The sequence below is a fragment of the Copidosoma floridanum genome, unplaced genomic scaffold (genome assembly GCF_036245765.1).
Source record: "Copidosoma floridanum isolate Cflo_tuat_1 unplaced genomic scaffold, Cflo_Japanese_pri ptg000019l, whole genome shotgun sequence".
NCBI lineage: Eukaryota > Metazoa > Arthropoda > Insecta > Hymenoptera > Encyrtidae > Copidosoma > Copidosoma floridanum.
Window position 1 is genome coordinate 15,424,082 of NW_028321896.1, and position 71,247 is coordinate 15,495,328.

Sequence of the window (71,247 nt, forward strand, 5' to 3'; positions counted from 1 at the left end):
ACTTACCGTAGGCGTTATTTTATTTTCTGATTTGTTAAAATTATTAGAAATAAATAATAACCTTTGTTCCAATCATTCCAAAATTCATTTTAAAATTTTTAAATTCTTACAAAAAAATCTATTAAAAGTTTTTTAATTACAAAATTAACAAAAAATAATTACTTTCGTATTTTATTGTGTCTACTATTTATAGCCAGCTCAGATTTATCCATGGCCAGGAGTCCCAGTAAAACATTTTTAAAATTTTTTTATTTCTAAAGAAAAAAAAAAATTTATTTAGAGCATGGACCGCATTTCCCCTACTCGTTAAAGATGATATCTCCATACGTTGGTCCTTTTTTCTCGTCGATGAAACTATACAGCGTCGTAATAATATCATTTGATTTTTTTGTAAACTGCTCTTTAATTCGTAATTTCAAACATGTGTTAACATAAAAAATGTACATGGAAAAAAGGTATTCTTATACATAACATCGAGCTTATTAAAATACCATCAATGCAAAGTATATACGAATAAAACAAACGAATTATGTACATATTTAAAAGTAATAACAAAACTAGTCATACGCGTATAATTAACTTTTTACACAATAATATACACATTTATGCACAGATTTAATGCTTATCGTAACGAAGTAATAATATTTTTTGATTTCCCGTGCTATATATTATATCACCGTTGGTCGGATCGCGTTGGCTGAGGATCGTGAAACAAAAAATGATAACCGATGATAACTTTATTTTTGTTCACACCATTCAAGAAATACACCCAATCATCGGAATGAAACACGAATTCAATCGGAATGGCTGTGCACATTTTTGTTTTTCTTCCACCACGCGGACAGCGAAAAGAATAAAATCGCTTCGTCATCATATTATACGTATTAAGGTACTGCAGATTATTTACAATTCGAGTGAAACACACCGCACCTCAAGAGAGGGGGAGCTAAAGCTTTGGCACTCGTTTTTCGAAACAAAAAAAAAGTACCACGGACAAGCTCAAACGGGACCCCTATTCCGCTGTAACGTTTGAACCGCGTCATCGAGCACCGATCCATTGGCGTTGGCGCCGGTCAACCGACTCGACTCGTCCACGGTGTCTGTCGTCGGCAGCACGTGGTTGTTATTGGCTGTGGGGGTCGTGGGAGCGTCGTCGAGGGCCGGCTCTACGGCGGAGCTGGTGCAGGCGTTGCCGTTGCTACCGCCGGCTGGTCTGCTGTATAATCTGAAAGGTAATACAGGCTTCAATAAATTATTTTTTTATTGGTTAGGTATCCGCGCGCTGGAGTAACCCCGGACCCCCCCGTTGCAGGGCAGCCACCGGCCTCGGCCTGTATTACCTTATGCTCTCGGTGCGGGAGCGGGGCGCCCAGTGGGCGTAGTAGTGCTGACCGGTGCCGAGGCTCCGGGCGGTTCGCCAGCGCGAGTAGTGGTGGCCCACGGCGTTTCGCACCTCGCTGTTCAGGAAACAGTAGAACAACACCACCAGCAGACCCTGCCAACGTTTTTCGGTCTCTTTTAATCATGACATTTTTTTTTTTCTCCATCGTTCGCAGTGTCTTTTAACAATGAACATCGCGACAAGTTGTCGATCCACCGGCATACAGTTTCAACTCACATCTTCGTTCATGATATTATACGAATCTTTCACATTTTTCTATCCTGGTTTTCCGGGCTGTATTCAAAGTTGTTTATGTATCTTTACATCTAAAGTTACTTTGTAAACCACCTAATGGTAACCTGCACTCAAGTATTTTTCGCCCTTTTTTTAGCTCACCTAATTACTCCCACGTCTCAATAAACCTAATATAGTAACACTGCTTATTGATGATGTTAACACGAATATAATCCACCCCCTGGTATGTTTTTCGCATAAATTTTCAATTAACGATACCTATAGGTTAAAATCTACATTAAAGGAAAAAAAAAAAAAAACAAAAATCATGCCCGAATCGTAAATTAAAAACTTGACAATGTCTTGCACCTTTCCATTTATTATTGTTGTTATCATTTTTGATTTTTGCGACAATTTATGTTGTTAGCCTTCTGGGTGAGCGATTTATGCTTCAACTCGCGCGTATATATACAATATCGGTCACGTGATTTTCGATTCATCGGTAATCCAAGTCGAGTATCCGAGCTGACGTTAAATAGTCTGATAGGGAAAAAGAAAAAAAAAAAAAAGCAATCTGTACATCACAGTGGGTGCAGAGTGGCATGATATCGACACCCAACGCTCGAGGGGGAAAAGGCTACACACGGTACTTATAAGACAGTCGCTCATCAGAGTGAGGTCACGAAATCTCAAAGGGTCTTTCATATCTCGCATGAAGAAGGTGCTTTACGACGTCTGATGTCTACTGTCGGGTACCACTATCTCCACCGTATATGTATATACAACAGTATGCTATACTTGAACTGACGCTGGACGTTTCGATCCACTCCCTTTTTTTTGTGTATAAATATAATAATAGTACCCAATATACCCAAGTTTGTCTTTTCATCCCTATACCTCGTCGTGGTAAATATCCCTCCCCTTTTTTTTCTCGCCCAAATTTCACTTTGCACGTGCACCAAAATATACTTTTTCACATTTTTCCCTACAGAGACACAAATACATCGGAGGATAACGAGGAAAAGCAAAAAAAAGAAAGAAAAACACCGTTACCCGTCTTTTGTAAAGAAAAAAAAAAAAAAAAAAAAAAAAAGGTTCGTTCAATCTTCCAATAGCAACGAAACAAGCTTTCATTCCAATAATAACTTTGATTACAGGGGGAATAACAGTATGTGGTTAACCATATATATACTGCAGTCCCACGGCAATCAAAGTGTACACACTTGCGAACATATATATAGTTACAGGGAAGGAGCTGTGTGTGTACGTATACATGTATAGTAGTTATTGCGGAGTGTAAAAAGAGATAGAAGAGAGAGAGAGAGAGAGAGAGAAAGAAGCATATAAACATCATAGGTGTACCTGGGACGAGAGCAACACGGCCCTGGCGTAGGTGAACGCGTTGGCGACTTGTTCCTCTGGCGGGCCATACATGACCAACATGTACGTGACCCCGAGGAGGGGTATCAGCACCAGCAGAGCCTTGGCCGCTTTGCGGTACTGCTGGGTCTCCGCGTTGTTCGCCGAGCGCAGCTTCGTTATCAGCACCTGCGCGAATTGCATCTCAATTAACAAAAAAACAAAAAAAAAGAGGAAAAGATGCTCTACCAACCCCCTCTCACACGCGCGATAAACCTTTGTACCCTGCTTTGAAAGCTCATTAAAACAACCGACTCTGACTCCACCCTCGTGCGATCCCATTAAAATGTCCGTAACTCCCCTACCCCTCCCTTATAAATATAGGGACCCCAAAGCAGGTCAATTAATTTAAGCGGATAAACGTGCGCGTGACGCGTGAAAAAAGGAAAAAAAGGAGGAAAGGAAACAAAAGAGAGCTATGTCAAGCTCGGAGCGCACCGTCATTGTATCATCATCATCTACGCTATAGCTTGTATAGACGCGACTCACCCACATTATCCTGGTGAGAAAAATGACGTTCATGCTGAGGACGACGAGCGCCGGTGCCTGATAGAGCCAATCAATCGGACGGTGCACCATCCACGGGCAGTGCTGCGATAAAGCTGCCTCCTGTAGGGGCAGAACAAACTCCATACATATGGAACAAAGACCGGCGCTGATGCGTATGTGTGTGTAGGTGGTGGCGATAATAAGGGATCGTTTGCTTCTTCTTCCCACTTTTTTTTTTTTTTTTTTTTTTTACTGCTATCTGTACAACTAGACTCTCTTGTTCTATTGCGCGTAGGAAAAAAAAAAAAAAAAAAAAAAATCAGAGGATTGGTTTGGTACGGGGGTGTTGGGAGTTAACGCGTAGACACAAGCTTTTGTTGACGAAAAGCTTGAAAAATGATTGTTTTTTTTTTGTTTTCTTCTTTGTTTCTACATTGGAATTTGTCGTACCTGAGTCCCCGGAGTTTCCAGACTACCCCAAGTGGCTTTGGCTGTTCCCCAAATGACCGTCACTACGAACGGCAGACCTGTAAATTTCATGCTGTCAGATTATACGATTGTACACACGCACGTTAAACACGTACCCCAGCCGATGAATAGGCACAGCTTCAGTTTGATGTTGTCGCCGGAGAAGGTCTTCACTACCAGTAAGTACAGGTACAAACCTGTTTGGGAGACAAAAGATTTTTTGATACGTGGATAACGTGACGTTCAAAGGGATTAATTAAATTGTTGTCCCAGTTACCTTCGATGAACATCCAAAAAAAGTTGGTCAACTGGAAGTAGTGGTACAAAACGTAGAAAGCTACGCACAGGAGTTGGTTCGTGCGAAAGAATAACTACAAGATTCGTGTGTTATTTTCATGTGTTTCCGTATACAAATATCAACTTCAAATAGATTATACATATAGTGGATTGTAATCGGTACCTGATACGCGCTCATTATGATCCACAGGGCGTCCGCCAAAATGTAAGTGATCATTAAATTCTTGTGTATCGTGTTTCGAAGGCATTTTAGTTCCCTGCGAAAATTGGCTCCATTAAATTTTTGAAAAAAAAACGTTTATTTTTTAAACTTCAAAGAAGTTTCTTGCAAAATTTTCATTCGTAACTATCGTATTTTTAATTGTATTCGAGGTATCAATTATTTACTCAAAACGTACTTTTTTAAAGAGAGTCTTGTGCTTTTCTAGTCATGCGATGAGAAAAAAAACACTCTCTCGCATAAGCGTACGTGTCATGATTAATTTCTCGATAAAGACGAGGCTATGGTTTTTTTAATTTCGCCATAGTGTTTTGAATAAAATCATTATATTATAATTTTTTTTTTCTTTTTTTTTTCTTTATACAACTCCCTTAAAGCTTAGCGCAACACGTACTTTTTAACAATTCACTGCATTAATTTTTGGGTTTTCACGCAACATCTTTGTTAAACAACGCCGTTATGTGTAAAGGGCGTACTTTTGACCCGAGTAAAAAAACAAAAAAAAAAAAAACCTGTTTAAGAAAGAGAAAGCCCTTTGCAATTCCGTTCGATAATCTTCGTCAAACAAACGTATAACGGCGCTCTCCGCGTAAAGTAAGGGGGGGGGGAGGAAGGGGCGCGACCTAGTACGCTTCGGTCGACGATTGGAAAATTAAAAAAAAAAAAAAAAAACGACTCGGCATCGATAGCGCAAACACGCGTACCTGTAGGACAAGTATATACTGACGCCGATGATGAGAAACAGGAGGGAGATGCTGTAGCCGATGAAGTACAGGAACGTCATCATCACGACTCCGGACTCGGTCTCCGGCGTTATGAGCTTCACTTCCGTGCATCTCGTGTAGTCAGCCGACGACCACGTGCCGTTCGAGAAACATAGGCGGCTTGCGTTTTCTGTAAACAGAATTATTATTGTTGTTATTATTATTATTTTTTTTTTTCAATAAAACTTTATACAATTGTAGATTAAAAAAAAAATTACCGTACAAGAGCGCAGGAAAGAAAAAAACTATTCAACCATTTTTTTTTCTCTCGAAGTATTCATATCAAGAGCAACCGTATAACACGTTACGGATGGTTAAATTGTGCGCGAAGCCATATACGAAATTTCCAATGGACGAGCAACGAAATTAATCAAATTCCAATTCAAAACGATATTAAAAGCATCGCTGCTGAAGCTCAATGATTTTGATTCCAATTTATGGTACATATACTCAACGGATGAAAAAACGAACGGACGTACGGCTAAAGTTTCACTCGAATTGCCGTGGTCAATCGACGGACGGAGGGGGGGGGGGCACGCTTTATCGAATTAGAAATTAAATCACGGCAATCGAACAGAAAGGGATTCTTGGTACAAGTATATACGTGCGCGTATTTTTTCTGACACCCAGAAAAATTGGATCACGGAAAATCAAATCTCTTTTAATTTTTCATCCAAACGGAGCTGATATGTATATCAGTTGGAAACCATTAGCTCGATGGTAACCGAATGAATCATCGATATACGCGTGTCTCCTTGAGCTTTTCGCTCCGCGGCGACCCAAATAGATTCATCTTCCGATAGAGTCGACCATCGCCCATCTATTTCTGTCACATGTACAGCGTGTACACTTATACACGTTATTGTCGATCTTCGAATACTACCCACCTTGTAAAGTACATAATATGTATATATGTCCACATGTACGCACATTATATACAGATAGGTATCTTGGACGGAAGGAAATTAAATCTGGGTGTCTTACACGCCGGGGTGTACGGGAGGCATATCCTGTCAGTGGTATCAAATTAACCCTGGAAACTAAGGGTACAGGATGTCGAAGGTATCGGCCATCCTAGGGATACGTGTATACGTGTAACGAGAAGGGGCAAAATTTGCAATCAACGCTGGGGTGCGCGTAAACGCAGCTGTTATTAAATAGTTAATGCGAGGAAGGAACCGATAGGAGAAGATGGTGGGTTGCGAAAAGGGATGATCAGCTTCCCTGTACTTATTACTGATAGAATATGTATATTATATCTGTAGATTTTTGATTCATCTGCATCTTTATTAAGCCGAGCTAGGAAGAACAATTTTTTGGACGGATGCAATGTAATTATTATTTTTTTTTTTTAAGATACAAACTACAAAAATCACGTTAATTTCGATAGAATTTGTATGGCCCTTTCGTCTTGTTTATTAAAAAAAAAAAAAAAAGTTACGATTATAATGCTTGGTCATACACATCATTATCGATACTTGGAACCCATCGTGTGTTGCTGAATTTCAAATTCGTCTCTCTACGTTACATCCACCCTTATACTCGGTAAATAATTTTTTAATTAAATATATACTGTGTTGAACCGTACGAGGCGATACTTTTAAGCTTAAATATGTAATTTAAATCCATAGTTAACATTTAAAATATATCGAGTACCAATGCCACAATACAAACAATCGACGTTTGGCACCTGGTAAGCTTGTAAAAAAGGTATAAGATGCTCATAAGAGTATTAGAAATAGATAGAGCACAAATATGTTCTGATTTCCCAAAATTATACTCCCGACAATGATACATTTATGAAAGAAAGACGGGATTTACATTAAGCTTACACGTAAAATAGCATCAGTTGTATGCTCGTGTATAAATCAAATAAAAAAAAAAAAAAAAAAATCTTGAACATTGAGCTTATATTCTGTACACGTATTCGCTTTCGTTTTCCAAATACGTGATCCAGGACACTTTTGGGGAGATTATGCACTTGAAGGAAAATAAACTATTTGATCGAATAGGTAAGATCACGCGTCTTGTTTGTATTCATAGTTCGCCAAGCCTCCAATTTTTGTGACTTATTATTATTGTGTGTCAAAAGTATTATTGTTCAAAACTGAAAGAAAGAGACAACTGTTTTTAAAAATTATGCTCCTCATTTTGTCAAAGAATCTCTTACTCGTATGTAATTAAAAATTAACAATTCAAGCCAAAAAGATTTACGCATATTATATCTGCTTTTGATTTGTATCGCGTCTGCATCACTGCATGGATAAGTATAATTACTCGCACAAATTATTTATCGACCGAACTCAAAGCACCAACGAAGAACAATCGATGTGAAAAATGTCAATTTACGTACTTGAATAAATCATCGTTTTTTTCAGCCAATTGACAAGTGTTGAAAACCAAAACAGCCAGTTGATAATGATCAGTGACAAATAACGCGAATGTCGAGTCGAGGAATTGACCTCGTGCTTCTCTCGGTATTCACACTCCCACCCTTCGAGTAAAATGTAACTGCCGCGATTTTTCATACTTCACTTACGGTCTGCTCGGAGATGTATCGTCAGAATGTTTATGTTGACATTAATTAATTAACTGAGCTGAATTATGCACCATCTCCCTTTGTCGGTAACAAAAAGAAACGTGGTTTTCAAAAATACCTTTACTGCAATGCATGTGGAAATGACCGAAGCCACGAGTAGTAGGCAGCTGATGGTTAATTTTCAGGAGCAGCTACATCGTGCGAGTAATGTAATTTTCCATCTCATTGGGGTACGCCTTACGGTGGAACGTGAAATACATATGGGTAAAACAGTAGAGACCTTTGCAAGTAGAAACAGTCAAGGTGTGATCAGACAGCGAAAAAAAAAAAAAAAAAAAATCAAACCGTCCCTTTTACCTGTGTACACACGCGTGTTATATCGGGATCAAAGCTCTCACGAGGCCATGAATTATTTACCCTGTGTACCCAGTTTACGCGTTGTACACGCAGAACACGACTTTCGTCCTACGTCAATATTTAACTCGTGTTTGGGATCGATTTCTACGTATGATAAATTTGTGGTTTCCCACAGAATCGTTGGTCGTGCCTTTTCAGACTCATTGCGGGTATATTTGTTAAGCCAATACTGATGCACGAAAAGTATCGAATTCGTCTTGCTCACTTGCTATTCACCGTATGTGCGCTGCTCGTGTATATATTTGGGTGGTTTTAATTAAAACGAAAATAAAAATGCCAAGTGGAATGAAAAATCCTCGGCTCCCCCTCCCCCGGAAAACGGCATTCCACTATCCCCTGCCGAGTATGCCCTTTATCAAACGAAACGTCAAAGAAAAATCTCCCCTCATTTGTAAGCAACGCCGCGGAGGGAGGGGGCGTATTTATCCGAGCCAACAACAAGAAACGGAAGAAAAAAAAAATACCCTCGAAAGTTGTGAAAAGACGGTAGTAAGGAAAAAAAAGAAAAAAAATGTTTGCAAAAGGCTTGGCTGAGAAAAACACGGTGATATTTCTTGCTTCAAACACAAAATTTTTTTTTTCCCCATTACGGAATTGTAAATAATACACTTTTTAAAATACTCGCGGATAAAGCTGTAATTAATACATGCTTCGTCCTTTTTATTTTATCCGCTTTTTGTTTAGTGCAAGGACACCTTTATTTCTCATCCCTTGGCCGCTGGATTTTAATTTTTTTTTTAAGCTTCTATTTTTTATCATCACAATTTACAAAGGGGAAAAACCGAGAAAGGCTATAAAGCGAAGAAAAAAAAAAAAAAGAGAACAGCTACACAAAACTGCGGGGGGACATTGAAAAAATATATATCGCGTAGGGGAAAAGAGATTAATGGCCGGGTGTACTACCGGATGTACCTCTATTTTCGTCCCCTTCGGATGACAGACAATTTTTTCGAAATTTACACAGTATTAGGCAAGAATTGTGGTTATAAATAGATTTTTTTCTAGATATTAATACGTTTCGATAAATTAAAAACTTTGAAAGCTTTCCGTATCGATTTCTCAATGTATTTCCCCTACAGAAATTTTTAACAGCCATACTTAGTAGTCGCATGAAAGTACACCTATCTTGTGCTACGAAGATTTTTTATGCTATGAGATTAAAGTAATGATCATTTTAATATTTGGCTGTAGAAGCTAAATAAAATTGTCTTTGACAGTTTCACTGCCGGAATTTTCAATGATTTCCTTAGTGCCCTTACAAAGAAAGTTTATAATGTATGCAAACTGTCACTTACTTAAAATCAACTTCCCAAGAAAACACGCTTTCGAAAAACAGCTAGGATTAAAAAAAACCAACCATTTGATAGTCTCGCACCAGCTTTTATTTTCCTTGAATCGATAATCCAAGGTTGGGCGCACGCAAAGTTTCCACTCGACTAACTAGAAAGAAAGGAAGACGATTGTCTCGGACTTGAAACAAAAAAGGCACCGAAACCTTCGACTTTGAATGCAAACGAGTCAGACCATAGCATCAGATCCTTCGTATGGTAATCCGCTCCACATCCGGACAACCAGTGGGAAAAACTTTTACTATTGTGCCAAATAATGTATTGAACGAATATCAATCATATGTGTTTCTACCATGTGCTCTGGAAACTCGTTACCATGGGAGGAAGCACTGGTAGGGATAATATCAACACTTGTCTATTCTACCTATATACCGCATAATATACGTCATTACTTTGTGGATAGTGAACCTGGATGAGTCCGGTTTAAATGCCTTGTAACTGTATAGTCAAGGAATCTGAAAAATTCAAATAAAGCAGGTGATGGACATAAACATGTCGTGGCTATGAATAAAAATGCGTCTTATATGTAGGTAAACATACACGTACGTCATCTACGTTATGCCATATTTATCACCTTGTGTCGTTGATAGTGAAAAAATACCCTGAATTATGTTGCAACAAAGTTTTGGTGGTCTGAAAAATGTAATTTTCCGAATCACAACTGCAGCCAAATAAAAATTATAATATCTGTATATGCACAATATATGTGTAAAAACACAGAGAGAAAGTTCATTCTTCCTCGTATCTGCTTCACCATACGTATACCCACACATAGATGAGGATCTCATCAAGTGACAATAAAGGCCACGCATCTTATGGCTTTTTTCATGGCGCACCTTCCTTTCCGTTCTCCACGCTATTATTGTTATCGTCGCCCATCTCGAGCTCTTCCTCTCTTATCGGGGAATTCTCTTGCTCCCTTTTGTTCTGAGGAAGTTGAGCGAACGTATATGAGGGCGCAAACGAGCTCGAATTAAGAACGGGCGATTAAAGTTTAGTGATTTTTTGCTCCCGATGGACAAGTGAAGGACTATTGATGGCGCTGTTTATTGGATTTATGGAGTGAATGTCCTTGCGGGTGCATTTTTCAGGGGGTGAGCCATTTTTACATTATTCACGTCATCATATTCAGGGTAGAGATGGTAAAATATGTGGGAGCCTTACGTATGGACAACTAAGTTTATCAACAATCAGATAATGTACCACTCGTAATTAATAATCAACGAAATGCCCCTTTATATACAATTCTTGTGTAGTTCATTATTTAAACTAAGGTGAGACAAGTAAGAACACAGTCTTCGAGCAAAAGTCCATTATGTAGTTGGATTGTAAATAGTAACTGCAGAAATAGAAATAAAAATTTCAAATATTTTTAACAGTAAACAGTTATAGCCCAAATAATTATGCGAATTCACAGCAATAAGTTGTAATTAGTACAATTAAATTTCAAATTTTTCGACTGTTTATCGGCTGCAGGAATTAAACATTTTATCTCCGTGACAAACAAATTTTTATGTACATACATAACATGTACAAAATGTACTGCTGACACACGTAAACAAAAGGATAATTTTTTATAGCGTCACGCGGTATTATATGGTGGCTCGAGTCAAGTCTACTTCGTGTTTGGAGTCAAAATCTTTTTCGTTTTTTTTTTCCCTCCTCGTTTCCATTGGAGAAGCAAACAAACATCAACAAGCCAACCCCAAACCAAACCCCGTCATAAATCTTATTTATCGCAACGCACCAAAGTCCGTATATCCATCGGTAGTCGAGCAGCACGCGAACTCCGTATTTTTGAGATTTTAACGTGATGTAAAACAAAAAAGCCATTTAGTACGAAAAACCACACTGGAATATAAAAAGTTGTAATGAATAACAACTTTATGTGTCAGCGAGTCGTTTCAGTAGATGATGTCCGTGAATGGTCAGACATATCAAGTTACACCATCTGTTATACTGTTCCATGTAGTAGACTTTTCCTTATTTTCCCACTTTCAATCCAATTCTGTACTTTACGTCTACTGTCAAAGTGACGGGTGGTGAGAAAAAAAAAAAAAAAAATTCAAAGTGCTCTTTTGTACACAATAAAAAAAAGGCTCGTACGAAAATTACACAGAGATTCGACCCCTCAAAGACTTAGGACAAACTCAGGTGAGTCTCTCGTAAAGGAAGGAATTCGAGTAAAATACGTTTATACCATATGAGGGTTGTATGGTCGATAGAGAGAACAGCAGAAGGGAATAAAGAGTGTAATATAGCAGGTGATATCCTCTGCTGCGACAATAGCTTTTTTTTTTCTTGTGAGCAAAGCGATAACGAAGAATGTATAGATACGTACTCGATTCTTTTCCAATTTCTCGCTCGCGTGTACGGCATTTCTTTCCCTCTCCTGTCCTTTTCACTCGCTTTTATACGGTACCGAATGTAAGGTCGAATGGATACAAGCTGGCGAAGGATCACGAGCATGGAATTCCCTCGAATGGGCTACCCCTAGCTTTGATTGTTTTTTTTTATTTTATTGTTTCATACTGTACACATTAGCATGTAATGGAAAACACAAGAGAAACATTTTTGATCATAGTGTACAAGTATTTCTATAAACTATAATTTTTTTCCTCTGTCTTCAAACTTTTGGGGGTTTCAACGAGCCGATACAGGTATACCTTGAAGACTATACTACTACTTGTCTTTTACAGTTTTATTTCATCAACACTTCAATACCTGTAAAGATATTGTAAGCCTGTAAGTTACATTACTCACGTTTAACAAGAAACTCAAACCTTCCTTATCTTTTTCTCTTAAGCCACTTGAGATACAGATATCAAAGGGAACTGGTAACTTCGGGTATACCTGCTTTTGAGCTCATTTTTCCCTTAAAAGCATCCAGCAATTGAAAAGTGCCAGTAATAAAAAAAGATTAAGCAGAAGAAGAAGTCAAAGTGCAGAAGCACTCGAACAAAATTATCAAGACTGATCCCGATGTACTTTTAGATGAGGTGATTCAATCATTAAAAATAGGGTACAGCTAAATGAAACAAAACTGTCCCCAAAGAGTCGTAAGGAGGAAAATAGGCGTTTATGTAACAAATAACAGAAAAACGAGAGGCACGTACATCCAAGAGATGAAGCTAATGCCACTGTAATGCTATTCAGGGAAGTAATCTTTGCAATGTGACTGCAGAGCAAGACCTTTGTCTCTTAATACATCCCATCCCTTGGAGGAAAGTGTATTCTAGCGCGTATACGCGCGTAGAATGAAATAATGGCTGTGCACCAACGCACGAACGCCTCTTGGGGACAAAGCTGTATTGCATCACTTGACTATACCCTCGGGAGCGATCGCGAGCTTTTTTCAACCCCGAAAGATGTACATCAACGAATTTCTTGACGATTTATTTATGTATTTTTGTTTTGTTTTTTTGTTCTTCCTCGAGCAGTGGAATAATAGTAAATAACAAACGGTTACATTTTTAACAAGATGACTGACGTATCAGAGAATTCGACCAAACACTTCAGCCAAACACTGAAATATCCATGATGGAAGGAAACAGGTAAGACTGTGCTCAAGAAAGCTAATCTGTCAAAAAAGAAAGAATTGTTGATACGCACTACTATTACCCGCTATTAGTACAGTACTCGATGGAAATTATTATAAAATTGACATTTATACAATTCATTTTTAAGAAAGTAACGCCATCATATTCTATAAAATATAAACATACACACAATGATTTGACAAGAGAAAATAATGCCAAGTGTTTAAAAGTTTAAGAAGCTGGTCTCTAGTTAACTAGAATTTTTTTACTCAACTCATTATTTCGCGAACCTCGACGTGCACTTAAAAAAAGGTCTTTTCTTTGAAAGCTGGCTCTTAAACGAGCAAATTATCTTCTCGTCACCTGATACAAGCGAGCGAGTGCACTTATCTCTAGAAAAAAATTTCCTTCTTTATTGCGAGTAGAACTAAATATGGGGGGAACGAAAAAAAGAAAGCTAGTAAACCAAAATCGGTCGATTGAGCAAACCTGAGCAGAGTAAAAAAAAAAAAAATTAACCAAAAGGAAGCGGTGCAAAGAATCAAGGAAAGAGCGGAGCAAGAGGCAAAAAGAAGAGGTGAGCAAAAGAGGCGCACTGAGGTAAAGAAAAGAAGTGGAGACGTCAGCTGGATAATTGAATTTACGAGCAGCAGGACGATAAATTAATTGGCAACAGTAGCGCACAGGACGTCAGCTGATATATGCTGCACTTGTGTCCTAATGCATCCATTCTCTAATCTCTACTCAAGTCCTAATATCTACGGGCAGCTCCTATTGCTCTTTCCAATCTCGTGTATACTTACATTGGTACTTGTATGCACATCCACAACAACAGCATTGTACATTAGCGAAATGCCAGAGAGAAAAGTTGAAGCAGAAATTAGTGCTCAACGCGTGCCTCGATTCCCCATGTACCTGATGTAAGTCGTATCATGCCATAATTGCACGTTTTAGATCCAACAACATTTTTCGTTTGTTCTCCACGTAACAACATGGATTGTGTCTCTTACAAGTGACAGACGGTGGATTATAATTTATACCGGCGACCCTTCAAACACAGCAATCACTTGGTGTTGAGAAAAATAAGTTGCGGCACATCGGTTGGCTAATAAATGAACGGGTCCTCGTGTTCGTGAGAAAATTATTACTTGCGTGTTCAATATGTTCTTAGGTATTCATAAACTGTTCGAAACGATTACATTTTGCTATTTTACGAAATCAAATATACACCATCGGCATTTAGAGTATAATTACTTATTTTCTGAGAATCGAAATATTACGTTACAATAGACTCTCCCTGATGGACAATACTTTTATATTTTTTACAAAAAATTATAATTATTGTATATTATTTAGAAAGTCAACCAAGAAAATTGTCCTTTGTTGATTTAATATTCACCAATGCAAAAAAGCTTTCGTTTTACCGAAAACACGATTTTGCGCTCGGCTCTCGAATCTCCAATCATTTTTTTCTTTTTTCTCTGCTTATAGATATAACAAAAAATAACAAGCCTCTAAAAAACTTCTGCTCTACAATGCGATAGAGTGTTAAAGACAAAAAAAGAGAACTTCTCGAGCGCCCAAGAGATTTTCCACTGATGCGATAAGGGATGGATGTACAGTTCGCAATGCGTCGGATTCCTTGGGCGTGTGTTTCGTGGCCGTGTAAGAGACACAAAAGCCGAGATGGATTATATTGGATTTGCGTCTGGACCGAAGTAATATATATATATACCTACTCACGGAGGTAAGAGATACAGAAAAAAGTTTTGTCGAGAGGAAAAAAGAGCTTATTCGGCCGAGTTGACAACGAGCTTTTTATGAGGTCGGCATACCTTACGTTGGAATGAATAACAAATACGTGGGAGAAACAACTGGTATGTCGTGAGATTCGCACGAGTTTTATTCTTCTTGTATTGTTTGGGCAGAAGAGTCGGATTTGGACGAGCTGAGCTTAAAAGCCAAGAAAAATATTCACAGATTCGAAAAGGAGATTACTTATTTTTTTCTTCTAGTTTCATGAATGAAAGTTTGTATGTTGTTTTTGTTTTTATACTTTGTTTAAGGAGTTTAGGATAAAAAAAGAGCATCAGGATCATTAATTCTCGAGTCAAAAGAGACCCTCATTAAATCCACGTACTTTTGCCGTGGATAAAATAAATGTCTTTCTCGTCACGACCTTTCCCGGCGTAGCAAAACTTTTCCTCGCATTTGAACTTGCGAGCGGTTCCTGTACAATATCCTCGAGGCATCCATGTCTTTTTCACCGTAAGTTTGCGATTTTTATTATAAAAGAAGATTTGGCTCATTGGATTTTTTGCTGCACAGCTCCGAAGACCATTGAAGTAAGAATCGAGGGTATTGTGAGCTACTTAAGTGGAAATGAGGATAAAGTGATGAAAAAGGATGAGAGTCTAATAAGATTACCCGGTAAGTACGTGAGTATAGTACCTATTGTCGAACGTAATTAGCTTTTTAGGGATATAGTCCTTTTTGTAAGATACTAGTGTACTCAATGTTGCGTCAATTATTTTTTAAAACTCTATCACGTATATTGTCTCGCAGCATATTAAACACCTTTATAAATCATACATGTTAATATGGATAAATTTTATTTAAAAATTTGGTAAATTTTAGTTGGTGTTTTATACAATTTGCACTTCCAATGAATACGGCGACTTGGGATCGATAGTGGATTGGAGTTACGAAAAATCTAAGTAATGAGTAAAGAAAATTGGTACCTACACGAATGTTGGTAGTAAAACTAAACTATAATTTTATAAAAACTAATGGTTTTTTTAATCTATATAAGTTGCATTTCTTAATCACTGCATATATTCAATGTCCATCCCAAGTATCGATAAACAAATGTCACCAGGAGCAATTCAATGCAATACAAATGTACATGAAACATAAATGGCAATAGAATATCCCAACAATTGATAAATTGGTCCGTTCGCAGCAGCTCAACTCTGTACACCTGCGTAATTGATAATATGTACGTGCAACCATATATTCCACATGGCCAATTAAGAGCATTTATTTAACAAACATACAGAGTCCATTCGGCGTTCCAATTAACTTCGATACAACAATCAATCATCCAATGTATCGACGGAATCTCATGTACAGTCCATGCGATTACCTCAATCGCGCCAACAAAAGTATATATACATACACAATATCCGAGCGCAAACAATATCCGACCGCGTAATGACAATTGCAAGCCAAGTCTTATTGCCCTCCACATACAGGTGATTCTCGAAAATAAATCCCACGAAACAAGTGATGGGTCCCATATCGTGTTCGATTGAAATTGAGCAAAAATAATCACCAACTTGATAGTGGGAGCTATTTCAAAAATGCGGATCGAATCGCCATGGATATTGTGTATATATGAATAGCAAAATGGGACAGAGAGAGAGAGAGAGAATGAGTGCGTAGGCGCACGAACAACGTATGCACTGCTCGTTAGAGCTCCCGGATGGAGGGAGCAAATTTATTCTCGCAGTAGAGGTCCCGGGGCTTTGCTACCTCGATTTTTCCACCAAACGCAAGTGCACTTGTGCGCAGTGTACATGAACTCTCGTGTAGGGTCTTCGGGAAACTGGAATTTACTGTCGCATGATTTTCAGGACTTCGAGGGGCTCTTACTCCCTCTCTTTTACGTGTACGTCGATGGGAGAGGTTCGAGGTTTTCGCAATGAGAGAACGAAAGACCCGAGCTTTCGGCACTTTTAAAGGTTTTAACGAGGCGGTTGATGAAAGGTCGTCGCGGGTGAGGAACACATCAAAGACGCGTCGCGAGTGAAATTACGCTTAAAGAAAACCTGAACCAGTTTTTTTTTTTATTTTTTTTTTTATTAATTCATTCCATCTTTCGTTTTATCGTTCTCGATTGGTGGACTACATGGCAAAAGATCATACGACACACTGTCATCAATTTCACTGAACCGAATAACGTTTATTTTGAAACAATTGTCCGAAAACATTTCCAGAATATACTTTTTGACTTGTAAGTCCATGCAGCTTTTCAACTCTCGGAATTGTTTCAAGTCCCACATACTTTTTCCGCTCATAAAATTAAAGATACAATGGAGCAAATTAAACATTGTTGCCGATGTGTATTTTAATTGCTGCGAATCGCAAAATCGCTTACATGTAGGAATTAAAATTAAATACCCGGATTTGCGGCTTTGAGGGTGCAGGTTTCGTCCCTTCGGTGTAACGAGCTTTAATCGTCGCGCGCGACGTGTGGGTGTCCGATGTTCGGCAAGTGACGTTCGAGTTTGTGGAAAACAACTTGCGGTTGCGGGGAAAACTCGAGTGCAAATAATGTAATCGCGCTTTGGACGAGACATACGAAAACGCTGTCGGATTCCATGCACCTGTTACTTTGATGAGGGTTTAATATACATGGCACGCAAACGAGACTAAGCAGGACATTTAATTATTAACTTATTCACCAACGGCTCCGAAGCCATCATATTGTATTGAAAATAATAAGTATTAGCTGGAGTATCCTAAGTATAACAACAATAATTCACTGAATGAAAATGTGACGGCACACAGCCGTGGTATTTGAACGACTTGAACCACTGAATTTTAACACCAGGTGGGTTTGTTTGCTCAAATAGACGAATTTCAATTCCAAGGCCTGCAACCACGCTGGCGTCTTTGTGTAATCACTTTCACGTTTGATTGAGTCGTAATTCGATGAATATAAAGTCATTTGATGGTGTGTAAGTAATAGTCGTAGTCACAATAAAATTGAATACTATTTTTCCTATAAGCCAACAACGATGAAAAATAAATGCGTGTAATAATACAGTGATATAGAATCATGTGGAAAAGGATCTTAATAAAGTCATAAAAATTTAAGTAGTGGCTGATCGTTTGAGCAACCATACATGTAAACGGTAGATAAATTTAACACGTAGGACAATAAAAATCAAAATCTGACTATGACCTAAGCCAACAAGGATAAAGAAAATTAATAAAGAAGCGATAAAGTTAGGCCAGAGGGAGAAAGAGCTTCCACTCGCGATTGGGTTCGAAAAAATTAACTGAACAGGAAAAGTCATTCAAGCTTGTAAAATCGAGAGAGCCAAGCCATATATATATATCGGGTAGAAAATAAGGCCCAACGCAATTGTACAGTATCTCCAAAATCAACAAGAAGCTGCGCACACGTGAGTGGCTCGCAGCTATGGTACCCAAAAGTTATAGATATAATCACGAGTGTACATGTGAGCGCATGATGTTCTGTGCCTCCTGAGGATGCACTGATATCACCCCTTTCCCGTTGCGGCTGTACAGTGTTCGGGCCCACGTCGAAATGCCCGAGCAAACAGTCGTCAATTCCTCAACGCAAACATCGTACACCAACCACTATACTTGCAACGTATATCCATCCAAGAGAGAGAACGGAATCATCAAGGCTCTTCCGTGTGACGTATGGGTCACTTGCGTATGATGCCTAGCGTGAGTCTATGATACTACGGTGTATGATAAATGGAGTAAAAAGTAAATTGGTACGTTTGATCATTTTACATGAGAGTTGAATAGAGAAATGTCATGAGTTATGGTAACATGATGGAAAGATACATTCTTTACCTTACAATTTAAGCTCGTCACTTTATTTAAAAAGTTCCGTCTTTACGTGGGTGATCGAACATACATGTGAAAACGTGTATAATCAGTCGAGTTTCAAAATTTTGTTAACTTTTATTTTTTAATCTTTTTTTGAGCTCAGAATAAATGCTTTCACAATAATTTATTTCATTTATAACGGGACAAATATGTTCGGACAGACATTTTTGAGGAAGAAATTAAATTTTAATCCAAGGAAAAAATGCATACTTTGGCATTATCGTGACATTTGGTTTTTTCGACATTGAAAAACTTTGTGTCCAAGTAAACCAAAAACTATATTTTTATAAAAATTTACAGAATATAGTATTAATTTTTTATTGTTGTTTCATGTTGAGTCACTGTTATAGTAATCTTTTTAATGTAATTAAACGACACAAATTTATTCCTATAGCTATCCCTTTCTCTGATCCTCTTTTTTTGTCACTTGAAAGCTTTTTGAGAAACCAAAAGTTAATTGATTGTTTTCAATTATCAAATACTAAATCGGGCGAATCCTCCTGAAGTTAAAACTCGCTTTTTCGCGTCTGCTGAAAAAGCCGAAAAGCCGAGCACAAAAAAGTGCGCGACACGATTTTCTTCGTATATGTGTGTAACGTCCACACAAGCAGGAAACGTGCAATGTGGGTACACAATATAATACATGTATAAGAAACGAAGGAAGGAAGAACTGCACTCGAAACGTATCTCGAGTCGAGAAAAGTAGGTAAAGCAGAGTCTAAGTAAGTATTCCGTTGCAGCACTGCCGAACGCGTAGATGCAGCGTCTGGGGAAGTTTAATGGGAACGCGATTGAGCCGAGGAATGCAATTTATCCCTTTGTCGGTCCAGTCCCTACTGTGTCTCTGATCATTATGTGCACGAGAGACGCCGCTTTGACAGAAAAGCTCCTCAGTGGGTGCCAAATGTAACCGGTTTTACAAAAAAAAAAAAAGAAAAGTCCCAACGAGCGATTGATTGGAGAGGTGATCTCGAGAAAATCGTCACGTCTTGGCAGTCGTAGAAATATTGAATATAGGAATATTTTTATTTACTTTCGATTAAAGATACTTGAAAAATCTAAAAATGTTCACTAAGATGGATATCAGAATTTTTTAGGAGCTGCGTGGATCAGCAAAAATTACTGTCGATGGTTTAGTACTATATAACACGTAAAAACGGACCACAAGACATAGGGAGTGATGAAAACATTGAGTATAGGTTAATATTGTACTCACGTCCTGTGTCGTAGCGTATCCCCTGGAGTTCGCTGAAACAGGGCTGGTGTGCGACGGAGCCGAGGCTCGCGTGGGGCCAGCAGAGCAGCTGGTCGTAGTAGGGCCGGCACCCATCGTGCCCCGTCTCGGCCTCCAACAGCCGGCACTTCTCCGACTCGTTCGTACCCCCAACCATCCTCTTCTTTTTTTTTTTTTTTTTTTTTTCACCCTTTGTTCATCTCATCATTTCCACGTACACTACGTGCAAACACTTCGTATTGGCTCCCTATATTATAAGGTCAGCTATTTCTTCCCCACCACGGAATACCTCATTTGTACTTTCTGTTTTTGGTACTATGTTGGTAGTTTGAAGGTATCGGATACTTGGGTTAATATAATTTTTCTTACCCTCTACTATTAAAAAAAAAAAAAAAAAAAAAAAGGAAAAACTAGTTGTGCTGACGCATAGTGTTTTTCATGAGTTTTCAGTTATTCTATGATTTTTTTTTGTCTCACTTGTTGGTAAAAACAAGAAAATCTCTCAAACTCATTTTTATTCACGTACTTCAGCACCGATTTCACGATACTCTGTACTTGAGCTTTTTCACTTTTTGGGTTCCAATATTCTTAAAGTTAGCACTTAACATCCCCACAGTAGTTCTAATCCTTCCGGATACATCTTACATCAGTCCACTCGAAATCGATTCTATATATAGACACCGATTTTTCACTTGGTTAAACGATTTCGATAGCTTTCCACTTGTATCTCCTCTTGATTCTGAGGGGCTCCTTCAGTGCACTAAAAACAGAAGTTAAAAATAATTGTGTCAATACCCGCGTGGTAGTGTCAAAATTGATTTTTTTTTTTTTTTTTTTTTTTTTTTTTTTTTTTTTTTTAGTTGCTGTACAGTTGAGATAAAATGAGATAAAAGTCACACGAAGTGGCTCAATTAATGTATACACTTGCTAATGATGCTGATTCAAAGTGTAATATATGTATGTTTACGCAAATGGACAACTTTAATTGAGGGGACGAAGCGAGAGTTTTTGTATTAATTAGTGGCAAGTGCAAGATACGCATGAGCTTGTACGAACAGAAAAAAAATTTGTTTCTTTTGAATTTATTACTTGCTTATGGCAGATTAGAGCTTTTGCGTGTTTTTTTTTTTTTTTTTTTTTTTTTATTATTACATAAGTTGGTGCGAGATAATGATGATGCATGTACACATACATATACACGTGTATAGTCTGTTTGTTATCTCTCGGGGTCCGTAAAATTTTTAGGCGTCTGTTGTTACAGCTGCTTCAAATAGTAGTTTAGATTAATGTCTACGTTTATGGGAAGAAAGGTAAACTTCCTATTTCGGTGTCGAATAAAATTATCCGGAGAGTATAAATAATACGTTTTCAATGGCACTCACGGAGTGTTTTTTCGAGTTTCTGATGAATAATTGCTTCGCCCTTGAGTCGTACTAGTCCATTTTGATTTTTTGAAAAAGCATAGGTACTTAATCGAAACTAGTACAGTAAATAAGGTGGGAAACAAAGTTTATTGAAATACAAATTTAATAGATAAACAAAATATATAAAAATGTGTTGAAATATTTGTAAACCATAAAAAAAGTAAAAATATGATATGCAAAAAAAAATGTACAAAAGAGACAAAAAATGACGGTGTAGTAGTGAAAAAAAGTAAAACAAATAATAAATGAACATGATGATATAAATTTGTTTTCTAAGCCATAAATGTTTGGTTCAACGCAACAGAATGGAGGTCCTCACGAGGATGTAACGTCAAAAAACAAACATGTCACTTCATGTACAAATGAGAACAAGAAACGATTAAATCCACGTGGCGTTTGCTCTTTGCCAATAAAAATCACATCCAATTGAAATTATCCTCGCCAACTGATACACACAATGCACCTACTGCGCGAAACATATTCCCAATGAACTACTGAATTTCCTTGAAATTTGGAGATCTGATGATGAAAAAAAAAAAAAAAAAAAAAAAAATGATTGAAACTTTACAACGTTTACTTATGCCGGCGGTGAGAAAACGAGCGAGTCAACAAAAAGCCGCAGCAACGCAGTTGTCGCGATGTCGACTCTTGAACAGCCGGTGGCTGTCTACTGGCGCGAGGAAACTCAGCTCCGCGTGTCTGCCGCTACTGTACACATCATCCTCGGCTCCACAGGCGAGGGGCACGAAGGGGGAGGGTGGGAGCATGCGCCCGAGACCCTCCACAGGTTGTTGGGGCCAAAATATACCCACACGCACATTCCCCTCATTCGTGGAGGATCGAGCTTTTTTTTCCCTTCGCATTTGGAAAGGAGTGGGTTATTGGCAGCCAGCCAAGACCATAGCAGTGTCATATTATATATAGGTGGAGCGAGTAAGGCACGACCTACTGGGGCTGGTAGGGAAAAAGTACTACAATTTTTTTTTCTTTTAGATTCAATGAAAATTGGTAAGTAGTGCGATGGTGTGACGTAATAACAAGTGCTTGTTGTCTTGGAAAAACAGTATCGCGGGTGTACTACTTATTAGTATAAAGTCATGTCGGAGAGGCGATTTTGTTGAGCCAAAGTAATGGAATTTAAGAAGGTTGTGCTCCGCAAGTAATTGAGTAACTTAATGTAGCAGCTCAGATATTGAGCGAGTGGCTAGAGGGTACGCGATAATCGATCCTACGATTTTTCGCTTGTCCGCCAGTATCGTTAAACTGTAACTATTTCAAAGCTGTTACGCCCTAATTGTTATTGCGAAATTAAGAAAGAAATATCTCATCACACTGACGGAAAAAAATCAAACAAATTTTCGTCAATCGATGATAGTTAATGAATCTCATTTCATGTGGTACCTACATTGAAAAACAAGTTACTTTACTTATATCTTTTCGTAAAAGTACTTCTTATTTGTGCTAGACATATCACGGCAATCTCTCCTTATCGTGTGATGTACAGTTTCATATCTTCAATATTGCGTTACTGATTACAAGTAGGGTACTACAAGCGTCCCAAACGTGATTTTTGAATACTGCACAACTTTCGGGAGTAAAAAAAAATGTCTAGCTTGAGGTTTATTGACGTAAAGCTCAGAAGTTTGTACATACATCATGTACAATGTTTTAAAGGATGGCTGGAAGCTGTAGATAAGATCTTGCCATGGAAAAGTTTTCAGTCGTAAAAATCCCTCGAGTGGATCGCTTGGACGAATGCGCATGGAACTTTCAAAAGAATAACGCAGCACGTTGTATTTATGCTCTTTTCATCTTGTCTACAAACCAACAAGTTATTCATACCGCACAGTACCCGTTCGCTCATTCGATGCTGGGAAATTTTACTTTTTCCCCCGAGACGGCGAGACTATTTTTTTTTTCCTCCTCTTCTTCTTCTCCGTTTGAGCTTGCATGTATACCTGCACTTTGCGCGAGTTACATCGAGAAATGATACGAGAACGAGGAAATCTCGAGAAAACTGGGGCTCATTGATAAACCGAGAAATTTACGAGCCCCGACAAACATACATTCTCTACATGTGTACATGATGTCGCTGTTGAATTAATTTAATTCCGATAAGAGCCAAAATGAAGCCCTTCGTTTTTGGGATGGATTGCATCTCGTTCTCTGATTACGAGATTATTGAAGGAAAAAAGCAAAAAAGCAAACAAAAGCAAAATAATTCAATTAAAACCTCTGAGTGTTATTTTCGTTCGTCTTCGTAAATCTTTTTTTTTTTTTTTTTTCTGTCCAAACCGATTTGTTTACCGGCAGCGTTTGAGGAAGAAGTAAAGGCCGAGCTTTTATCTTTATTTTCCTTGGCAAAATCCCCGAGTCGTTAATATCGAGTTTGGCGCCTCGAATTTGTTACCATTTGGGTGTTGAAAAAAAAAAAAAAAAAAAAAAAAAACACACTTAGCAATAAAAATTAATACAAGTTTCGAAGCTCGAAAACACCAACCTGCGTAGCACAAACATGTCACGATTTTCTCACGATATCGCCAAACCTGCCCAAACGATACGTCACACACACGCGCGCTCGCGCCTTGTCGCGGAATAGATGAAAAATGATCTTTCGAAAAGAACAGAGAGGGAATTAGCTGGGAGGAGAAAAAAAATAAAATATGAAGCGGCAGCGAGAAAATTGAATGCGTAACGCCTAACGCCGCGCGTGGAAAACCGAGGAGCATATACGTATACACGTATAGCTATAAAAAGTCCAAACGTGCTCTCATCGCCGCCACGTTTATACGCGTCCCGTACGTACACGTGCGTATGTGAAGATGACATGGGAGTATACTGAATTGAGATTGATGTGTTTGGTGCTCTTTGCTTTTTTTTTGTTACGAGGATACGAGGCGAAAAACACCCCAAAGTGCTTTCGATTTCCGTGCCGATGTTTATTATTTGTGAGCTGAAGGTGACGTTTTACAAATGTGGCATTAATTCCGAAATTACAGTCACTCCTCTTCTGCGATGCTGATGGTGATGTATTTTAGCGTGGACTTTCAAAGTGATTAGCATATTATACATCGAGCTACGAAAATCAACGAGTGGCCACTGGATTAAGCGCACTCGAGTATAGGGCTTTGGAGTTGGCAGGTTTACTACCCGTATATTATAGTGTACAGGTATCGGGCGAGGTATGATAAGAACTACACCTATATGTAAAAAATTAGTTGATCGATCGATTCGTTCATTGAAAATTGAGTGTCGGTTTAATATTCCTTTAACTTGATTTACAGAAACAATTGCAACGATACCAGTTGAGACTGAATTATACAGCGACTCTGGATTACAAGGTCTCTGTTGGTTTATCCGTATGGATCGATATTTATTGTGTATTAAATATACACAAATCGAACACTACAAATTTTCAGTGAGTTGGGACAACACCGAATTTGTGAGCAACGTCTCGATACTACAGCGTGATTCCGTCGAACTGGTTCGGCAAAATCAATAAACACAATGTTGACTGTAAATCCAAGTATGCTGAAATGCACGTTTAAAGCGTTTCTTCTTTAAAAAAAAAAAAAAAAAAAAAAAATCAAATCAACTTTATATAAAATGCAAAGTTCTTCCAAAGAAAAAGCAAAATCTTACAAACGTTCGGAACTCGTAAAAGCGTTTGATTGAAAACCAGTCCGTCGTATTTACAACCGTACCCACAAGTTCCAAATACCCGCTCGCATGAGCAAATGTTATCGTTTCATTAGGGGGGGGGGGTAATAATTCCTGATCCGTTCGCCTCTGCGGCTCAACGAATGGAAAATGTTGGAGCGCCTCCTTCCCCTTTCATTTTGCACAAGTACGCGTCAACGAACAAACTGTCGCGCGGTGTACTATACGTACAGAGAGTTCAAAAGTCATTTACGAGCCGGGAATGAGCTGTGGGACATATGAATCCATACTCGGTGCAACGGGGAAGGAGGCGTTGGTTCTTTCGACGCTTGCGCAAGAAATTTATTTCTAAAGTCTACGGAAATACACCGAGATAAGATAAGTTCATTACAATTTTAGTTGTCACATATGTTTCAACGAGGTTGGCGTCTTCTTCTTTTCCGTGCGAGTTCTCCTGCTACGCTTCAGTGATCGTGGGAACTTTTTCTCCTACACTCGTATACGCATGGATATATACCTACTGTACCTACACGTCGTAAATACACTCGTGCTCAAAGTTAGAGCGTTGAACGTGCACCTATTTATACATGTAAGTCGAAACATCTCAATTTTTCTTCTTCAACTCGCTCACTAAGTAGGTATACTTGGTGCTGAAAAATGTTTCAGCTGCTACGTTTTCGTGTGTACGTGCCACGAGTGACAGGCATTTTTTCTCAATTCTCTCTTGCATCGGGAAATCAGTTTGTATTTTTTTTTTCTCCTTTTCTAAACTATCCTCAAACTCGACTTTATGCTGTCGATACGAAAACCAACAATACGCGCCTGTGTTTAGTTTTCACAGATAATATCATCATTGAGTACATATTGTGCTTAATGATATTCTCAATATGCGTCCACAACGCACATTTGACACTTTTATTCAAAATTGTTTACAACAAAGATTCGTACGAATTAGCTCTTATGTACCTACCACATGTGTATATATAAACAAACAAACAAGCACAAAGTTATAATCATTTTAGTTCGGCAAATGCTGTCCACGTATATACGAGCAAATACCACGTACCGAGTGTCCTTTCAAATAAAGTATATGTCGCACATATACGTATAATCAAGTGGCATATTCCAGGTAAACTTGCGATCAATGGCAAGTTATGTACGCACTTGCATGTGCGCGAGTATCCACACAGTGAAAAGTAGGTTTTATTATTCAAACGAGTACTTATTCATATTTAAGGGAAGAAGATTACTCACTTTGTACACACTATTTATGTATTTATACCGAAACACATTATGCGTTTGTCAAAATCCGTCATCCATTTGTCAACACCACAGATGCAGGAATTTAAGTGGGTCGTATATGTTATCGAGACAAGTATCAGCTGAGTTTTATCATCACGTTGTTGGGTAATGGGAAAAAAGAGTCCACAAGACTATATAGTATGAGACCCGCAAAGTTTTCAATCAGCAACAACCAAGTAAATAACTTAACTTGTACTAGTAACTGATAATCATTTCTACGGTACATAGTCGACTGTGCATGACCCGATAGTGTAGCAAAGTTTCCTTGAAATGCACCGAAACAAAGTGATGATGCGGAGACGCTCATTTACGCGAAATCGATATTCCAAGGAAAGTATCGCTTGGAATGCACGTACAATAAAAATCGAGGAAAATTTTTAAAATTGAAGAAAATGTTGGATTGCGTTTATCAATTGCTACAAGTAGGACGTGTGTCATCTTTTCCCTCGGACCGGGTTTATGATGTACCCATAACTTTGTAATTACTCAGATTGAAGAAACGTTAACTCTTTAATTCCATTAGCTTTGAAGAAAACATTTGATTAGCAGCTGTAAATATGTAGGTATACCTGGGCCAAACGTGTTTATACGGTTAGAAAGTGCGGATTAGACTCAAAACAGAAAGTACCCATCTACTTTCGCTGCGGCATAAACTAATTTCGTGATGTTTCAACGTTGAAAATTGTATCAGTGTATAATCAGGTGTATTTTAGGGATGGTTCTTTGTCAAACTGACAACGATTAAATAACCGAGAAATCGCAACAACGCAAATGCGGTTTGTAAATTCGCTATACTCATTTCAGTAGTAAACTCCGAGTTTGGTCAGACGCAGCTTCATTTCGGTATATAATATCGCAAACATGTGAAAGCATGCAAATTACAGCAGGTATAAATAGGATTACGTTATGTTAACTGAGTTTTAGACCATATTCTATGCTGGTGATAACAATGTGGCCTGAACAACCAAATTTGATAGTAAAAATCGTAATTTAATATTTTATAGACCAACGACTCGATCTTCTGTGAAAAAAATTAATGCGTACTCGTGCACACACATTTCGATACAAAATCGTATTTTATTTATTTATTTATTTATTTATAACCAGAGTATAAAAAACATACACGGAAAGAAGCAATAGAGTATGTTAGCAAAGAATAAAATGTGCGAGAACAAAGGAAAAAAAATAAAATACTTGACCTGTGATTCCCATCGTGGCAGTAAATATTCTTTAAAAATATTTATATCCTTATTTAAAATTCAACCAAATTCTTTTGTAGTAGATCCTCAAACAATAATTTCTTATTGTTTGTAAAATTTATCGTCTGAAATGATGCTAAATTTACTCACAATCTCTCGAGATACTTTTATAAAGCTAGAAGTTGCATAGAACTTTGATTTTATGCGTGTATGGATCAATTGGAAGTGGAATGTAAATAGTGAATAAAATGACGATGAATCAATACAATATATTAAAAAAAGTGCCTTTTTTTTAGTCAAAAGCTTATTTATTTACCAAGTGCAAGTTCCGTGCAAGACTTTTAACGTTAAATCTTACATGACGCAGGATCAGTTTAATTGCACGCCGTTGATGTAACTGCAGGATTTTTTTTACAAGATTACGTGTTAAATTAATATTCGTTGTTAGTTGTTCTCTTCAATTAATTTCACACCACAAAAGGATACCCTACCAATTAATCGAATGCTCAATCAACACAAACTTTTTTACTGTGATATGTGGTAACTAATGAACATAAATAAATTGTATTTATTAAATATACTGCACTTGTTTGCAAAAGGTGTAAATACAAACGAACATCAAGCCCGCGGTCATTATTATTTTGAATGACACAAAAGCTCATGAATATTTCGATGAAATCCACGCAGTTGATTACGCAACGTTAAAATTAATATTACGAGATGCCGTTCACTCGATGCGTTCGTTAATAACATGGCCCGACGTTTAGATGCTCGAAATCAATGATTGCGTAACGAAAAACGTAAATCGATGGTATTGTACCTATTTCCATTTGATATTTGCACATGAAAATTTAATTAGTGTGTGCACTGTTACGTTACTCATAATATACTATTCCTCCTGGTAAATCGCTACTTTATAATGCTCTGATTAGAACGAGCAGCTTTCGTATTATGTAATCAATTTGAGCCATGATGTTTCAGTAGTTGCTGATAGCGAAATATATTAGCTATACATTTGATAATTGTATTTTATTGGACGCAATTGATAGTTTAACCTTTAAAGCCATACATAACAGCATTCGTAAAATCAATTTGTTGCGTTATAGTGATGTAAGTACAATCAAAAGCTACGTAAAATAATTTTCAAGCTTTGGACATGAAAAACTAATTTCCCTCAATTTCGTTTAGCATTAAAAAAAAAAAAAAAAAATGTTACGAGAAAGTTGTAAAATTTAATCTGAAAACAAAAAAAACATTACTTATGTCTGGTCTAAGAATATTTTTTAACCAATAAATCTCTTCCACTGCGGACTTATTGATTTTCCTTCTTCTTTGGAAACTTCATGTTTCTATTTTGGAATTAAATTTAATACTCGGTAAATTTGATAAACATTTATTTAAGGTACGTATATGAGACTCCATTGGAAATTTGAATTCACGCTGAGCTTTCATGTCAGGGAAAGGCATATTTTTTTTCGTTCAAGATTCGATTGAAGTTTGAATTTTCCGACAAGTTATTGAAGATTTCTCGTTAATATACTTAAATTTCAAATCCCGAGGCAAATTTTAGCATCAAAAGATACATCAGAAAAGTTTTTAAACTAGTGGTAAAAGCAAAAATTTTACGTAATCTACATCTACATTTACATAACATTTTGTCCAGGAAATTTCCAACCACCGATTTTATTTACCACTTTTGCACATAGGTAAGTTAATATCTACTTTTTCCATACAAATTTTATAAATTCAATGCTTATGCCTATCATACGTATGGACTAAAATTTAGAGGGACGCAAAAGTATGAGGAAATTAAACAAATTCAAGGGCAAATCTTATAAGTCTTCGCTAAAGTAGAAAAAAAACTTCTGCAACCGCAGGTCTACAATAAATTCATGAAAGCGTTCTCGATCGGACCATTTTTACCAATAATTTCAATCCTCGCCTAGACTTCCGATACTCGTTTTTTTAAGGTTTGACGCGAGTAGAGTTTCAGTCTCTGCTCTCCAAATGTATTCATTTCTCGCGACCATAGCTGTGGGAGTCTATTGTTCCCCCAAGTTTATACGTATACCTGCACAATTGCTTGCTCATAGGGTTATATGAGTAAGCAATTGAACCTTTTTTTCACATCATTGTTTAACCTTTCATACGCGTAAAATAAAAAACGAAACAAAGCGTCTAAAGTATGAAGGCGTGCGGGGATCTATAACGAAGAATGCTTCGAGAAAGAAATCTTTCCGCTCTAAAATAATAATTATGAAATAACAATTTCATATACAAATAATCACTTTTGAACGTTTTCAAAAGAAATGATCGAGGAAGCAATATTACCAAATTTTTTTTTTTTTTTTCTTTTTTAGATTTCTTAGACGATGATTTATGAAGAAATCCGAAAACGCCGAAATTGAAGAGGTTCAAGTATAGATTTTATATTTATGAGATGAAGTACGCAAATGAGCCCCTTCTTTAAAATCACGCCGACTAGAAAATAAAAGTGAAATCATCACTACGGAAAAGAGAATTTTGCTCACACCGGAGAAATTTTTCCTTGTAGTACACGATTTCTCTAATAATATACAAACAACATCAGTAATACAACTATACTGTAATAAAATATAATGATACAAATCAAGAAGTAGATGCTCGATGTTATTTTGATTAAAAATTTAGGTGTGTGTTTTTTCGCGGATGGAAAAGCGAACAGACGTAGTTAAAGTTTAATCGAGTTACTGCGGCCACGATGTTGCAGGAATCATTGAGTCTATACTCTATATATATACTAGAAGCAACGGCAACACGCTCTATCGAATTCGAAATTTAGTCACGGCAATTAAATACAAGGAGACCCTCGATGACATGTATAATTTGAAAAGGCCATCATTTTCAATTAATCATACCTATATAATTCATGATTGCTTATTTTTTGGTAAATACATGTATTGGTATTGATCGAAGAGAATCATCTAGCCAGAAACTGAGCGAATCGTCCATCATCGATGTCTCTCTTGCCTTTTGGTGATGTACCCAAAATATATTTTTTTTTACATTCACTCCCCCATGCCCTAGTCCATTTTTCAACTCTACACGTCTTGAGAAATTTATTCACATATGAACGGTATAACGAAGCTGTTTGCAGCTTCAGTAAGATCAAAGTGAGCGGGAATGGATGCAATTTGCAATCAACGGATGGTCACGCGTAAACGTCGCTATGATTAAACTGGAAATTTATAGGGTGCGGTGGTACAACAAAGGAAAGTACATAATCCCGTTGAAAAGACGGTAATGCCGGAGTTCGTGGTTTGCATCGTGAGTATGTAAATTTTCGGTTTTTTTTGTTTTTTTGTTTATACATACACAATTGTTGTTTCTTTCTCTTCAGAATAAACAAAAGGGTAAAGGAAGCCGTACAAGGGAAGAGAAAGTTTTTAGAGGACGTGCGGTACGTTTTGCTAGCAAGGGGTTAGCCATAAAAGTTTCCCTAATTTTATCATTGTCTGGTTAGCTCTTGGGTTTAATTAAATATCAACTTTGTTGAAAGTCACAAGATACGGAAGCTTAGGGAGAAAAACAAGAAACAACTCGTGCCTGGAGTATGGATGAGAGGCGACCCTTTTCATACTACGTACTTTTTGCAGACGTGTGTACAACTTTATCGTAACACTCGAGCACGTGATTTCTGTACCATTTAATTAACCGAAAGTGTCGGACTAATCAATTTTGTTTTCACGACGAGAGACAAAAAGAAAACGAAACGTTTTGTTGGTCAATAGTCGAGTAGTAAAAAAGTCCTCAAATACTGGAATAATGTAATTTTTTGAAACTTAGAATTTTGAGCTCGAAAACCATTGGGTTTACAAAAAACGTCTTTTATCGTATTTATCAATGCAACCTAGTGGACATGAAGAATTTGTTTATTGTTATTTCGTATTTAGTATCAGTTTATCTACCGGTGGATAAACAACTAGTTGCAAAAATCATTTCAGGCCGAGCTCAGCGCATTTACAAAGAACCACACGAAGAGCGTCAATCTATTAGCTGAATAAATCATCGTTTTTCGAGCACATTGACAAATAGCGATAACTGAAAGAACCAATGAATCACAATTCATAAGAAATGATGTGAAAAGTCATTTGATCGCTTAACGGAAGATGGAAGGGGAGTCTGGCCTCGCGTTGCTCGCGCCGTAGGTACACACAAACAACCCAACCATCCGTCTGAAAAATTTTTTAAGCGATGATTAAGTAACGTCTTGCCCCAGAGCTCGTTAAAATTCGAAATTGTGTATACTTAAGCCCAAAAAGTGTGAAATCCCTGAGCCTGCCAACGGTGGTTAAGGCCGTTTCATGTTCCGATACAATCGCCTCCGATATGTACAACAGTGGGTACGTGAAATATCGATGGAACCAAAAGCCTTCGAATTTTTTTTCCTTTGGCTGTATAGAAAAAAAAAAAATTAAATTAATTAGCTTGACAGTAAAAATTGTTAAAAAATAGTACAACAGTTATGAAAGTTTTGAAGGCAAATAACTCAAAATTTTATAACTACAAATGAAATTTCTTTTCCACATTTTATTTAACGGACAGTAGCACCGAGTAGCCGTAAACTTATATGCAAGCAAAAAGTGCTAAAATTTTCCAATCTATAACGTTAAACAATAGTTAAATTGCGCGTTAAAGAATTTTTTGTTCACCACTACCCATGTTTGACTCGAACAAATTCTTTTTTCGAGAGATATATCATTCCGTCTCTTTCTCTTATCTATTGTTGTACTACGGAGGTCCAATTTAATTGAGCAGCTATTATTAAAAAAACAGTATAATGCAACTGTACCTTGTAAAATTTTTTTATTCTTATAATTAATTTAATTTTAGTTGTTCTTGTTATTACATTTACTTTGTACACGTATAATATATTACCGATATATATATATATATATATATATATATATATATATGTATATAAATCTCTGTTTGTAGGTACTAAAATACATAAATAAATAAATAATTTTTTGTATTTTCTTCGTTTATGATATGATACTGTGTAGTTATATTGCTCCTGACACTGTAATGTCATTTTTTTCGTTCGGTGAAGTATCATACTATTCGAGATTATTTACTCACACAAGAGTGAAACTATAGATTTTCTATCACAAGTTTGTTAACTGAATGTTCAATAATTAAGATATAAGAAATTTGGTGTGACTTTATCACTGATATAACAAGTAATGTTTATACATAGATGTGTATATAAAATTACCTATACATCGCGTATGCATATGTATAAAACGTATGTACCTATACACATGTATACAAAATTTCTTGTTATACGAGTGGTAAAGTCACACCAAACTTTTAATATCTAAATTATCGACAAGCGAAAAATCATTTTTTCAATTATATCTTAAGACTTCAATAAATAACTTTGTGTTTCAACAAATGATACGATATTCAATTAATACAATAAATTTCTTCATAGGAGATATCTACTTTATATTAATTACTTTACAAACTGCAGCTTACTCAAAATCCTCGACTTGGTAAAAAATAAAATCACCTAAAACAAAAGTTTCTACGAATCACAAACACGATTTATTTAAATAATTTTTCGATATTAACAATGTTAGTACCAATTTTTGATGAATTTAAAAACTGTAGACTCACACCAGCTTTTATTTTCCTTGAATCGATAATCCAAGGTTGGGCGCACGCAAAGTTTCCACTCGACTAACTAGAAAGGAAGGAAGACGATTGTCTCGGACTTGAAACAAAAAAGGCACCGAAACCTTCGACTTTGAATGCAAACGAGTCAGACCATAGCATCAGATCCTTCGTATGATAATCCGCTCCACATCAGGACAACCAGTGGGAAAAACTTTTACTATTGTGCCAAATAATGTATTGAACGAATATCAATCATATGTGTTTCTACCATGTGCCCTGGAAACTCGTTACCATGGGAGGACGTACTGGTAGAGATAATATCAACACTTGTCTATTCTACCTATATACCGCATAATATACGTCATTACTTTGTGGATAGTGAACCTGGATGAGTCCGGTTTAAATGCCTTGTAACTGTATAGTCAAGGAATCTTGAAAGTGGTAAAAAAAGAGGTACCTAGTAAAAAAAATCTTTTTTTCTCCCTTCCCATTTTATCAAAAAAGTCAGACAAACGTATCAATGAGCCATCCAGGATTTAGCCTCGTCACACGTCTTATTTTTACCCACATGCTAAAGTTTCTGTTTGTTGGTTGTCGCACCAAATAGACAAACTTGGTATTTTTCAAGAATCCACAAGAAGTAAAAAATAGTCATGGCAGCAATTCGATAGTAGATCGTTTCAATAGATAACACTCCTAAGAGGATTCATTTTGTTTGGCGTAATCCCTACTGGAGCTGATATTTTTTTTCCTGCTACCAAAAATTGATTGCTGTTGCGCAGTGCGTGTATATTATATGTATTCTGTATAACGGATATTAAAGAGGTGAATATACTGTAGTCACCTCCGTGGTTAAATAGCTTCTTAGCTTCTGTTTCGTTTCATAATTTTTTTTTTTTTTTTTCTTGACAAGGCCAAAGTGAAAGCTCATTAGTGAATCTTCTCCGTGGCTGGGAAATAATTAATTGAAATTCGTACCAAGAGAGTTTTGAAGCACAGATCATGTTTATAAAGTTAATTACAAAAATACAAAGACTTTTTGAAATCAAACAAGCACGTTTTTTCTTTGTTTTTTTTTATATTTTCTTTTATTCCCAATGCACCACGCATTCAATACACACTACTATAAACATACGTATGTCGTTACAACCTAACATTTAACAAGAAACTCAAACCTTCGTTATATCTTTCTCTTAAGCCACTTGAGATACAGATATCAAAGGGAACTGGTAACTTCGGGTATCCCTGCTTTTGAGCTCATTTTTCCCTTAAAAGCATCCAGCAATTGAAAAGTGCCAGTAATAAAAAAAGATTAAGCAGAAGAAGAAGTCAAAGTGCAGAAGCACTCGAACAAAATTATCAAGACTGATCCCGATGTACTTTTAGATGAGGTGATTCAATGATGTGATCAAAATGTCTAGCTAAGTAAAAAAAGAAAAAAAAAGTCTTTCAAGACATGTAAAAAAGAGAAAAAATGTATTTACATTGTTGTCAGTGAGACACTTTATACATATACATATAAACTTGGACGCTTTACTCGCGGTGCTGATGAAAGCAAATCACGCGTGGCACTTATAGTACACAACCACGCATAGGCGACACACGAGCCGACACTTCAACAATGAAGATGTAGAGAAACAAGCAGCATGTATCGCTTTTTTTTTTTTTTTTTTTTTTCCACTCAAATCCGGATATCAAAAAATATTTTTCCACATCCTATTATTTCAGTGGGTCTTAATGTCAATGAAGGTATGGCGTGTGCACCCTAGTAAAATCGAGGGATTATGCATAGTGGCACGGCCGATGCACGAGAGCAGTAATGTTGGAGATGGGAGGTGGCGATGGGATATTTTTTCGCAAGGCCATGTCTCCGATAAAAACTTCTCAACCGTGAAAATGCACGTGCGTGAGAACGCGTGATGTGATCTATGATCGGACGGCCCCCTATTTTTGGGAGGGGCCCCCGGAGCATCGAAGCTTTGGGCTTGCCCCGCGGCAATTTTCTATCGGTTTCTTCATGCACGTTGGTTTACCCATTTCTGCCATTGGAGACGCGCAATCAACCGATTTTCCACCGATTTCATGAGAATCAAGAAATTTGCCCCGATGCACATAGTACGTAGGTTCTCGCCATGAATTTAACAAGTTATACAGAAAACTTTACAGTACTTACCTTTGCACAATCTCCACTTGCTTTTTGATTTTCGTTTTTAACAGTTAACGAACGTACATGATAAGGAAAAATCTTCGTTCATCGGTTTGATTATGCAGCGGATGGAATAACGACAACCGTGTGATTAATAGCTGCAACGATGATAATATCGATAGTGTGTATTTCAGCAAAGTTGTCTAACGTATAATGTACATGAATTCTATTTTTTGTGTTGCTGAAAAAATTAGAGGAAATTCACTAAAAAATAATTCAATGTTAGTTATGAAAACATAGTACTTTGTTGTACAAAAAACTTTAAGAGGAGGCAATCGATTTTCTCTGTGTATTTTTTTGCTCTTTTATTAAAATGTTACACGAATAATAATCTAAAGTCGTGTACGCACATGTAATTGTACTGGCAATGTAAGAAACTAATCAATTTCAATCCTTCGTACCTACGATCTATAATAAACGAATGAACTCTATTTATTGATTTTTGTAGAGTAATAAAGGATTCATGATATATTCATTTGTCCATAAAAATATATCATGAATTTCAAGTTGGTCGCGATGACTCTCATGGTGTAAATGATATTACACGTTTTCCTATATCGAAGCAAGGATAGGTATCATATATGTTGAAGTCGAGAAAATTCAGACCGCTAAACGAACGAAAACCTCAACTATTCTCGTCAAGTGGATAAAATGCACAATTTGATAAGTCATTAAGGCACGCTCAAATCGTAACGTGGCTGTCCACTCAAGAGTATAAATATCTGATACCAATTGAAACGATAGTACATTTTCTCGTTTGGCAGCAAGCAAGTTACAAGCATCTCATCACCTTCTCCACACCCTCCGCAAAATGGTTCATTTAAAGATTGTTTTGGTCCTTTTGATGGTTCAAGGTAAGTTCTTGATATTTTAATTTTTTAATTACTTTTTTCGAGTATTTTCGTGGCGCTTTTTAAATCAATTGAATGATGCAGCCATAGTTTTTTTTTTAAACTCAAGGTAGCTTCAAAGACATTTTTTTGTGATCAAATAACACACCTTTAGGCTAATGCCGATTCACATTTAAAAGTAAAAAGAAAAATAAATTAAGAACAGGCAGGGACCAGCGAAAAAAAGTAGTTTAAATTGTAATTGATAGAAAAAAAAAATTTTTAAACGCGAAATGTTGAAAAATAGTTTTGGTAGCAAAAATAGAGTTTGCACCTGGTGCGCTTACAACCCGGGCAAGCACAAGGAATTTCTCGGGCGTGGTGCTTGTCCTGGCTGGTGACGTGCGCCACGAGGTACGAAAAAAACTACTATTTTGCAATTTGCGGTGAAATGTGACCTCCTAGTGAAAAATGTTAAGCATAAAAGTTGTAAATAATACAAAAATCTAAAACTTTTGTACTTAAAATTTTTCGACGTCCCCTCAAATTCTTCAAGAAAATGACGAAAAACTGAATTTTCAGTTTTTATTTCTTCCTCGTGTAAAAATAATTCAATTTATATGAAAACTTGCTCTTTTTATGTACACCTTAATACCAATATATCTTTCGTTGCGTCATAAAAGTATAATTTTTTTTTTAAGGTATGGATTCTTAGACATTAACATTTCTCGAAAAAAACCACCCTTATTTTGCATGAACTATTTTATTGATGTTTTTTCATATTTTAATGTTTATGATAAGTAATCATTTTAACCGTTGAAATGTCTAGTTTCAAATGTTCCATACATATTAACAGTTGATTTTTTATTAAACTCTTCAAAATTTAGAAAAGCTGAAAAAAATGACCTTTCAATAACCAAATTTCTCGATTTTCAAATTCTATTTAATTTCTTTAATTGTTTCTGTTAATAAGGAATTAAATTTTAATAGCAGTTACTGTGATATTATACAGTAATCTCAAACAACGCCATCTGAACAATAGTAACGTTTCTATAACTTGCAATGATAATACTGTATTTCTGATAGATTAGTTACCCATTTATTTTTAACTGCATCAATATCAGACTTGATTTGTTGTAGCTTGAAAAGGAAACGAAGTGATACTTTGCGCTCTAGTGACGTAATGTACTATTACCTCGTTACTTCACGACACCAGCAAATTCTTGCCATTAAAAATTATTTTTTCTAACAAGAAAAGTACCACGTGCTATTCGACAAGACAGCATCCCAAATCGTATACGCATTACTAAAGGATTGAATAGGTACTACGACAAAAAGAGATCTGTAATTCTCTAGGACAGTTTTCTCGCAAAGTGTACCTAAAAAATGATGGCCAGTCGGAGACTAGCCATCCAAAGTTTGAGCGCATAATTCAATTCAAATTGAATTAAAAATAATTTTTTAGTCACTTGCATAAATGCAAAATACATATTTTTTTTTTTTAATTTTCAGAATGGTTTATTAACCAATAACCCTTACATTTAATTTGACTAATATAATAATACAGTAACTTATGACATTAAAACTTTATCCTTTATTAGGAGTAAAAATTAAAGAAAATAAAAATAATTTGAAAAATCGAGTTATCCGTGAATCGCAAGGTCATTTTTTTTCAGTTTTTCCATATTTTGAGCAGTTTAATGAAAAATCCAATGTTAACAGGTACAGACCATTTGAAACTAGACATTTAAACGGTTAAAATGATCACCTATTGAATATTAAAGTATGAAAAAAACATTTCTAAAGTTGGTCATGCAAAATAGGGGTAGTTTTTTTTGAAATGTTAATATCTAAGAATCTGTACCTTATTAAAAAAAAAAAAAAAAGTATGCTTATGCAACGCAACAAAAAGTATGTTTTCACAAATTTTTGTGTGGATTAAATAACTTTCATGCAAGAAAAAAAATAAAAACTGAAAAGTTGGTTTTTGGTCATATTCTTGGAAAGTTTGAGATTATGTCGAAAAACGTTAAATACAAATATTGTAAATTTTTTTATCATTCACAATTTTTGTTCTGAATATTTTTCACTGGGAGGTCACGTTACACCCAAATCGCAAAAAATGGTTTTTAACCCCTATAAAGATCGTCCCGATTTCACCATTTCCCAACATTTCGTGTTTAAAAACTTTATTTGTTTCTTACGGCTACCACCTAAACTACATTTTTCTGCTGGTCCCTGCCTGTTATTAATTTAATTTTCTAAAATCGCACTTAAACATGTTGTAATCATTACTACAAACAATCATGTCTCAGTCAAGAGTAAAAATCGTTATCCAACTTAAAAATTGATTTTGAAGGTATCAAGTCCGTCCAAAAGTACAAGGCTGGTGGCGAGTTTCCTTTTCACATGGCTATCGTGAAAGGAGACAATGATTTGTACTTAAAACCCTGTAGTGGCGCGCTCATTAGAGAAAATTACGTTGTAACAAATGCCAGATGTGTGCTGGCAAAGTCACGTTATACCGCCATGAATACTGGAAAAGACGTGTTCAAGTCAATCAATGTTAACGAGATTTACATTCATGAGAAATACAACGTGGGGTAAGATTTATTTTCATTTAAATGTATGATTTTAGATGTAGTATGGTAGTTAAATTTGTTATGATTTCCGTAGAAACAAGACCAACGATGAGTTTGACATTGCTGTCGTGCGGTTGGCTGACAAACTAGCACCCACCAAAGTTGTAAATATCTCGAAAGTCCAAGAAAATTATGATAATAACATAATGATTGGCTACGAGTTTACACATGGTGGGTATCAATTGTTTTATTGGTATGTTAATGTGAATAAGATTTGCAGTAACATACCAATGAAAAACCATTCAAGAGTTAGCTCGGAAAACTGCCAACTGCGGACCAATTATCGAGCTGGAAATAACGTGGTAAGTGTCAAGAGAATATAATTTAATTTAATTTTAAAAACATTTAGTAGGTAAACTTAATTCGTAACACTTGTTATTTTTCAGGAATACGGTCACGTTATCCTTGTGACTCAAAGTGGCAAGGAAACGTTGCTACTAGGACTTCCCACAAGAGGAGGTGACATTTTCATCAACGTCCATGAACATATTCCGTGGATGGAACAAAAAATTAAAGCTAGCGCTGCAAACGATTTGGCACCTGGATGTGTTTTACTGGTCACTTTAATAATCGTCTTTGCCAGAAATATGTATATATTTAACTAGAGTTTAAACAAGTTTTGTCACTCCTAAGTTAGACTTTTATAAAAATAATTAGTTGAATGTTTTTATTTTTAAGTATGGTACGGTTTTGTAAAAATTAATATTTAAATATACAAACATTAATATCAAACAAAATTTATTTAATTTACCCAACATGTATTAACCAGCAATTGAAAGTTCTTTCATCAGGTTTTTCTAAGAATCATGAACTACTTAATCGACGTTCTCCAAAATTTGTTTCATCAGTTTGATGGACATCGACCACATCTCCATTACAGTTGTATTAAAAATTGTTTAAATGTCATTGGTTTTGATGGTGTTGATTTCCACTTGAAAAATTGTACAATAATATTTATAAAAGGTGAAAAATTCCAGAATGACGTGATGCGATAATAGGTTTGGACGCTTCGTAGATTAGTCATTGATGGTGCACAGTACTTGGAACAAAACGCAAGTATCTGTTTTTTTACATGTCGTGAACTTAAGAGCTTTTATTTTTTTTTCAATTTATTCATTAAAATTTCCTTACAAAAGACACCCACCTTTCTGTTCCAACTGCAAAATTTCACACAAACCGCTCGATTCTATCATTCGGTTTTTTGTCAGCTAGGGAACCTTATTACTCGGCGGCAACCCCGACTCACCTGTTTTGTTGCTCTTGTTTAAATATTTCATGTTGAAAAAATGGTTAAATCCGTTATCGCTTGAAATTAATTAACGTATGGTGTATAACGCAGTAAAGTACTGTCTCGAAAGTAACCTTTTCAATGTGATTGCAGAGCAAGACCTTCGTCCCTTGGCGTACCGTTCCTAGGAGGGAAATTTATCCTTGTGCGCTCACGCGCGTGGAATGATATCGTAGCCGTGCGCTGCTTAATCAAACGCACGAGTGTGTTGCTTGAGGTAAAAGTTATACGTGCATCACATAGGTGCACTCGCGAGCTTTTCAACTCCATGGAGATATATATACCGAAGAGCATTGCGTTGATTTTTTTTTTTTTTTTTTTTTTCAAGTTTTCTTCGCAGTATACTTGCAAGATTGATGGATAAACTTAAATTATCTGCTATGTACTATACTAGTCATGTCACGTGCACTTCTTGCGTTTTTTCTCTATTTCAGAACGATAAGAGTTTAATGCTTCGATAAATTTTGAATTTGCTTCTGTTCGGGTTTACATTTGTCATATCGTACTCCAGGGCACAACATGCAAAAGATGAACCAACACGTGTACGGTTTCGTATAGTTTTATTTATTCAATATTTTACTAACATACACACTTAAAACCTTTTTACTTGTTAGTTGGGACACGTAAAAGGTACATGGTATGGAAGCACTAAATTATTGATAAGTATCCAATATATCAAGTATTTGTAAATTTTTGTATCAAAACGATTTTGATTAAAATTTTTTTATCAGACTGCTCAAGTATACGCGTGAGTAAATTACATAAAATAAACCGATAAAGTGGTTGTTAGTATTTCATATCCACTGCTCTATAATTGTATTCTTCAAACTAACTTTTTTTTTTTTTATACAACTGTATGACTACAAAAATTTTTAAACTTCTTGATAAAAAAAAAAAATTGACTTTGTTAATAAACTGATTAATTATTAGTTAGTGTGAGTAATTTTGGTATGAGACAAGCTTGACTAAAATCGCGCTTCAAACTAATCACGTTCCAATAGATTAACTTTATTCAAAATGATTTATTGCTATTATTTTTTTCTCATTTACAATGGTCGACGCTAACTTGAGTACTTCATTAGCGTTCTTGCCCACTCGTGCTTATGTTGACGATTTAACAGAAAAAAAAAAAAAAAATCAACATTCCCAGGAGACATTTACTTTAACTCTAGAATATTTTACTCAACCCATTATCTCGTGGAACCTCGACGTGCACTTAGAAAAAGTCTTTTCTTTCACAGTTGGCTCTTAAACTAGCAAATTATCTTCTCGTCACCTGATAAGGTATAAGGCGAAGGAGTGCACTTATCTCCGGCAGAAAGAGCTTCTTTGTTCATTGCGTGAATTTACCTGTGACTTGCCATCGTGCAAAATGGCAAAAGCTACGGTAGTACGGATTCAAGTATACATACTCCTGCTTCTATAACAATAATAATAATAGTCATTGCGAACACTTTTTTTACTTTGATAAGTTGTTGTGCAGATGTGTATGTATTTCTTTTTTGTGTTTGGTATCACCGCAATAATACCTTGTGGTACTTTTAGTCTGCAGGTACTTCCACCGAGAAACAAAATTCACAGGCAATGTATCCTCCGATCATGTAATATCTTTATCAATAAGAAGCATCTTGCACGATGGCTTCACAAGTAAACTTACCCGATTGCGAGATCCGAGGTCCAGCGAAAGAAAAAAAGCCCAAGAATTTTAATCGCTCGATTAAGCAAGTTTGCATCAGAGAGAGAAAAAGGTATACAAAGGGAGGCGGTGTAGTGGACCCGGTGTAGAGGATCAATAAGCGTGTAAAAAATGGCAAAAGGGGAGAGATGAGAAAAAGAGCCGCACCGAAGGGTAGGAGGAAGATGAGGAATACAGAGGAAGAGAGAAGATACGCTAGCCGGATAATTGAATTTACGAGCGGCTGGACGATAAATTAATTGGCAGTACGTACGTGCCGTGCAGGTCGTCGATGGCCGAGTAACCAGATATGCCCTGCGACACGCGTAATACCTGTGTCGTTATGCACCTATTACAGGCGGACAACGACTATTGCTCTTTCCACTCTCGTGTATACTTACATTGGTACTTGTATGCACATCCACAACAACAGCATTGTACATTAGCGAAATGCCAGAGAGCAAAGTTGAAGCAGAAATTAGTGCTCAACGCGTGCCTCGATTCCCCATGTACCTGATGTAAGTCGTATCATGCCATAACTGCACGTTTTAGATCCAACAACATTTTTCGTTTGTTCTCCACGTAACAACATGGATTGTGTCTCGTACAAGTGACAGACGGTGGATTATAATTTATACCGGCGACCCTTCAAACACAGCAATCACTTGGTGTTGAGAAAAATAAGTTGCGGCACATCGGTTGGCTAATAAATGAACGGGTCCTCGTGTTCGTGAGAAAATTATTACTTGCGTGTTCAACAAGTGGATAATGTTTAGTTTCCCTAATTGGAGGAATATGCAAACGATGCTTTTGTAATAATTATACATTTAGCGCCATCCAACTGGGGCTACCCTCGTCAAAATACCCCAAGTGAAGATGGCACTTTAGTGGCTATAAAATGACCAAGTGTACCAGTAGGTCCGAATTACAATGAATGGCGTTTGTTGTGTACGGGAAGTAAAATAAACACAGTTACCTATACCATCACATAGGAAATAAGGTATTACGACAGACCACGAGGAAAGAGTCTCGGCTACTTAAATGTATTAATGGCGAGATACCGGGTCTTATCGCTCGTCCTCGTTGCTTTTTATTTCGCCTCTCTCTATCTCTCGATACATTTTATGCTACGCGCCGATTTAGCCTTATTTATTTATCTTCATTTGGATATATCTTTGTTCGCTTACGCTACGTATCCTACACACGTGCGGGTAAAAACTCTCACTTCATCGGAGCCACGGATCATTGTCCATTTTGTCCAATCGGATGTCGAGGGATGGTTTTGTCCCATAGGTGCCAAAACAGTTTTTTTTTTTTTTACCATTAAAAATCACTTCCTCTCTTTGATGGAGTATTGTTTAAGACGATAAAAAAAGCCCAATAGTTGGAGATTTTCCATGGACCCCTGCTCCATTTGACCATCATGCGAGTAAAAAATGGGTACACCAGAGCTGGATGCAACTTCACAATGTTTCGGATTCCTCGGACGTGTGTTTCGGCACAAAAGCCGAGATGGATTATATTGGATTTGCGTCTGGATCTCGAAGTGTACATATACCTACTCACGAAGGTACGGGAAAAAGTTTTGTCGAGAGGAAAGATTATTCGGTAAAGTTGACGAGGATGAGGAGGGTTTGTGTGGGGAGGCTCGGGGTCGGCGTATTGGAATGAATAACAAATACACGGGAGAAAGAAGTGGTATGCTGTGTGTGACTCGCACGAGTTTTATCCTTCTTGTATTGTTCGGGCAAGATTCGAACGCGCAGAGCATAAAAGCCGAAAAGAAGATTCATGTGGGTTTGATAACGATATTACTTATTTATTTCTTCTAGTTTTTCGAGCAGATGATTTTTTTTTACTTTTCCCTCAAGAAAGGAAAAACACATTGGAATTGATAATCATGTCCCTTGGCCAAATGAAAATTTACGCGTAAAAAATAAGAAAACGTGGCTGGGAGAGAAAACCCGCGATTTCGTAGTTTTTTTTTTTTTTTAAAAAAGAGACAACGTGATCTTTGCTTCGGGGCCATGAACCCTCGAGCCGAGAGAAACCCTCATTAAATCCTCGTACTTTTGTCGTGGCTGGGATACAGCTTCCTTATCACGACCCGCGGAACTTTCCCGGCGTAGCAAAACTTTTCCTCGCATTTGAACTTGCGAGCGGTTCCTGTACAATATCCTCGAGGCATCTTTGTAATTTGTACGGCGAGTTTGCGACTTTTTTAATGAAAGGAAATTTGATTTGTTGGATTTTTTGCAACAGGAAGTGATTACAGGAAATGGAAACAGGACTCGGGTATTGTGAGCCATCGGCTTTTATAAATCGATAGGGTCGAAGGGAAGACGGAGAAATGAGAAGGGATGGGAGTCTTATCAGATTGCCTGCAGTAAGAAAGTAATATTGCGAATTGTTCTCGAGCAAACATGTGTTTATACACGTTCAGGAATACATATGTGTGCATGTTTTATTTCATATAATTATCTATTTATTATTAATTATTGCAAAATGCTAATTAACTAACATTTTAAATCTTAGTTTGCAAAAAGTAGTGAAACACCATTAAGAATTACTGTTAAGACAAGATGTTTGATTCTTTTAAGATGCATATACTTCATAAATTAGAAGTAAAGTATCATTTTTTAATTTTTGAACAGTTTAAGTAGATACTGTAGCAACGACAAATTAGCAAAATCATGAGCAAATATTAAATAAAATTTTGTTTAATAGTGTGTGGATTGGATAACTCGACAAAAATCATACTATGATTTGATGATGGGGAATAAAAAAATATTTAATAAATGTAGAGAATCTCGTGAAATTTGGGAGGATTGTTTGTGAGACAAGAAACAAATAAATGAACTGAGCTGAAACTGTTCAGGGCAAAGTAATTTACTGAATTGAAATACTCGTGCGAGCTAGTAGTAAAGGTGCAACGAACAGCCAAGACATACTATATATATATCGGGTAGAAAATAAGTCCCAACGCAATTGTACAGTATCTCCAAAATCAACAAGAAGCTGCGCTCACGTGAGTGGCTCGCAGCTATGGTACCCAAAAGTTATAGATAATCACGAGTGTACATGTGAGCGCATGATGTTCTGTGCCTCCTGAGGATGCACTGATATCACCCCTTTCCCGTTGCGGCTGTACAGTGTTGGGGCCCACGTCGAAATGCCCGAGCAAACAGTCGTCAATTCCTCAACGCAAACATCGTACACCAACCACTATACTTGCAACGTATATCCATCCAAGAGAGAGAGAACGGAATCATCAAGGCTCTTCCGTGTGACGTATGTATGGTGCCTATATAGTGTGAGTATTAAAATTGGATCGGTGCTCTTATACGGAATCAAAATGACCAAAAGTGTGAGATTCTGGACACAGGTTCCGAGATGCTTGTGGGCCTTTATAACCGTAATAAAAGTGCCGTTTTGTACACGTTCATCGAATTTGATTTAATTTTGGCTTTCTCTATGCGGATCTACCAACAGCAGAATTTTCAATATGAATCTCTCGTTACAAATCTCGAAGTAGGCTACATGTCAAATATGTATTATTGTGATATAAAGGTGTCATTATTGTTCTCCCATCACATAAGATAATTACGAAATATTTTTTCAAGATTCAGAAGCTTAATGTCACTCTGATACAAGGCCAACTACGTAGTATGCCTGTGCTTCTGGCGGCATGCGAATATAACACCATACAATTTCAATTTAATGAAGTACTTGATTAGCTGGATGCAACAGCTTTTCTTCGAGACTACAAGTATTAGTTGCGCTTGACTGGACTAATTACTTTGGGAGTTGACGAGAAACTCGTTTTTTTTTCCTCTCATCGGGGCAAGTAATTGAAAATGGCGTTTTAAATAAGGCCAGTCAAGAGATTAATGGAAATCCACACTTTTGTTTATTTCCCTGGTTGGAGCTTCATTTTTTTTTTTTTCGTAATCACAAGTACAAACAAGTTGGATGATTATCAGAGTAACGTATGGTACACCGAGAGGCAACATTTTTATGCCTGTGCCTATTCATTGAATTCTTGCGCTAAAATTTTGTAATCCTAGAAATGGCTTTTTTTTTATTTTCAATAAAGTATATTAATCTTGTTAAAAGTACATGAACTCGGGTACACGCAAAAATTTGTAAAAGTCGCTGGCACTAATAAGGAAGGGATATGGAGAAAGATAATTACTAAAAAATTAATTGATATGAGGAAAATCGAGGCGCGCGAAAGTATGAGTGATATGTGACGCAATATATACAACTACATACAATATATACAATATAAACAACTAAAAGTCGTACTTTGCAAAGGTAAACTTTTTCAAATTTTTTATGAAAATTAAAATGATGCAATAATAATGTATTGTTAATTTTTTCCATTATTTCACTGCTACATGAAAATTGTTACAAATCAAGATACATAAAAGTTCCGAGATGCACGCTGTGCGTCATGAGTAAATGGACTTGGTAATTAGAAAATTCCTTACTACTCTGGAAAAAGAAATATCATTGGAGCGGAATTTAAGTGGAACGCAATGTAATTTTCACAAATGCAGCATCTTATCCACCAGTAATTCCTCTCTTAAGAAGTAAATTAATACAATAAAGTTGGTAGCAGGAATTTTCTTATTTGAAAGTAAACATAAAAAAAAAATACACAAATTTTACTGAAAGAGATTATTAAACTTCAGTATTGTTTCATTCAATGTTTTTTATGCAAGTGTTTATGTTTATTATAAAAAAAAAAGAAATTTACAATTAAGAAAGAATATTTAAACTTTTCAAAACAAAAGTAAAACTATAAATATGTAAACATATGTTCATGCATCAGTTTAATGTTAATTTAATTTAAATTAACATTCAAAAGAAAACAGATGTCATGGTGTACTGTTGTTTTTCTTTGGCTCAAATCCTTAACCTACATATGATTTTTTCTTTTTATAGGAAAATTACTTTAATCAACGGATTGAGAAATCATAAATGTCGTGTACACTTGAATGACTTGTACATAATTATCACACTCTCAGAATTAGCATTTTCGTTGCGATAAAGAATGTAATGACCTAGTTTTTACATTAAAATCAAGATATTGTTGTTTGAATTTCAAACGATATTTGTTGAAATTTTCATCAAGAAGCGAGAAATGATGGAATTTTTTTCAAAATACACTTTTCATTTTTGAGGTTCTTTTTATTCCGGCAAAATATCAGTATTACTTATAAATGTAAAGTACTATGTTTCATTCATCACATTTTTGTACATTTGTAGTTTTAATTAGTTAGTCAAATAAACACTTTCAACACAGAAAAACACGTATTGTTTTCAAACAATTGATACAACGAATAGGAACATCGTTATAAATGTATACGACTTTATTTGACTTTGATTCATCAATGTACCATTAGTAGCTACAAGCAATCTGCTACTTTTACAGAATTTTACAATGTACGTGAGAGAACATAATAATAAGTAAAATAAAGTAATGAACTCGTCGTTGGCTCAGTTGGTTAGCGCGTTGGCCGTTGAACCAACGCAACGACTCCCAGTCAAGGGTATCAAATCAATGACACCGACTTAGGACAATTAAGGCTTTAAATTTCAAGATTAAAAGAAAATAAAAAAAAAGTAAAAGAGATTGAAAAATTTAAAGGATTGTGCGTGTCCGGGGAAGTGATATTATAATACGCGAATATAAAAAGGACAATGTGTTGTGACAGCGAAAAGGAATGTCGTGATGATGATGATAGGATACATTATGTAAAAGCGATATATATGTTCAATGAATAAAGGAAAGTGTACATACCCGCGGTGTGTCACTTCACTATAATATATAACAAAAAAAGATAAAGTTATCATTTACTTTTGTCAGATTTGAATGTGTGTCTTGGCGGTAAAAAGAGTCTCGTGGCGCATACAAGTCCTTGGACAGTCTCTCAAGATCTTGAGATTACGAGCGTTAGAAAGTAACGTGGAAAAAAAACATCAACAAATGTATTACTCCACTTGGAATTTTCCGGCTCTTGAAAACGTATGGAAAACAATTTTCCATTGAAAATTCGCGTCTCGATTTGTATTTTTTCACATCATGTGATTGTATACTTGGTTGCTTTTGAGTCTTGTCCCGATAGTTTTTACTTTCAGCTGATAAAACCCAACACTCACAAACTAACGTGTGCTTTCAAGTCTTATACATTAAAAATAAAGATGCTTTTACGGCTCATCTAAAAAAAAAGTATTTTTATTACACCCACTTCTATCCTTCTCTAACAATGAAAAGCTCGGATTTGCGAAAAGTCAGCGACAATTGATTGTTTTCAATTACCACGGAGACTCTCCAGTTTAGATAAATTCCAGCTGCAGCAATCCAACCGGAGGCTAAATCACGCGAACTGTAAATCCTCCTCGCCTTACTCGGGTACGAGTAAACATAAATACATACGTCCACAAAAGCAGGAAACGTGCAATGTGGGTACACAATATAATACATGTATAAGAAACGAAGGAAGGAAGAACTGCACTCGAAACGTATCTCGAGTCGAGAAAAGTAAGTATTCCGTTGCAGCACTGCCGAACGCGTAGATGCAGCGTCTGGGGAAGTTTAATGGGAACGCGATTGAGCCGAGGAATGCAATTTATCCCTTTGTCGGTCCAGTCCCTACTGTGTCTCTGATCATTATGTGTACCAGAGACGCCGCTTTGACAGAAAAGCTCCTCAGTGGGTGCCAAATGTAACCCGTTTTACAAGAAAAAAAAAAAAGTCCCAACGAGCGATTGATTGGAGAGGTGATCTCGAGAAAATGGTCGTTTGGCAATGTGCACCTGATTATTACATTTGCTCGTGTATCAATCATGGAAAAAAGCTTTCGGGCGAGAAATTCCAAAGAAAGTATACTCGTGCCAGAAGATTTCGGAGGATGAAGGTTTAAAAAATGTCGGGAAAGATGTAAAACATTGTGTTGAAAAATAATTGTACGGATGCACTTTTCCACTACATTTGGTATGCATTAACAAAATGACCGTAGACCAACGTTTTTCGTGGAAAAGTAGATATCGAGTGTCCATCGTCAGCTACTGTGACATGCACCGGCTCCAAGCACACGTGTAATGTGATAAAGCACTCAGTTTGGTGCAGTCTCCACTGCCTCCTTATTCAACAACATAATATTATAAAGTAGCAGCATAGGTATTCACCCGCGCGTGCAGTATCGGTAATACTATATATATGTATGTGTATAAGCGAGCGACTACGTCCTGTACGTAGCATCCCTCGCGAGACTGACACTTAATACACGTTAACTGGATTACAACTCCCTCAACTTTGAATATAATGTAGTAGTTGCATATAGCCCGAGCGAGAGAGCGTATAGTGTGGATGTGTGTACATAGATCCACCCACCGTTGTCGCTCGAGTTTTTGCGTATCGCGTTAATTCATTCAAGTGCCACGCCATAATATCCATACCTTTTTAGGGACAGGGCTTTAATTTCCCGGAGTATTGTACAACGGATTAGTTTTTGGAAAATTATCTCGTACATTGAGGCTGAAATCCATACATTCGACCTATAGGTTTGTAAGTTATTCAAAAAGCATACGCACGATGAATGACGAATTTCCATGATGTCTCGCATGACTTAACTCTCGCATTTTGCTATCAACTTATTGTGCGTATGTCGCGCAATGATACAATTTTCCATCCAAGTATTTCAAATAACGTTATTATACACGTGCTACAATCTTGATCCAACGAGCATATACATAAAAAAAAAAAAAAAAAAAAAAAAATATGTCGTCTAACAAGTTTTTATATATGCAATAGTACTGCACTCGAAAGAGCGGAGCTCGTCAAGGTCGCATATAGTCATCTGGAAAAGAAGTTATACACATAATATACGTGTGAGAATTTTGGTCGCGCGTGCACTTGTATGCATATGCACGACTGATCAATTATGTTAACCCGAACTCGCTTGGTTCGTCCTGGCGTTTATGTACGTGATATATTATTGCACACACAAGCACTAAGGGGCGGACGCGTGTTTGGTGCATTATATTGTATCGTACGTGATTTAAACTAACGCCACGTGTGCTGCTGGTGTGCGCGAATATCCTAAATATTAATCCAACATCAAGGAAGATGCACCTGCAGTGACACACGAACCGGTGAAATAAAAACTTGTGGTGGGAACTACATATATATATATATATTTGTAATCGAAAGAAGTGTGCCGTAGGGTCACTTTGATAAATTCATCACGTTGACGAACAAACAAGTTTTACCACATATATATATACATAGATTAAGCCCCATACATCGGGTTATTCAAAGTACCACCGATGTCCCTGAGAGTCCAGATGCTTTTTGATGTAATCACCGCAACGCTCGACATACTAATCATCAAGTGCCACTGGTGTTTATCGATTCACAGTGTACTGAGCGTGTGGACACACGAATTCTCGCCCCGGATCGTGAAGCTTATCACCGTGTGCCCAAGTGACGCCGATCGGTATTACGTGTATGGTTTACACGACGATCACATCGTCACTCGTATAGCTGATGTGTATTGTACAATGGGCACATGACTAATTTAAACAAAAAAAAAAAAAAAAAACCCGTTTCTATTTTTGATGTACCAAAAGTCAACGATTTTTATACCATTACTCCGAGCTTGTACGTACCAGTTGACAAAACGATATCCCACCACGATTGAACTCTTGGAAATTTATTCAATACGATAAATACGCATATATTGACTATACATGCATATAGGGCTTTATCAAATGAAATGAAAATATAGTAAATCCAAAGTGTATGTAAATGGCATGAAGTACGCGCGAGAGAGCAGCATTTCAATGACGTTTGCACGGAGCAACGTGTATATATGCAGATTCATTAGTTGGTTCATTTTGCTTGGGCAAACAAAAGGAGTAAGTATAACTGCGTTGCTCCGTGCAAACGGACGGAGTCGGCGAATATTAGTCACGGCATGCGAGATCTAAAAATAACCATACCCACCTGCACCCACTCACTAAGTTTGGTGAGTACTTAATCGTCGGGATGACTTTTTTTTTTTTATTTCATATCACATTGTTTACCCAAGGATAGCTCTCGTTTCACTTTCGCAACTTTGCACTGTTTGGTCTTAATTGATCAGTTGTTTTTTTTTCACGATAAATGTTTTCAAAAATACCAGAGATGATCGATGACAGCCTTGAACCGATGATTATTTTTTTTCTCCCCCCCCCCGAACAAATATAGGTAGGATAGGGGTGAGGCTCAGGTTTTTCCCCAGTCCTCGAGCGAGTTCATCCGATTATACCCTGCTCGTGAACTAACGAAGCGATTAGTCGTAGTTGCTCGTAACTGTACGTATATACCCGTCTCTCGGCGCGAAGGAAAAAAAAAAAAGGCTTCTTCTTGGCTTGCGAGTAGTTTTACTGTGAATAAAAACGAAAGTGATAAACGATCTGTCTGCACTGGTTACACAATAGTACAACATATATACTCCGTGATAAATAGAGAGGAACGATGCGTTTTAACACTTTTACGAGTGAGAACTATACATCCATAAAAAATCTTATAGTTTTTTTTTTTTTTTTGCGCCCCTTGAGTTGTTTTGATTTTAATTGCATCACAGTTACGAATAGACTGACCAATCCTCAGTTATGACGGATGTGCATCGCGTAGTCTTGCGTATAGTTTTGAAGGAAAGAAAGGATTTTCGTGCGGTGTACGGGGCATTCATTGTTATCAAACAAATAATTGTATCCTTGCGTCGAGCGATGTAGTTTGCATTTTGTTACTGGTGTATCAATCATTGGATGCCGTTGCACGTGAATTTCATTGTTTTTCGATTGTTTAATATAATACCTCAGGTTTGTATTTAATGGTGCCATTTCTATTTCAATCGGCATAACAGGGAGTATACGGTTTTCAAACGGTATAAGTAATCATCTAAATCTCTAAATACATTGATTTCGTGCTTCTTACTCGCACACATCTGTAGGCATTTGTACGATCGAAAAGTGAAAATCCGAGAAAATATGAATTTTTGAGCTTCATAAAATAGAGCTCCGGAAAAACAGAACTTTCCCGAGTCGAAAGTATTAAACTGTTCTTTACGTACCGCGTACGTTCAATAATTTTGGCGACTCCTTTTCGTGACGTGAAATACGCAGTTCTTAGTATACGGAATCCGGATAACGTATGACTTCAAATGGCCCGTGGCTTACGAGATCTAAAAAAATTATTCCGCGCACCGAGGATTATTGATCTCCGAGACCTTGTGATTCATCCGAAGAAGGATCGAATGAAATAAGTATTTTACTCACTGTTAATGATGCGTAGAAAAGAACAACCCTTCAACGCCTGACTTTTTTATGCAATATAGGGAAAAAAAGGGACATGGGGCTGATTGAAACATTGAGTATAGGTAAATATTGTACTCACGTCCCGTGTCGTAGCGTATCCCCTGGAGTTCGCTGAAACAGGGCTGGTGTGCGACGGAGCCGAGGCTCGCGTGGGGCCAGCAGAGCAGCTGGTCGTAGTAGGGCCGGCACCCATCGTGCCCCGTCTCGGCCTCCAACAGCCGGCACTTCTCCGACTCGTTCGTACCCCCAACCATCCTCTTCTTTTTTTTTTTTTTTTTTTTTTATTTACCCTTTGTTCATCTCATCATTCCCATGTACACTATATGCAAACACTCCGTATTGGCTCCCTATATTATAAGGTCAGCTATTTCTTCCCCACCACCTAATTCCTCATTTGTACTTTCTGTTTTTGGTACTATATTGGTAGTTTGAAGGTATCGGACACTTGGGTAAATATAATTTTTCTTACCCTCTATTATTAAAAAAAAAAAAAAAAAGGAAAAACTAGTTGTGCTGACGCGTAGTGTTTTTCATGAGTTTTCAGTTATTCTATGATTTTTGTTGCCTCACTTGTTGGTAAAAACAAGAAAATCTCTCAAACTCATTTTTATTCAGGTACTTCAGCACCGATATCACGATACTCTGTACTTGAGCTTTTTCACTTTTGGGGTTCCAATATTCTTAAAGTTAGCACTTAATATCCCCACAGTAGTTCTAATCCTTCCGGATACATCTTACATCAGTCCACTCGAAATCGATTCTATATATAGACACCGATTTTTCACTTGGTTAAACGATTTCGATAGCTTTCCACTTGTAATCCTCTTATCTCCTCTTGATTCTTAGGGGCTCCTTCAGTGCACTAAAAACAGAAGTTAAAAATAATTGTGTCAATACCCGCGTGGTAGTGTCAAAATTGATTTTTTTTTTTTTTCTTTTTTTTTTTTTTTTTTTTTTTTTTTTTTTAGTTGCTGTACAGTTGAGATAAAATGAGATAAAAGTCACACGAAGTGGCTCAATTAATGTATACACTTGCTAATGATGCTGATTCAAAGTGTAATATATGTATGTTTACGCATATGGACAACTTTAATTGAGGGAACGAAGCGAGAGTTTTTGTATTAATTAGTGGCAAGTGCAAGATACGCATGAGCTTGTACGAACAGAAAAAAAATTTGTTTCTTTTGAATTTATTACTTGCTTTTGGCAGATTAGAGCTTTTGGGTGTTGTTTTTTTTTTTTTTTTTTTTTTTTCAATTACATAAGTTGGTGAGAGATGATGATGATGCATGTACACATACATATACACGTGTATAGTCTGTTTGTTATCTCTCGAGGGCCGTAAAATTTTTAGGCGTCTGTTGTTACAGCTGCTTCAAATAGTAGTTTAGATTAATGTCTACGTTTATGGGAAGAAAAGTAAACTTCCTATTTCGGTGTCGAATAAAATTATCCGGAAAGTATAAATAATACGATTTCAATGGCACTCACGGAGTGTTTTTTCGAGTTTCTCATGAATAATTGCTTCGCCCTTGAGATGTGCAAGTGCATTTTGATTTTTTGAAAAAACATGGGTACTTAATCGAAACGAGTACAGTAAATAAGGTGGGAAATAAAGTTTATTGAAATATAAATTTAATAGATAAACAAAATATATAAAAATGTGTTGAAATATTTGTAAACTATAAAAAAAGTAAAAATATGATATGCAAAAAAAAATGTACAAAAGAGACAAAAAATGACGGTGTAGTAGTGAAAAAAAGTAAAACAAATAATAAATGAACACGATGATATAAATTTGTTTTCAAAGCCATGAATCTTTGGTTCAACGCACCAGAATCGAGGTCCTCACGAGGATGTAACGTCGAAAAACAAACATGTCACTTCATGTATAAATGAGAACAAGAATCGATTAAATCCACGTGGCGTTTGCTCTTTGCCAATAAAAATCACATCCAATTGAAATTATCCTCGCCAACTGGTACACACAATGCACTCACTGCGCGAAACATATTCCCAATGAACTACTGAATTTCCTTGAAATTTAGAGATCTGATGATGAAAAAAAAAAAAAAAAAAAAAAATGATTGAAACTTTACAACGTATACTTATGCCGGCGGTGAGCAAACGAGCGAGTCAACAAAAAGCCGCAGCAACGCAGTTGTCGCGATGTCGACTCTTGAACAGCCGGTGGCTGTCTACTGGCGCGAGGAAACTCAGCTCCGCGTGTCTGCCACTACTGTACACATCATCCTCGGCTCCACAGGCGAGGGGCACGAAGGGGGAGGGTGGGAGCATGCGCCCGAGACCCTCCACAGGTTGTTGGGGCCAAAATATACCCACACGCACATTCCCCTCATTCGCGGAGGATCGAGCTTTTTTTCCCCTTCGGAATTGGAAAGGAGTGGGTTATTGGCAGCCAGCCAAGACCATAGCAGTGTCATATTATATATAGGTGGAGCGAGTGAGGCACGAGCTACTGGGGCTGATAGGAAAAAAGTACTCTAATTTTTTTCTTTTCTTTTTTTTTATTTCAATTGAAAATTGATTTTTGTTTAAACGCTAGGATGATTATTCCTATGATATGTCTAAGCTAGTAACTAAACTTTTGCATAATAAAGCCGATTTCTTATTGCAGTAAAAATAACCTACTTCATAATTGCTTAAAAATTTTATTTGCCAATAAATTAATCAGCACTACAACTAATTAGGTCATAAGTTTTTAATTTCATGATTTTTAACTACTGAAGTATTTTGTGTGAGTTTTAATTTAATGATGAGTTATTTTATATTATTTTGTAAATAAATCAATAATTTTAATCTGGATTCTCACTTCTGCAGATTCATTAATCATCACGATAAGTTGATAATGACTTAATTTTTATCAATATTCTGAACTAAAACAAATTTCATTTCACATCAATTGATAAGAAGTGATATTTTCAATATTAGAGTTTGATAATATTATATACATATTCATGAATATAATTATTTACTCTTACATCTGGTATATTTTTCGAAAAATTAATTTACCTGAAATAAAATAATATTAAATCCTGCAAAAGAGGTACCATTGTCCAAGTTTTATGAAAAAGGCAATTAAATTAAAACAGTTACGTTCTTACGTTATGTTGTATTTAACAAATTAATTAAATTAAATTTTGAACCGTAACAGTAACGAATTAAAAATTAAAGATAATTCTTCACTTAAAAACCTAACAATCATGTGTATTTAGTTCTAATTATTTAATGGAGAAATTAAATATTTGAATACCATGTTTCTATTCGTCCTTGTACACCTGCTTTTTTCTGTTTTCCAAACCGATATGTTTATTGGCAGCGTTTGAGGAAGAAGGAAAGGCCAAGCTTTTGTCTTTTATTTTGCTTGGCAGATCCTCGAGAGCCGTTAAAATTGAAATAGGCGCTCGAATCCACTGCTCATCTCCGAAACACGATTTTAGTTCAATACACGTGGACGTATTTTTGGGCCATTTAAATCGCACGTGGTTTAATAATTGACTCCGTTTTAGGGTTGAAAGTACATATTATATAGCTCGACGGGTCTCAATGATGCATTTTTCCTCCTGCTATTGTGTGAGTTCGAAAAAGGTTTTGTAACACTATTATTCATGGATAACTTAATTGAACAGTTCTATTTAAATATGTTATGTATATTACGTCCCTGTACTATTGTATGAAATTCACAATTAAATTTTTTTATAAATAAAAGTAAATAAAGGTATCCCCCTTTTGTACACATGTACTGATGGATTTATTTTAAAAATTGTTGACACAATGTGCAATTGACAGTTAAAATTCATTCAAATATTTCTTACAATTGTATATACAACAAAAGACACAAAGGATTAAATAATCAAACGCAAAACAATGCTGCCAAGGCAGAGAAGAAACAAATAAAATTCAGAAAATCATTACCTCAACAATAAAATAAAATAAAAAAACAGCAACACATACTCACATACATATTTATACGTGCAAATGCAAACAGATGAAAAATGATTGTTTAAAGAGAACAGAGAGATAATTATCGAAGGGCAGGGAATAAAAAATAAAATATGGGACGGGAGTGAGAAAATTGAATTCGTATGTGGTTTTTATGACTTACCTAAAAAAATGCAAACGTGCACTCGTTGACGACATGTTTGCTCGTCCTGAAACGTATTCGTGGGAGCGCCAAATTAAGATTCATGTAGAGGCAAATAACACCATAAAGACGGTTGTCGAAAAAAGTACTCTTTATTTCCATTCTAGTATTATTATTTTATTTTTTTTTTTTTTATTCGATGAAGGTAACATTTACGTATGTAACTACTTTATACTATGTTTGGAATTTCAAAGTAATCAGCATATTATGCACCGAACAACGAAAATCAACAAGTAGCCACTAGATTAAGCGCACTCATGTTTGGCTATGGATTTAGTATACCCCATTTATACTATGTACGCACTATGGTGTAGAATAAAATAAAAATCAATCAACAGTCGGTGAATTGGGAATTGTTAGTACTGCATACGTGGCTTTGCGTATCTAATTATTTAATCATAAACCACACGACCCACGTTAAATGAATGCATTTTGACCTTGTTATTGAGAAAACTTATTGAAAGACAGTACGTACAATGACAATATGATTTATTATACAACCAACGATGAGCATCAAAAACATAAAAGTACCAAGTCGTTTTAGAAAAACCAAAACTCCCTACAAACCTTATTTAAAAAATTCTTGAGACCGATATTATTGCACGAAGAAAAGAATGTGCTCTTCTTTAAGTACTAATATTCTAAAAGATTAAAATACAAACCACAAAAAATTCACCATAACTGGTGTATTCCATTCCTGTATACCTACACGCACCCAGACGCCGGACGGGCTCCAAACGCGAGCTCAAAGAATATTAAATTCCCTCGTCCGTAGCGCCTTGGGCGTTTTGGAACTATCGTACCGTGCCCGTATGTCCATCCCTGGACTCGTATACCTGCACCCCGGGCAGCTCCCGAACCTATTCTCGTTTCACCAGGGCGCGAGCAATAAAATCGTCCCGCTTTGCGCAGCTTTCGATTTTCCCGGCTGTACCTCGCTTTTACTCGTAAACGCGAACGATCGTGCCGGTAGGTTGTACACGTGAAAGTTCAACAGTCGGTTGCAATCCATTATGCTTGCGAGTTCGGTCGATTGCGCGCGACTGTATAGGTACATCAACGAGTGCGTGGACGAGAGAAAATTGGGTCGTGCTGTTGTATTATACGTCGATGATGATGATGATCGAGCGAATTTGCTCTGTCGATTTCTTGTGCTTTTACGCTACATAGACATCACTGCGTTGTTTTTTCGCTATACTGGGTTACAATATATTTACCTTGATGGGTACGTACTCGGATACGCTCTTTTTATTCGTCACGTGATTTATCTTTACCTCGTCAGATGAAGAAATTTTTTATTTTTTTCATATATATGTATATTCACATCAGTAGACATGAAAATAATGTAAGTTTACCACGATTGAACATTACAAGACGTAATAATAATAATTATCTGACAAAAATTGTATGCAAGTTCATATTATACTACGAAGTCTGACAAAGTTATGGTTTGAAAAATAAAATCCATGGCAATGAGGAGGAAAAATCTTTCCCTCCCTCTTTGGCGCAACGAAAGAAAACCCGCGAGCCGCGATCCGTTTGAAAGGACAGTCGATCCTCGTACGTGTCTGCTGCGAATTAAAAAAAAAAAAAAAAAAAAAAAAAAACCCACCAGAGCATGTGATTGTACACACATTATTTTCACTCTCTGGTAACTACATCCCTCCTCTGCTCGTACCACAGCGGCACTACACGCGTGTGGGTCCCTGTCACTCGGGGAGTTTAATAAAAGTCGCGGAGCATTGCTTTTGAGGCGACTCGCGAAGTTTGCCCCTCTTTTTCTCGTACATGTGCTCTACGGATGACATATTATGTACCTTCACGTTGCTACACGCCACTATATGCACACTCGTACACAAGTTGTTGGAGCATTGAAAGTATACGTATATATATATAAATTATACGCACCCACTACCTTATACGTGCGCATGGAAGTTGCAACGGGATGAACCATTGGTATCATCGTTTATCCTCTCCTAGGGACATTGCTTTTTCCTCGCGCTCCGCGGTACTTATTCTCTCGCCTCGAAAGCTCATTTCTTCTCCAACCTACTTCGCGAGCTACTGTGGCTCTCGGTAATTTTTCAGCTACTGCACGTGTGTGGATACGATCTACGCTCCCATATATTTTTTTTTTTTTAACCACTTAGTACGCACATCGTTAAATCCACACCACGTATTTTTTTCTATTGTCATCCTTGGCCTATTCACCCAACTGAGGCATCATCTGGCCTCAAATTGCATACAGTCCTAAGCGTATACATATACGTGAGGGCCATTTACGACAATGTTAACCTTTTCTCACGTTTCTAGGCCTAGCTGTCGGTCTTACTGTATATGATTCACCCATACTTACCAGTAAAGTGCGACCATCTTAACTCAAGGCTCTTGTTTGCCCTTAATTTAGCTCGGGCATCCGTGTCGGCGTTATTTCCTTGCTGGAGCTTCTGAACTCGATGCGCGTCACATCCTTCGACACCGTCTCTATTACTATCTCCTCTTTATCGATGGACATTTGATGCTACCCTAAAAGACTGGAATCTTCTCGCGAGTCACATCGCTCCATTATGATATGCTTATGACGGCCTGTGTCCCCTTCCTATATTCTCGCCTCAATCATTATCCCCTCGATACCATGAAATCGATATCGTGTGGGACGAGCCGCTTCGAGTATACATACTTTAAGAGAATTTTTTTTTTTTTTTTTATTTAATTCCTATTTTGAGACTGAAGACAATAGGTGGATGTGCTATGTCTCAATTTCTTTGGAAAATTGAAGCCAAAAAAAGGACATTTGTTACATTCGTTTCAGTAGTACAATCCGATTTTGGTCAGACGCAGCCCTATTTTTAATGGAATACGGGATCATAGCATGTGGGACAAATACATACTTAAGAGCATTTTTTTAAAATGAGGTTTTTATTCCGAGAATGAAGACAATAGGTGGAAGTACTTTGCGTCAATATTTGGGAAAAATTAAAGCCAAGGAAAGGAAACATTTGCTACACTCGTTTCAGTAGTACACTCCGGGTTTGGTCAGACGCAGCTCTATTCCGGTAAAATATTGAACATTGAACGGTGTATTGTGAATATACACATTAACAGTAGTTCATATAGGTAAGAAAAAGTTATATTTATTGTACTACCAGATAGCACAATGTCAGCAATGATAGTGAGCAGTTTTTCTCTACGGTTAGCATCTCGGGACACATGAGACCACCGCGGATTTAATTAAAAGCGCGCGAGGGTCAATTGGAATGAGGACGGAAATGGCAAACAAAGAAGTTAACGAGACACGAGCATCTCAAAGCGCGGGTGTGCGTAGGAGGTGGGCAAATGAGCCAATATCTCCGGAGCGTCGCGTTTCTCTTTTTCCTCTGATGCTCTTTCGTCTCCTCCTGTATAATTGGCCACCGCCAGTTGGCCCACTTTGAAAGTCCGGCTAAGTATTCGGTTACTGAAAAAAAAAAAAAAAAAAAAAAAAAGAGGAGCTGTCCGTGCAGGTTTGTTTGCGTGGGTGGATGCGTTTGTGTTCGTGTGATTGGCTTGAAGCAAACAGCGCGAGAAATTTGATCGACACTCTCGCGAGCTTTTTCATTGTTCGCTCACAGCCGTCAATATCCTTTTTTTTTTTTTTCAAAGAACTTTTTCTAAATGGAGAATTGGTGTGGATCGTCGATGTTACGTTGTTCCAGTTATGGCTGAATTTTAAGAAAATTTTATTTTCCATCTAGATGAAGCTTTTTAATCTCCAGTAGAATCAGCATTACAAAAAATTATTAAGTTAAATACAATAAATTAAAACCTCATGTGAAAAAATAGTATAAATTTTCTATTCGAAGTATGCACTCAAACCTTTTTTCCAAACTTCAAAAATCAGATGCATTACCACCCTTTTCTCCTAAACGCGATGTCCCGTATTTTGAAGTATATAAAAATTTTAAAAAATGCATACAACACAGTTCCACAATGACTCTAAAGCTGTGCAAAATGAATGTTCTCACCTAAAAAAAGAAAAAAAGGCCTCAAACTTTGATGAAGCACTCGAGCTTGCGCGAACACACTCGCGCGGAATAATCAACTCGAGAACTCCTGATTAACGACACATCCGATCACGAGTGTGAAAGACGGCAGCCCAGCCTCCTTATCTCCCTGTTCCACGATCGGATGCTCACTCTCCACTCCCCACCCAAAGTTTGCCCCCCCCCCAGCCCTCCATCATTTTGCGTTCTTAGCAAAACTGACATATTAGTGCGGAACTGCGAGTCCCGATAATCGGATTGCCCATGCAGACGTTCTGATCTAGCTTCCGCTGGCATCGAGTGTGCGTAACGCGTCCGAGAAGCGAAAGCTTAGAAATGAAACGAGATTCCACGTCCGCAGTGCAAATTCAAACGGATGGTGTTTGTAGTTGACTGTGGCGCGTGTGTCATCGCTTTCCGTCACGTGTATGTATACCTACCTTATGTACTGCATCACCGAACAGCTTTGAAACTACGTAGCATACGGAAAATGAATGGCTTCCGACTCTGTTGGTTTTTGAGGAAAGTATATACGTACATGTACGCTTAGAGGAGGATGGAACGAGCGCCCCACTACGAGGTCGTTCAAACACGCGCGTCGCGTGTACAAGCGTATTTGATTTTGTTTTCGAAATTTAATAAACGCGCGCTCTCATGTATTTCAATCAGCCGGAAATCAAGTTATATACCATCACCGAAGGGCGTGTTTTTTCTCTTTTGCGAATAATATATCGACCCCGTGTAGCTATATACACCGTACAAAGTTACGCATTTTGGGGGTTTTCTCTGTTTGCGGGGAATGCAAATAAAATGCTTCACGAACGATACATACCTTATTTGTGAATTTTTCTACTTTAAAAGTTTAATTGTCGCGTCATTGGAGCCTTTTTTTCGGGGGGTTTTTTTTACAAAAATCGATTGCGTTGAATTGTATCTACTTTTCGAAATTAAATGAGTTTTTAATGATAATCCAGAGCGATACTTTCATTGATTCGTTTGAATCAACAACAAATATATCTTTATCACCGATAACAAATGCAGTGTTTCAATAATAATTGCATCGCGTGACTCCTGTTCGTATATTCGATAATTCCAATGGCACGTCTACTTTTCTACTTATACCCGTTTGACGGTGACCTACCTTCCCAAGATTCGGAAAATATTTCCAAATCGAGTGACAACATTAAAAAAAAAAAAGGAAAAAAAGCTTTTGTAAGCTCATGGAACAACTAATACATGTATTTTTTTATTTCATTCATTCTTCGTACATAAAACTACGTCAACGGTATGAAAAAGCTTTTTCTCTGACAGGGTGTACCCATAAGGGACACATTAATTTTTTGGCCCTCGAAAACTAATTAAGCTCCCGAGCTCGTACGCACTCTGTAATGTTCTTTCTCTCTTTTTGATTTCCTGTGTATGCTCCGCATTACAAACGCACAAAAAGTTAAACCGAGTAGCAAACGTCAACTGCAGGTCTCTTTGTGCGCGTGCAAAAAAAAAAAAAACAAACAAAGCAGTCGTGTACTGTATGAAAATTAAATCCCGATGCATATGGATGCACCAGACCAGTATAAAAACTATTTGTGCACGTGAACAACAACAGTGATAGTATAGCGTAGATTCACCGCGGACTACAAAATACGTCGTGGCTCGGGCGTATACATAAATATGCGAGGGCACGTATTTTGCAAAATGCATCTGGACAGTGAGGATTATTGTTCGGCGTAGAATAAAAAATGCTGTACCGCACCAATGGATATACATACATAGAATTAATAAAACGTGACGTGCATGGTAATTCTCGTAACGATTTATTGTAGCACACCATCTTTTGGAATTTTTATTCATGCACAACTACGTAATCTTCCTATGATACAGTAATACATTCATCAAGCACATTGTACGGCAACAAAGCCGCATACGGTCCCACACTTCCTGGACGTATTGAGAAGTTCATTGCACAAGTAACTATGGGGTGATGGTGTGCACATACCCATCGACCAATACCAATTTGGCGGGCGAGTTGCATCGGAGACGACACAGTGCTTACGTAAAATTTTACTTTATCCCCTACTTTAAGAAAATTTAACTACACAGTCTCCACCCGCATACTTACGTAAAATCAGTAATATGCACTTTGCGCGTGTCAATATTGATGCCGAGGAAGATTTTCTTGGCCACTTTTTTTCGCGCTTAACATGACAAGAAAATCCAAATGTAAGGTGTTTGATGGCAACGTTCGGTTTTTTTTGTCAAAAGGTAAAAAAAAAAAAAGTTTTTTTTTTCTCATTCTATTTAGTGGGTAACTGGAGAAAATAATCAAAAATACTTAATTATGTTTTTTTTTTTTTTTACTATGTTGATGCTCCTAGTAATATGCCAAATCTATACAACCTTTACAACTAATGTACTGCCGATACCTTGTCGTTTTCTTTGATTAAAGTTAATTAAAGTATAAATGCACATTGTAGCGATAAACTGAATATTACTTCAAACTTGCAATAAATAATTTACAGTTTTATTCAATCACTACCCAACTGGCATTACTTTTATATTCGGTATTACGAATTTTGTAGTTTCAAGCCATCCATGAAATAATACATAAGTAATTTGATTTTATGAACATTCAACGTACCTCGTAAGATAAAAATTGTGTTCTGAAGTATAAATGGAAGAATATTTAAATTTAAAATTTAAGAGAAATACTAGAATCTCTTATTATCTAGGCAATGGCGACATGTCTCCGTGCGTTATTTCGCTGAAAAATGTAAAAAAAAAGAAAAAAAACAAGCAACTTTTTTGCGTAAACTTATTTTTGTTCATGAAAGTAAATGTACGCACGTTGGAAGTTAGGAGTGCATCGGAATATAGAATTCCACGATATCGGCGTGCTCTTTTCTTGCTATCACGAGTATCTTACCTCGTTACTTTTTATAGCCGACGATCCTTATAGTGCTGCTTTTTTCCTATCGAAGGTACACCAACGTGAGTTTTGAGTGTGTACAGTTTGAAAAATATCAGCAAGACAGAATTCCTTGGATAAAACAATACGTCGACAACGTGCAGGTAAGTAAATTCTTTGAAAATAAAATTAATTCCTCTACTTGTACGTTATACAGAAAGATGAGAAAAATAGTCATATTTCCTATACCACTTGCATCAAAGTGGTGCCCACACAAGCCCCGAGACATCTCGAGAATATGACGGACAATCATAAGCCACTGTACATACATTTACCTAGTTGTATTCATTGGAAAAATTATTAATATGTCAGCGAAAAGTTGTGATGCGCAAAGTCTCTATTTTACGGATCGTTAAAATTTATCCTTCGAAAAAAGTTACAAACTTTCCTACGTTCTACTGCTGGGCTGTTGTTGTTAAAAAAAAGACGTTCAAAAGTTACCGGTTGTAAAATTAAATAATCTATAAACTAAAACAGCATCTGTTTGATATTTTAACTTGTGATGGAAATTTGATGGTTTTTGTATTCATACGAAAAATAGAAGGTGGGTTCAATGAACCTTCGCTCGCAGCAAAATCCATCGGAACGATGTGGATGGAAGCAACGCATAAATTTGAGTCCAGAAAATTAAATCGCCTGCGTGAAAAAATTAATGGGTTCGAATCTCGGATATTTTCCAGCTAATGAACCTCCCTCGGATTGATTTTCCTTTCTCTCTTAGGCCAATTCGTGCAGGCGTCCCTCGGCAATCGAACGGAATATTCCATAAATTCGATTAACGTTTACTTTACCTGCTTGTACTTATATTTATAGACATCTACATACTTACGGTTTACTCAAAAGAAAATGTATTTTCTACTTTTTAGTTCAATACAATTAAAAGGTTGGTTATAACAGTAGATTTTCGTCACTGGTAAGCAAAGTATACATACAAGCTTGTGTTGATACTCTAGAGTTGTAATGACATTTTCAAGGTCGTCAACACATTGTTGTTTTATTAGTTTACCGACATTATCTACTTGTTACACGCTTGTTTATTAAATGCTCATTTAAAGTTGAACTGAATCCGATGAATAGATACTATCCATAGTATGTGACATCTAAAACTCGAACACATGTGCCCGTGAGGTTCCTCCAACAAAAAGTTGTTTTCTGTTGAAATGTCATTTTCTACCCATTAGACACTGGCAGGTGGTGTCATTGTGTTCATATTATACATCAATTAGTGATTGGAAAGTTACACAACCGCAATTAGACGGTAATTGAAGAAATACCCAGAAGAAATTTGTCACTAAATAAAAAACAATGCTCGTCGCTTAGCCGCAATTACTCAACAAACTTTCCGTTTTAAGCCGAAATTTTAAATTGTCTGTCATTGGCATCTGGTTTTACATGTGTAACCCGTGTATGCTGTACGCGTGAATGCCACAAACAATGAAACATCAAAACCTTTGATAGCTGAACATAACTTGTCTGCTGTAAATCTATCCAGTGATTAATTTGCATTTTTCAGACATTGAATAATTTTACCACAGCAATTTGCATGATAATTTTCTCGTTAGAATTTGGACATGATTGTTTGAAAGTCGTTGAAACGGTATTTTTTGAGCAACGACTTTTCAGTGCGAGTAAGTCTTATAGGATATGAGTATACATGTACTGTCTCAAGAGCATGTACTTTATTGCATAGAAAATTTATATTCAATTTGAGCAATTACTTTTCGTCTGATAATCATCAATAATTAAAAAAAAAAAAAAAATTTAATGAACCATTTTTAGCACAAAGCTATTATTTGCCATATCCCATCTGTAATATTGTGATCTAACTGTACTTACATACGTCGTAAAATTGTGTATTCAAAGTGAATACAAGTAAGAAATACACAACGTACAATGTGGTTGGTAAGGTAGGAAAGTTTTTAAATACAAGTAAAAATACATAGTTACTAAACAAAGGTTTGCATGGAAGCTTGCACGGATTATATGCACGGCAGCAGGTAAAGGACCATGCAGGGGGCGAAGCCCTCCTTGGGTGTCCAGGGGGCAGAGCCCCCAATGGTGGGTAGGGGGAAAAACTCAATCTCTACTTTTTGCTCTAGGGCAGGAATTTACTTTTCACCCTAGGCCGGCAATGTTCTACTTTCCGCTCTTAAAAAAGGCACTGAAAGTACTTCCAGTCCTCACTTTATGTCTGAAAGGAAGAAATGGTAGTTTTCGAACCTGGTGGCGCATGTCACCAGGACAATCAACAGGCCCAAGGTATCTACGAAGCTGGGCCCAAGGGACTCCTTGTGCTTATCCTGGTTAGATGCGCACCAGGTGCGAACCCTATTTTTTCTACTGAGGGCGCACTAGACGTCCAAATATTTGGAAAAAATGCCTAAAGTAGAAAAAATCATTTATGTGCCTCGAACTTACTGAGTACGTTAAGTTAAATGTTACTGCGATATTATCTGGAATTTGCACTGACTAACGCAGAGGATGATTGTATTACGATGAAACTATAAGTTAAAAGTCATCTTTTGATAAGAAACAGAAAATTAAATTTTAATTATTGTGACCTGTATCTTTGTTGTTCCATAGGCTAATTGTATCACAAGTATGTGATATAAATGATTCATTCTTTCCAAAGTACTTATCTGGCATAGACAAAAAATTACATTACGTTTTACAAATGACTCATCAGTGCCCATTAAACATCAATTTCTTATTACTGTTTATCAAAGATTTCAAACAACTTACTTCAATGACTAACAATGTATTAACTTTCCAAAATTTGCAAGTTAATTATTGGTTTTCGAATGAGCATATATTCTCCAAGTTGGCCACTGAAATTCATTTCCACTCGAGTTTTGCTTGAGACAACAGCTTCAAAATAAGCGCGTCTTTTGCAAAGATGTCCAGCAGTGTGAGGGAAGGTAGAGCATCGGACGAATGCCGGAATGAGCATCATATTCATCGTACCGTGGATTCATCTCAAACGGAAGCAGTAAGTTTTACTAAAGCAACAAAATGTCCAACTCAATAAATGGCAAACGTATCCTACTTATTTCCTATAGTAGTAACTGTTGTATTATTTACTAAAATACGTGTGGATGTTACAGGTATGTGCAGCAAACGAGCCAAACCGGAGCAACGACGTGTGTAACTTTTGTTTCGAAGATATACCGGCACGGCCGGAACAGTGGGGTTACGGCATACTGAGCAACTGCAACCACAAATTTTGCTGGGGTTGCTTGGAAAAGCAGAGCAAGTCGTCGGCAGTATTGGAGTGTCCGGTTTGCCGGACAACCTCGTGGTTTTTAGCTCGTAATACCACATGGGTTGACTGGAGAAGTGGTAAGGAGGATTGTGCGTGGATTCCCTTTGGACAATCGGAACCACTGCTAGATGTTCCCTTCGCTCTTCGTATGATGTTTCCTCCCAACTCGGGAAATAGTCGTGATTCAGTTGTCGAAGATAAGCCGATCGAGTCGATTTCTTTGCTTCGAGGAAACCATGTGGATCAACGGAGGTAATCTCTACGTCTATCATTTGTTGGTTTTTTTGTTTTGTTTTGTTTTTTTCAACCAAATATATATATATATATATTTTTTTTTTGTTGCATTTTTCTTTCCCTTGCAGATTCATAGATTGCCGCTTCCATCGATTTGGCATGGGGCATTGTCTGAATGGATCTGATTGTTATCATCGTCACCGGACGCTTCATGAGAGATCACGTAAAGTTAATGTTCGGCTTAACAAGGAATTCATCTTCAGGCACAAATTATGTGCTTTTTGTGAAGCTAAGTATTCACCCGAAGTATGTCCTATGAGTCTACAAACATTCATATGGAGACACTACGTTTGTACCTCTCGTGGTTTTTTGTAACGAATTTTACTGTGTAGTAGTGATGCGGGTCAAGAAAATTTTAATACCATTGTAAACACTTGATTTTTCTATGTCAATGTGAATCTAATGCAGATAAATAATTCTAGCGATATATTTTATTAAAAGATATTAGACAACAAAACTGTATCGATGATATTCTTGGCGGACAAAATGTATCTTTCAACGCAACATTCCAGTTAATTGTTGTTGCATACTATAGGGAAATATAATATGGTGAAAATTTAGAGCGGCGTTGGCTCAGTGGTAAGCGTGCTTGTAACTGATACAACGCCTAGGGGTCGTGGGTTCGATTCCCGGTGAATTCAGATTTTTTTCAAAAACCTTTTTTCATCGGGAAAAGTTCCTATGTAACCCCGGCTGTTTCGGGGCGGGTTTTTCCGTGGAATTATCCCTCAGAGAAATTCCAGGGTTTTTTCCTTGCCCCACAGGTTTTCGGGCCTGGGTGAATGCGAAACAGTGTTAGGGCTTATACGTAGGGATTAGTAGACCCCGATGCCAGGCGTCGGGCAGGGATCGCTGCCGGCCTTACCGGCGAGGAGTGGTCCCTGAAACCCGGGGCTTCTCCGGGGATGCTAATTGGCCTGGATCCCCGATACTTCGGTAGAGAGCGCCGACTTTAACTGGCGAGGAGTGGACGTCCTGTAATAATGGAGTTCTTCTCCGGGGATAAGGTTTACAAAAATGGGTGAGGCAATACACCCCCACACATAGGTTAAAAAAAAAAAAAAAAAAATATGGTGAAAATATTATTCTTTTATGATGTAACTAAAGCAGCTTTGTAGTTAATGAATTCAATAAAACATATTACTGAAGATACATATATGTTCCATAATATATTTTAACCATAAATGATCATATTATTATACCATCATCATCATCAGACTTTTTTACTAATAATTTCATTAGAATTTTTTTGCGAAAGTGAGTACAAAGTTTTGACGGTTTCTTGGCTGATAAAAATATTACGATCATTAATCATTTATTTATAACTATAAATTTTTGACTAACAGTAAATTTATTCCAATTTATTTGGTTTGACACTAATAATAACTAAAAATTGGTCGTTATTTTATTTTATTTCGTGAATACCGTTGTAAATTAAACAATATGTCTTGGTAATGCGTTACAAATAATGTTATCAAGTCAAAAATAAAGAAAACTTATTACGTGAGCAAATAATCGTGGATCGTAAATGGCAAGCAAGTCATTTTAGCGACATAAAAGTAAGTATATGGTGATTAAACGAGATCTGAAAGGTATATATCGACGGTTGGGTAAAAGACAGAGCCAACTCAGATACTTGGTGAAAAAGGAGCCAACTCGAAATTTGGGTTGAAAAAGGAGCCAACTCAGGTTCGGGTTGAAGAAGCAGCCAACTCGGGAGTAATTTTTTTTCATCAAGTTTTGTCGTGGTAGCACTGAAATTCACAATAGGTATACCTATATAAATGAACAAAGATTTTCCATTAATCCAATGGTTCAGAAAAATAATTTATGTTATTGTAATAGAGTGTACTATACTTATTAAAATATATGCTTTTTATACGTTATTTTTTTTATCTGTTCTTATGTTTGCCTCTCAAATCTGATTTAATAATACCGTGGTCATCCTTTATTTTATTTTCAAAATTGTTCAAATCATATCGTGCTAAACATCTAAAACAAACAAAAAAAATGTATAAGCAAAAGTATTGCAAGTAAGAGAAATTAAAATTACTCCAGATTCTACAATTTACTTTACATACGATTTTGATGAACGATTCCAAACTACGTCTTTGAATTCACACACACTTGTAAATCATGCACTAAACAAAGCATACAATACAAAAATTCAATTAAATAATGAAAAAAAAAAGATCTTAAAGATATGTGCCAGAGTGGTGTCATCCCACAAGAATATCACAGTTTTTCAGTTTTTATGAAAATATTATGAAGTAGCGCACCGCATTGACATACATTTAGTGTATTAATAGTAGAGAAAAATTAAAGATTACAATAACTGTTCATGCTACAGTTCACAAAAAAAAAACATTTGTATAGTTAACACAAGTTTTTTTTATTTAACACGACGTTTAAAAATAAAAAAGTATTTAAAAATTTTTTGAAGAACATTTAAAATGATTTACGTCCATAGTCTGATCATAGAATTACGTCTAATCGCAGCAGACTTGTAAAGTACATAATTTAATAAGTGTAGTACACTCTATTGCAATAACATAAATTATTTTTCTGAACCATTGGATTAATGGAAAATCTTTGTTCGCTTATATAGGTATACCTATATTGTGAATTTCAGTGCTACCACGACAAAACTTGATGAAAAAAAATTACTCCCGAGTTGGCTGCTTCTTCAACCCGAACCTGAGTTGGCTCCTTTTTCAACCCAAATTTCGAGTTGGCTCTGTCTTTTACCCAACCGTCGATATATCTTCAACACAGTGATTTACTCTGTTGGTAAACTATGTTTATTTTATTTTTCATTCAAATACGTATTAAAAATCAGCGAAATCCAAGATCTCATGCACTTCATTAGTCAGAACGATGTGGATAAAAACTTTTGAATTTTATAAAAACTTTATTACTTCAGTCATTTAGTTATATTTTTTTAATTGAAATATTAATTTATATGTTTGATAACTTGTGCCCTGTAATTCAGTATTAGTAAATACGTACAGTGACTCTTTTCCTAAACGAATTCATAGAAAAGAATTGAGATATTTGCAATATTCTACTGCTGGGCATTTGTGGTTTAAAAAAAGATGTTCAAAATTTACAGATTGTAAAATTTTGTAATTTGAAAATCAAACGAGCATCTGTTTGATATTTTAACTTGTGATGAAAATTTAATGGTTTTTGTATTCATACAAAAAATAAAAGGTGGGTTCAATGAACCTTCGCTAGCAGCAAAATCCATCGGAACGATGTGGATGGAAGCGACGCATAAATTTGAGCCCAGAAAATTAAATCGCGTGGAGAAGTGGAAAAGTAATGGGTTCGAATCTCGGATATTTTCCAGCTAATGAACCTCCCTCGGATTGATTTTCCTTCCTCTCTTGGGCCAATTCGTGCAGGCGTCCCTCTGCAATCGAACGGAATATTCCATAAATTCGATTAACGTTAACTTTACCTGCTACGTGTGCGTGTGCGAGAAAATTAAAATTTACGCCAACTTTTAACGTCGGACAAACGATTGTTTCTGTCGTTTAGTATTCGATCGATATTTTTTTAGAGAAAATACAAGAGAACGTGGGCTGTCCGTCACTGAATAAATTTTGAAAAACTCGAAAAAAACAGCTATTGAAGCAAGTATTTGATGGAAAAATGCATTACATTTGATCAGATCACTTTGAAATTTCTTATCTAGAATTAAACGAAAGCGTACATGTATACACATTAATTATTTCTCATTTTTTCTAGTGGTTCGATACACTCAAGGAGTGAACTAAAATCTAAAGAACAACGAGATATTAAATAAAGTAAAAAAAAAATTATTTAATTGTTGTAGAATCTTATGAATCTTTGCTATACAAATATAATAAAGATAGAAAATACTTTATGGGCTGAAGTCGAGGTGCAATGTTACTTAATTATGTCGAATTACCCAAAGTTATAGGTAATTACAATTTTAACACTCCCTTGATTTTTTAGACGAGCTCCGCTTTTCCACGCTTGATTCCAGCAGAAAATATTTATTTTTCGCTCCCAGCAGTGGGAGTCTATTGTTCTCGTTAGTTTATTTGCGAATGCCTGCACGTATACTATATGCGGACACGCAGGGTATTATAAGTGAACAAACGAAGCTTTTTTTTCCATTTTGTTGGTAAACTCATTTTTTATACACGTACAGGTATAATATGAAAGAAAACAAAGCATCGTTTTAATGCAGTGGTATGGTGCTCGGAGATGAAGAAGACCTCAAAGTTAAAATGAAAAGCCCCCGAGA

General features: G+C 36.6%; 2 protein-coding genes across 2 annotated transcripts; one reads left to right on the forward strand and one right to left on the reverse strand.

The window, feature by feature from the left end:
- Window positions 1–999: 999 nt before the first annotated feature.
- On the reverse strand, window positions 1,000–52,522 carry Dh44-R1 (Diuretic hormone 44 receptor 1). The gene is made up of 10 exons (XM_089592640.1): window positions 52,340–52,522; window positions 5,213–5,402; window positions 4,452–4,545; window positions 4,269–4,362; window positions 4,108–4,188; window positions 3,974–4,050; window positions 3,524–3,643; window positions 2,978–3,163; window positions 1,341–1,495; window positions 1,000–1,225 (listed from the first exon to the last, which is right to left on the reverse strand). The coding sequence occupies exons 1-10, from the start codon at window positions 52,512–52,514 to the stop codon at window positions 1,000–1,002; spliced, it is 1,398 nt and encodes a 465-aa protein (XP_089448766.1). The 5' UTR covers window positions 52,515–52,522.
- A 13,756-nt stretch (window positions 52,523–66,278) lies between these two features.
- LOC149374556 (putative E3 ubiquitin-protein ligase makorin-1) lies at window positions 66,279–66,755 on the forward strand. The gene is made up of 3 exons (XM_089592641.1): window positions 66,279–66,401; window positions 66,517–66,690; window positions 66,750–66,755. The coding sequence occupies exons 1-3, from the start codon at window positions 66,309–66,311 to the stop codon at window positions 66,753–66,755; spliced, it is 273 nt and encodes a 90-aa protein (XP_089448767.1). The 5' UTR covers window positions 66,279–66,308.
- The last annotated feature ends 4,492 nt before the right edge of the window (window positions 66,756–71,247 follow it).

Excerpts from the sequence above, each read along its gene's own strand:
- Dh44-R1 (XM_089592640.1), bottom strand. The coding sequence starts at position 52,514 with ATGGTTGGGGGTACGAACGAGTCGGAGAAGTGCCGGCTGTTGGAGGCC. Across the intron at positions 4,546-5,212 it reads AGTATATACTTGTCCTACAG|GGAACTAAAATGCCTTCGAA; the intron begins GTACGCGTGTTT and ends CAATTTTCGCAG. Across the intron at positions 4,051-4,107 it reads GTGCCTATTCATCGGCTGGG|GTCTGCCGTTCGTAGTGACG; the intron begins GTACGTGTTTAA and ends TGAAATTTACAG.
- LOC149374556 (XM_089592641.1), top strand. The coding sequence starts at position 66,309 with ATGTCCAGCAGTGTGAGGGAAGGTAGAGCATCGGACGAATGCCGGAAT. Across the intron at positions 66,402-66,516 it reads ATTCATCTCAAACGGAAGCA|GTATGTGCAGCAAACGAGCC; the intron begins GTAAGTTTTACT and ends TGGATGTTACAG.